This window comes from Chionomys nivalis, chromosome 4 (genome assembly GCF_950005125.1).
Source record: "Chionomys nivalis chromosome 4, mChiNiv1.1, whole genome shotgun sequence".
In the NCBI taxonomy this organism is placed as follows: Eukaryota; Metazoa; Chordata; class Mammalia; order Rodentia; family Cricetidae; genus Chionomys; species Chionomys nivalis.
Genome location: NC_080089.1, coordinates 77,554,066 through 77,617,696, shown reverse-complemented (window position 1 = coordinate 77,617,696; position 63,631 = coordinate 77,554,066). Strand labels below are relative to the sequence as shown.

The following is a 63,631-nucleotide window of genomic DNA, read 5'->3' as shown; positions in this document are numbered from 1 at the left end:
GGTAAAAAATATCAAATAATCTCGAACTGCCAGGGAAGAGACATCTGAGTTTAAGATACGTCCTTGCAGGAATAAAACACCGGAGAAGGGAACCGTCAAGCTGTGTTTAGTTTTTGAACTGTCTGATAGAACTACTTTCTTTAGGCTCTGTGCATATGCAATTTCATGTTTTGAAAAAGCACTGAAATTAATTTGTAATGTGTACTTGTCAAAGGAAGCAAAGCCAAGACTCTGTCAACATTTTAAGAACTAGGCCAACACCACCCAAGTGTCGGAATCGTCGTATCAACATGAATACGAGGGGACTGTTTGGAGGTAGGAAGAGAGCGTGTGAGAGGCGGAGAGAGGCGGAGAGAGAAGAAGGTATTAGGGGGAGAATATAAGGAAGATACAATGACATACATGGATGAAAATGTCATAATGAGATCTATTATTCCACAGGGTATCTTTTTTAAAAGTGTGTGCTTGCTGTGGCGTGTGTGTGGAAGTCACAGGGTAACTTTCAGGAGTAAGCTCTCTCCTTCCTCCATGTGGGTCCCAGGGATTGAATGCGGGTCACCAAGACTGTCGTAGACACCTTTACTCACTGAGACAACTCACTGCCCCCCTCATTAGGAGGATGAGACAGGGTCTCTCTATGTATTCTATGTAACTCTAGTTGTCTTGGAACTCGCTGTTTAGACCAGGCTGGCCTCGAACTCACAGAGATCTGCCTGCCTCTGCCTCTCAAGTGCTGGGATTAAAGACCTGTGCCACCACAGCCTACCGTTTTGTGATGTGAGACAGGATGGTTCAACCCTTAAACTCACTGTCGTCCTAAGTTCAGACACTACAGACATGTGTCGGACACCCATCTACATTCTAGAACCTTGGTATCAACCTACTTTTAATTTCATCATGCCTCCACAGTCTGCCGTTTTGTGACATGAGACAGGATGGCTCAGGGTACCCTTAAGCTCATCGTCGTCCTAAGTTCAGACATTGTAGACATGTGCCAGATGCCCATCCACACTTTAGATCTTTGGTTCACCTTACTTTAATTTCATTGTTCACTTCCAATTATAAACTTACATAAGACTACCAAATTGCCTTAGAAATGAGCAGATTGGCTACTGAAAAACTGTCCATTTCCCACCTCTCTCTTCTCTTGTCTGTTTATTTGCCAAAGAGGATGGAAACTAAAATAGACAAATCTCATGGTTCTCATGTGACATAGTTCTGATGAGATGTAAACGGAAGACTCCGGGAAAAGCAGGAAAAGAGGTAACGCCTCAACGGAGCCTTAACTTTTGGCCCTTTCAGTCATGGATGTCACACTGAAACTCAGAAGCCAAAAGTCACATGCCTAACAAGGAAGAAGAAAAAGAAAGACGGAAAGCACTTGATGGTTGAGTGGACAACCGAGCATCTCTGACAGCTACGCCCTGTTCCAGATGCCCCCTCCCCAACAGTGCATCCCTATTGAAAGGGTCAGAGCCAGACTCTTAGGTGTGGACCTCAGCCACCCAGGGCTCTTCCATGGGTAAACTGGGAGCCTATCGTGTCAAAATCCAAGGCAGCCATTTTCCCTCTACCGCTTGCCCAGAGTGTGAAAGCTAATCTCTCCTACTCTATCACTCCCCACAAAACACTATATATCCTTGAGGTCAGTGATTTCAACCACAGTGAAGCCTTCTTGGCACAGAAGCAGGTTCTCCACCCATCCCTAAGCATGATTTATTTTAAGCATGGCTCACCCTTCCACAGTCATATTTTAGTCATAAGCATCACCCAATTATACTGCGGTGGCTGGTGCAAGATTATATTTACTTCCTTGTACTAAAATGTGTTTGCCTGCTGTACTTCTAGAAAAATACACTTATTTTTCAAAAGGGAGTTCCATCAAGAAAAGAATAGGCCGGGCGGTGGTGGCGCACGCCTTTAATCCCAGCACTTGGGAGGCAGAGGCAGGCGGATCTCTGTGAGTTCGAGACCAGCCTGGTCTACAAGAGCTAGTTCCAGGACAGGCTCCAAAGCCACAGAGAAACCCTGTCTCGAAAAACCAAAAAAAAAAAAAAAGAAAGAAAAGAATAATAAAATTATATAAAGTGAATTACAACCTGTAGTGTATGTATGTAGATAGACAGACAGACAGACAGATAATAGATATAGATATTAGATAACCAATGTATAAAAAAAATAAAATTGGCAGCTGGAGAAATGGCTCAGTCAGTAAAGAGCTTGCATTGCAAGCATGAGGACCTGAATTTGATCCCCAGAACCCACATAAAAATGCCAGGTGTGGTGATATGCACCTTTTTTCTTAGATTTTCTGTTTGTTTTTGTTTGTTTGTTTGTTGGAGGTGGGTAGGAATGCATGCTAACACAGTGCAAGTGTATAGATCAGAGAACAACTTGATAGAGTTGGGCCCCTCCTTCCAGCATGTGGGTACCAAGGATCAAACTCAGGTCCTCAGGTTTGGCAGCAAATGCCCTTACCCTCTGAGCCATCTCACCAGACCCAGTGAGAAGCACTTTAAATCCTGGTGCTGGAGAAGCCAAATCAGGAGAATCCCTGAGGACCACTGCCCAGTGAGTCTAGCCTAATTGGTGAGCTCTGAACCAACACTGAAGAACTTTTTCTCAAAGGAGTTGAATGCTGTTCCTGAAGAGGACACCCAGAGTCATCCTGACCTCCACACACGTGCACTCAACTGTACCCATACACACAAAAGAGTGCGCGCACCCATGCATAAAAATAAGAAGGAAAAACAAAGTAGGAATCAATCATGAAACCACTCCGCTCCTTGAATTTATGGTCCCAGCTTCACTCTCTTTGTTATCTGAACTTAGGCTCAATTCACTTTCAACTGTATGTAGCTTTATTCTTTTCTAACATAACGCTATCTTAAATGACCCATGTACAACACAGTTCATCAAGAACACAGCTAACAATGTCTACAATGTTCTTTTGGTTGCTTTCCTGGGTTGTTACAACACTGAAATATAAAACGCTGCCTTTCCCTGTATTTATTTGTTTTGTGGTAAGGGGCTTATTTCGGCATAGGGCTTGAGGTACGGTTCCTGATGGCAGTGACGGCATGCAATAGAGGCGTAAGGCGGCTCGTCACACAGTATCCAGGACCAAGAAGCAGAGAGTGAAGAATCCTTACAGTCAGCTCACTTACTCCTTTTCATCAGTCAAGGACCCCAGCAGATGAGATGTACCACTCACATTTAAAGTGTATCTTCCAGCCTCTGTCACTAACCTACCTAGAAAATCTATTCTACCAGTAACCTGTCTAGAAAATTCCTCAAAAACATTTGTAAAGATTTGTCTCTAGGTGATTCTAGAGCAAGTTGACAATCAACATTGACTGTCCTGGGTCTGTCCACTCCTTATCAACTTAACATCAAACATATCACCTTTAAGATATACTCTTCCTCCAAAGAGGTTCATGGCCATCTCATTGTGCAAGATGAATTCAGTTCAACTTCAAAAGGCCTCATAGTTATTTTTAGCAGTTCCAGAACACTGTTCAGAAGGTATAAGTGCGGAGTGTCTTCTGATACTCCTGTAAAATAAAAAATAAGTTATATGTTTCCAATATACAATGGCACCAAAAATAAAACATTTCCATTCCAAAAAGGAAGAATAGGAGCATATCAAGGAATAATTAGACCAAAACAAAACTGAAACCTTGTAGAGAAATCTCCAAATCCTGACGCTCCGTGTCTGATGTCTGTGGGCTCTTGATGGAATCATTTACACCCCAAAGTGCTTGAGTAGCTCCCTTCAGCTTCACCCCAGCTCTGTTATCTGCGCCACTGTTACCACCAGTTTATACATCTAAGGTTGGTCTCAAACTTATTGTGCAGCCAAAGATGGTCTTGAACTTCTGACCCTGCTGTATCTGGAGTGTTGGTTGCTTGGTTTTGTATAGTCCTGGACTCTGTACAAGATAGGCAAGCCCACTACCAAGAGAGCTTGGCTCAGCCCCAACCCCATTCTGACTTTATCTCCCACAAATAAAATCTCTCATATGAGTCTTCGTCTTACGAATTTTTAGAAAGTTTGTATATTCTAGATTTTTAAATGTTATTAATATATGTTATAAATGTCTTTTTGGGAATCTTGTTTTTGTTTATTCTGTGTCTTGTTGTAGGAATCCAGCAGTCACCGTATCAAGGGTAAATATAAGAACAGAATAGGTTTTTTTCCCTGTATCTAAGTGAATGAGTAGCCATTCTCTAGAAGTACCTTGACCTTGAAGAGATCTTGATGGAAATCAGTAATTGTTTTCTGGGTTTATAGAGCTGTCTTTCTGAAGCACATTTAGTACTCTGGTCACAAGACTCCTGACACACCTGGAGCTCTTGGATTATTAGATACTGCCAAGAGTATGCAATAAATACTGAAGTGGCGGGCTGTGAAGATTTCCTTCAGAAAAACATAAGATTAGATCGGAGACCTTGATATGAGGAACAACCAAAAAAATAACTTTGCCAATAAATGCACTTTAACAGCTGCTGCAGGTTCAGTCCGTCAGAGGTGGGACTTCTGCGGCCAACAGGCCTAAAGTTCACCTTGGAGTGACCTTTCTTCAACAGACCCACACAACACAGAGCCCCCAGCAGACTCTTATGGTATGGAAATTTTAGATTATTACTTAAGCAAATTTATCAAAATTTAACTTGGTAATTTGTACTTTATATGACTTCTTGAAAAAAACTGACAGTCGGGCGATGGTGGTGCACACCTTTAATCCCAGCACTCAGGAGGCAGAGGCAGGCGGATCTCTGTGAGTTCGAGACCAGCCTGGTCTACAGAGCTAGTTCCAGGACAGGCTCCAAAGCCACAAAGAAAACCTGTCTCGAAAAACGAAAAAAGAAAAAAGAAAGAAAAACTGACAAATGCATTAAATTTTTTTCCTATAGTTTCTTCCAATAGTCTAAAAGTTTATTTTTCACATTTAGTTCTTTGTTGTTTTGTTTTGGGGTTTTGCGTTTTTTTTTTTTAAAGATTTATTTATTTATTATGTATACAACTTTCTGCCTCCATTTATACCCACACGCCAGAGGAGGGCGCCAGATCTCTTTACAGATGGTTTGGAGCCACCATGTGGTTGCTGGGAATTGAACTCAGGACCTCTGGAAGAGCAGGCAATGCTCTTAACCACTGAGCCAGCTCTCCAGCCCTATTTTTTCTTTTTTGAGATGGGGGAGGTCTCATATATCCTTGGCTGGCCTAGAACTTATTATATACACCATTCCAGCCTCAAACTCACAGAGATCTTCCTGCCTCTGCCTCCTGAGTGCTAGGATTAAAGAGTAGCATCATACATGCCATAAGGAAATACACCCTAAATTGTGAGCACACACACATAGAGACACATAAATAAATACTTCTTAAAATAATAGCAACAGGGCTGGAGAGATGGCTCAGTGGTTAAGAGCATTGCCTGCTCTTCCAAAGGTCCTGAGTTCAATTCCCAGCAACCACATGGTGGCTCACAACCATCTGTAATAAGGTCTGGTGCCCTCTTCTGGCCTTCGACATACACACAGACTACTGTATACATAACAAATAAATAAATATTTAATAATAATAATAATAACAACAGAGCACGTCTAGGCCCCTGGCATCCTCTGTGATTAAAGGTGAAAAACTAAGAACTCCTAAGCCACTGATTGCCGTCTTAAGTTTTCTATAGCTGAAGAAAGAAATACCATGATTTCCATGGTGCATTTATGCTAACTTTCTATGTAGGTGTCACCTTTTGTTGATCTGTGACCGAGACAAGCACCACATTCTTTAATTCAAATGAGTCAGTATTAAGTTTGGTGCCTAATTAGGGAATCCTCCTGCCAACTTTATTTTGGTCACTTGGTTGGTAGGTTGATTTGAGGCATGGTCTCACTGTGTAGCCCTGGCTGGCCTGAAACTCACTTTGAAGACCAGGCTAGCCTTGAACTCACAGAGATCTACCTACTTATGCCTCCCAAGTGCTGAGATCAAAGACAAGCATGACCACACCTGGAACCCTACCAGTTCCTTTCCAGAATTGTTTTCAGAGTTAGAGAAATGGCTCAGTGGTTAAGAGTACTGGCTACTCTTGCAGAGGACCCAGGCTCAACCCAAACACATAGAAATGGCATCTTGCAATGTCTCTAACTCTAGTTCCAGGGCATCTGACAAATGCCCTTTTCTGGTCTGTGAAATTCAGGCACAGAAATGGGGCACACACATACACACAGATAAAACACTCATACACATAAGTAAATCTAAAAATAATCAAAATAAACAAAGTAAGTAAAAGAAAAAAAGTAAACAGTTAGCCAGGCATGGTGGTACACGCCTTTAATCTCAGCACTCGGAAGGCAGAGACAGGTGGATCTCTGTGAACGCGAGGCCAGCCTGGTCTACAGAGAGAGTTCCAGGACAGCCAGGGCTGTTACACGGAGAAACCCTGTCTCAAAAAACAAAACAAGAGTAAGAAGTTTGGGGTTTAGGCGCTAATATCAGAGCCTAATGTATAGCATAGCAACAACACTAATGACTTTAACAAGGATTCAACCTAGCACAGGGTGGGGACAGGAGTGGAGAGGAGTAGGATGGAGGAGACACACTGGGAAGCATCAAAGGCAGTAACTGAACAATATCAGTCCTATGGGAGTCATTTGGGGCAAAGCAGTTTGTACCAAGTGGGACTTCTGGCCAATCCAAAAGTCGTTTTGCTTTGGTTGAGATGCTGAGCCTAACTGGTGGAGGTGACACCATTCCAAAGCAGAAAAGAATAAGATAAAGAAGCCAAAAACTGGGTCTGAGTTCTTGGAAGCCAATTTAGGCTGAGCCCTTTTGACTTCTCAGAACAGTGAAAAGGGTACCTTTGCTGGCTGCAGTATCTTCCAGCAGCTATCGCTATCACATTCTTCTTTACAATTTTACTCACCGTTTTTAAAATCTTTGGCTGTTTTGTTTGGTTAGGTGAGTTTTTTAACTCTCATTAGGTGATCAAAGTTAGATTTCAGAGAGTATTCGAATCTTTATATTGTGGCCCCTCTAAGGTCTAAATGTCAGTCTAGGGGCTTATGCAATAATGTTAAGGACAAAATAATTCTTTTATCTACAGACCTATAGTCTATATCTGAATGTCTAAAATCATAAATTATAAAAATCTTAGAATGTAGGCTCATGAAGCAAGAAACACTTGAATTAACCCAAACCTTACATTCTAAATCCTGTGAAAGCAGTGCAGATGGTTTCCAGCCCCCCAGTGCCCCGAAAGCCCAAGGCCAATTTCCTCCCACAGTAGTTGTTCTTCACCAGCCTGCCACCTAGTGCTCACAGGAGTTAATGCACCGTATTACCAAAGTCGGCTACAAACTGCCCTGCAGCCCCATCCTTTTCTACATCTGAGTCCGTGCCTACCTGGTAAAGTCAAGGGGGAGGAAGAATAGACATTCTATTACAATGTGTATTAAACCACTCCGGATGTTGTAACAAACAGACTGTGTGACATATAAACTTGAAAATTTATTTCTCACAGGTCTGGATGTATGTGTGAGGTTCTGGGTTCTACCCTCGGAACTTTTCTCTTTGCAAGTTGATTATTTCAGGAATGAAATTTGTTAGAGTAATGGAACTAGCTAACACCATACTTGTAAGTGCAGGCTGAGACTGTATTTTGGTTCCCAAAACATACTTCCTAAGCATTTGGTACTTTTAAATTAAAATATAAAGTTACCAATTTTGTTTTGTTTTGCTCAGTAGTGTGTGTGTGTGTGTGTGTGTGTGTGCGCGCACGCGCTAGTGTGGTCACAGAGGCCAAAAGAGGGCATGAGAGTCCTAGGCCCTGGAGTTAGAGGCCTTTGCAGGGCACCAGAATTGAGCTGGGATCCAAACACCGGTCCTCATGACCACACAGCAAGCACTCATAACCGCTGAGCTCTCTCTCCAGCTCCAAAGAGCGTTCATCCTTCTGTTCTAATATCTCATGTCCTCCAGGCTTCTTTCTTGGAGTTCCCATTGAGTCGGCGCCAGCCCACTGGACTTAACAATCCAATCTGCATTCCTCAATTCTAGCCCGATACACTCTCTAGCACATCACAAGTCCTCATCCTGAAACTCCTTCCACTGATGATGACATCAGGTGATGGACCAACAAGCTCATTGACTCCTTAGCACTCCGTGCATGTGGATTCATCCACTGGAACACAACGTGGAAAGAAGATGGGATTAGAAGTCAGAGAGACACGCATCCTAGTCTTAAGCAATTTACCATCAATGACTTTAGGTTTCCTCAGCTATAAAGTGAGAATGCGGGGCTAAAGCGATGGCTCAGAAGTTAAGAGTACATACTGCTCTTGCAGAGGACAGATTCAGTTCCCACCACCATGTCAGATAGCTCACAACTGCCTGTAACTCCAACTTCAGGGGACACAACGCCCTCTTCTGGCCTCCACATGTACTGCATTCACATACACATGCACACATATACACATTTAAAAATAATAATAAAATTCTTTTAAAAATGAGTTAGGCAGTGATGGCACACGACTCTAATCCTAGTACTTGGGAAACAGAGGCAGGTGAATCTCTGTGAGTTCAAGGCCATCCTGGTCTTCAGAGCAAGTTTGAAGACAGTCAAAGCTACACAGCAAAACCCTATCTTGAAAAAAAACAAATAATAAAATAATAAAAATGATATTGGGGCTGGAGAGATGGCTCAGAGGTTAAGAGCACTGACTGCTCTTTCAGAAGTCCTGAGTTCAATTCCCAGTAAGCATATGATGGCTCACAACCATCTGTAATGAGATCTGGTGCCCTCTTCTGGTCTGCAGCAAACATGCAGACAGAATACTGTATACATAATTAATAAATAATTTAAAAAATAAAAAATTTTTTAAAAATGATATCTATGCCTATAAACATTTTGAAAAGTAAATAGTATGTGCATCACTATGTCTGACATATTACATGGGACAAAATCATGAGTATCCTTGAGTTATAGCTTACAAGCTATTGGTTCAGTTGCTTTAAAGAAATTAATAACAGCCAGGTGGTGATGGCACACACCTTTAATCCCAGCACTCGGGAGGCAGAGACAAGTGAATCTCTGTGAATTTGAGGTCAGCCTGGTCTACAGAGCTAATGCCAGGACAAGCTCCACAGATACACAGAGAAACCTTGTCTTGAAAAAAGAAAAGAAATTAATAATATCAATTCTTAGCCTTACTATGATCATCTCTAATCCATCAGGCAGATGGCCCATCCATAGTACCTTTGCTAGGGAAAAACCTGCAGTGAACAAAAAGGAGCTATTTTTCCCTATCATCTCACTGAGGCTCTTCACAAAAATGTGCAGGGTGTATCTTTACTGACATCAATATGGCAAGATGGGGAAAAATAGTGCCACAATAAATCAATAGAACTGTTAGATTAGTTTTCCAAATAAGCCCAAATCCATGTAGAAGAAAGTACAAATTCTAACAGATTAAATAACTTTGGTGCCGGACAGTGGTGGCGCATACCTTTAATCCCAGCACTTGGGAGGCAGAGGTAGGTGGATCTCTTTGAGTTTGAGGCCAGCCTGGTCTACAAGAGCTAGTTCCAGGACAGTCAGGATTGTTACCCAGAGAAACCCTGTCTTGAAAAACAATAAATAAATAAATAAATAAATAAATAAATAACTTTGGTTACTCTATCCTTCCTATTTTAAAACTATTTTTCAGCTGGGCAGTGGTGGCGCACGCCTTTAATCCCAGCACTCGGGAGGCAGAGGCAGGCGGATCTCTGTGAGTTCGAGGCCAGCCTGGTCTACAAGAGCTAGTTCCAGGACAGTCAGGGCTGTTACACAGAGAAACCCTGTCTTGAAAGACCAAAAAAGAAAAAAGAAAGAAAGGTAGATCCCATGTTAAGTGTCCCAACCACAACAGGAGGTACAAACTTTCGGGTGTTACTTTGACTGTGGACAGTTTCATGAGTGCAGGCTATCCAACCCCATCAAACTGCATTCATTAAACATGTGTAGTTAGGGTACAGCTCAGTGGTAGAGTGATGGACTGCTTGCCTAGCATGCCAAAGTACAAGAAAAAAAAGAGGAAGGAAGGGGGAGACAGAGGGAGGGCTAGAGGGAGGGGGAGACAGAAAGAGGGCTAGAGGGAGCATTTTTATGTGTGGACAGAAGGAGGGAGCATTTTTATGTGTGGACAGAAGGAGGGAGCATTTTTATGTGTGGATTTTTGTGTGGGGGGGTTATGCCTCACAGCACTGGTTTCCAGATTATGGTGATTTTTTTTCTTTCTGTCATATAAGTAATAACAATTTATGAGTCATTACACTTTTTTGTTGTTGTTTTGAGTCAGGGTTTCTCTGTGTATCTCTGGCTACCCTGGAACTCACTCTGTAGAACAGACTGACCTCGAACTCACAGAGATCCCCCTGTCTCTGCCTGCCTCCATTACACTTTTCATTAAAAGGAAAAATACAAACGTATATGCAGAAAGAATTCTGACCACCAAGAGGTGAAAGTGTGCAGAGTGAGTTCCAGGACAGCCAAAGCTACACAGGGCAACCCTGTCTGGAAATGACCTAAAAGGAAAAGTTAACGCAACAGCACTCTGGTTTGATACCTTCTCAGGACAGACTTTACCCTTAATTTTTTTTTTGTCTGCCTGAGTCGCCCAATTTTGAGTTGTTACATGCACACTTTTAGCTCACCTCATTCAATTGCCATATACTCGCCCTCCCCTTTAAAATGGTTATTTATGGGCTGGCAAGATGGTTCAGTGGGTGAAGGAGCCTGCCACCAAGTCTGATGACCCTGACCCTGACCCTGACTGAGTTCAATCCCCAGGACCCACATGGTGAAGACAGACTAGTAACTCCTGGAAGTCAATTTTCTAACCTTCATGCCCAAGCCATAGCACTCATACACACATTTGCATACACTCATGCACACACAAACACATACACATGCACACATACATACATACATACATACACAAAATAACTAAAAATGTAATAAGATAGTTATTTGTAATAATTATGGGCTAGGGATGAAGCATAGAGGTAGGGGCTTTCCTAATACTAACAAGGCTTGAAGTTCAATCCCCTGGTACCACGAGAGCAAGAGAGCGAGGGCGAGAGAGAGAGAGAGAGAGAGAGAGAGAGAGAGAGAGAGAGAGAGAGAGAGAGAGAACCACCCCAAAACAATGTACGAATTTCCCAATTATGTTGGATAGCACTAAGGGAAGGGATTGACCCTCTGCTAATGAACACAAGCTGTCATACACATATCCGGAAGCTGTGCATTTACCAACCTGGGTTTGTTTTTGTTTTAATCACTGTCAAAGGACAGCTGACAGACAGTACAGCTTCCTGAAAGAAGCAGAACGTGGTGTGAGGTGTCAGGGTCCTCTAGAGGAACAGAACCGGTACAGTGAGTACACAAAAGGGTTTACGTGTGGTCTGAGCTGTCTCCACAGTAACTGCCTTTACACTGGGGAAGCTAAGAACTGGTAGCTGCTCCGTTCTCGAGGATGGATGGTTCGGCAATCCCAATCGGTCAATCGATGCTGAAAACCCGGTAGATGGCTCGGCAATCCTAAACAGTTAGTCATTGCCGAAAGCCTGGTGGATGGCTCCGCAATCCCAATCGGTCCGTAGATGCTGGAAGCCTAGTGAATGGTTCGGCAAACCAAATCAATCGATGCCGAAAGCCTGGTGGATGGCTCGGCAATCCCAATCAAAGCTGAAAGCCCTGTGAATGGCTCGGCAATCCCAATTGCTGCTTAAAGCCTGGAAGACTCCCTGGAGAGCTTCTTGTCTTCAGTGCACAATAGAACGCTAAAGCATCTGAGCTCTGATGTTAGTGAGAAATGGTGGCAGTGGCAGCAAAGTAAATGAACCCATACACAGGGAAGGGAAACTCACCGTTAAGACACCAGTAAGAAAGGAAAAAGCAAAAGCTTGTCCCTTGGACCTTATTATAACCGGTGCACCACTTGAAGGTGCTGCCCAGAATTAGTGTGGGTATTACCACGCCTGTAAACAAGGAAATCCTTCACAGGTGTGCTCAGACTCCGTCTCTTAGTTTCCGATGCAGTCCAAGTTGACAGTCAAGACTACCCATCACACGTGAGGAAGCATGTCCAGATTCAAAAACTCCTTCCTGAAAACACTGTCATGCCTCCTCTGGAATTCATTACTCACATGTCACTTGTGCTCCCAAATGTGGGAATGAAAATAGGTCCCCTAACTTTCATAACCATTGGGAAAATACTTTATATTTCCTTTAGACAATACAAAGGACTATTTCCTTCATGGAACATTTCCCATAGAAACCTCGTGGAGGCAGAAAGCTTGTTGGTCTGTCCTGCATACACAGGTCCACAGCAAACAGGACAGTGCCTGATACTGTTATGCACAAATCTGATAAGTCCCCCAAAAGCCAATAAGGAGACTGAATCCCATATGTAAAAGCAAAAAAGCCTTTATTTTATGCAAGTTTGCAAACTCGGTCTCTCCGCAGTCCAACGTATTGAAATAAACGGAGAGACCCGAGCTCAGTTAGAGTTGGGTTTTTATACTAGTAAAGGTGGGGGTGAGGGGTTTCTGAGGTTCAGGACCCCTGATTGGCTGACATTTGTCTAGGGGTGTCTTGGTAAGTGTGTGCTGTCAGGTGATTCTATCTACAGTGGTTGGAATGTTAGGAATTTCCTTTGGATGGTCTGTTCTGGGTGGTGCTCAGGTAATCTTAGTTTATGGTCCTTCCTGCAACCAGGTATTTCTTCAGGGTAAACTACTGAGACTATCTAAGGCTGAGTACTGCTCTGGCGGGTGGTAATAGCTGTAAGTAAAGAACTTCCTTTGGGCAATCTGTTCATATTTTTCTTATCACGGCTGGGTCCTACAATACATAATATGGGGCTTCATAAATATTTGTTCTCTGCTTGGAGCTAGAAATGGAAACAAGTGAAGGCTTCGTTATTTAAGACCTACCCCACATTCTACTAAATGGTCTTCAGTAACTCTCAATCAATGCGTTGTGATGGAAGTCTGTACAGCATAGGGTAAAGGAGAGATTGTGGAGCTAAATAAAAGGTGACATTTCAGCCAGTTGGTGGTGGCACACACCTTTAATCCTGGACTTCAGGAGGCAGAGACAGGTGGATCGCTGTGAGTTTGAGGTCAGCCTGGTGTGTGGAGCAAGTTCCAGGACATCCAGAGCTACACAGAGAAACCGTCTCAAAAAAAAAAAAAAAAAAGTGACATTTCAGGGCTGGAGAGATGGCTAAGCAGTTAAGAGCACGGCATATTCTTACAGAGGAACCAGGTCTGGTTCCCAGGACCCACATGGCAACTGACAACCATCTGTAACTCCAGTTCCAGGGGATCTGACTCCCGCTTCTGACTTCTGCAGGTACCAGGTGTGTATGTGACGCACGCACACACATGCAGGCAACATACTCATACATAAGATAAAAACAAATGTTGTTGTCAAAGGTGACATTTTAGCTTCAAAGAGCAAATAGCAACCCACCGGACACAAAAGCAGCAAGTGCAGGAACGGCAGAAGGAAGACAGGAGCGACATCACACAAAGGCTCAACGCACAGAACGAAGTATAAAGCACATAGGCAGTGGCGGGAATGGAGGAAGGGGAACTGGAAGCATAACTGGTATCGCGAGGGATCTGTGCTCTATACCAGACTGGATTTCATGGCTACCCAGAGGGTCTCCAGCTGGATGCACTCAGCAAAGAGCATACATGAGATGATTCCGGGGGAAAAGTGTCAACACCTTCTTAGATTTTCTTTTCCTACCACTCGGGGCTTGGTTGGTTTCTGAGACAGAATCTTCATCAGTGTCTATAAAACTGGTCAGGTCAGCAAACAGGAAGAAAGTCTGAGAGACAGTAAATGAGATCACAGGCTGTCGAGGGCCTTGGATAGGAATGCAGTCTGATATAACAAAACCATGGGTCATAAGGTTGCACAAGGGTGTAACCTAAATGGGCCTTCTTGTCAGAGTTCTAGAAATGCCCCAGGTTTACAGCTGGGAAGGGAGAAAGGCCATACTTGAAGGCTTAGGCCTTAGGCATGATCCATTATTCTTTTAACATAAAATGTCTCTGTGTTAAAAGAACAATATAGACGATCTTCACAGCAAATGAAATTTTGTTAATTGTGCAGGCATTCTTAACTCAGCTGGCAGGAGACTTCACTCAGACCTGGGAGTGAGGGGCTCCTTCCCCATGTTTCCTCAAACTCTGCCTTCCTATCCTCCTTCAAACTCTCTGTATCGACGTTGTGACTTTTCTGGAACCCGAACCTTCTCAAGTAAAAAGTGTACTCAAGGAAACACAGTAATTAGCAAGTTTTCCAGGCTGTTGGCATCTGATTCCCTGTGCTTACCAAGGGAATTACACAAACAATCTTTTCTCAGAGAAGCAGAACCAGTAGGAGAGAGGAGAGACAGTGGAGAACAAACCTATGGGCTCATAGGGACAGCAGTGGTGCAGAAAGCTGAAACCAGGGAGGCTCTTGGTAAGCAATCTGAAGACAGTGGGTTGGGAGGATCCCTTCTTTCCTTCTTCTTGGGGGAATGGGATGAGAAAAGGGAAGCTGGTCTCTTTGTTCTAGTCAAACCTTCAAATTGATTGAAATCCACCCACGTAGTGGACAAGCAAACTGACACATCAAATTAACCACACCAGAACTACTGTCTCAGCATTTTAAAAGGATGTGCCAGGCAGGTGTGTGCATGCTCAAAGGGCCTGTGTCTACAACTGTCAGTTTGAAATCTATGAGGTATTTACTAGCCCAGGAATTAGGAATGTTCTTCAGAAATCCTCAGCCCTTCTTCTAGAGAGGGACCTCACCTGGCTTACCGAATTTCTGGCTTGCAAGCTTTTGTTACTTTTGGGTCTGCCTGGAATTCTCCAAGGACATCTACCACACCTTATCTTCTCCATCTGTCTGCAGATGAGGTCTTTATTACTCAGACGCTCAAAGGTCTCAACAGGGCTGACTGGGGCAGTTACCTAGTTCCTCTTTCTTAGAGTCAGCAGTAGGAAAACCTGTCCAAATTAGATTTACAGAGAAAAACGGACCCATGATGGAACATCACGTGGCCCGCTGGCTGGGGATGTATGTCAATGGTACCAGTGTAGGTCTATATGTATGAGACTCTGGGTTCAACGCAATATCGTCCCAGAGAGAAAAAGCCTATTTCATAGCTGAATCCTAATATAGGCAGTTTCGTCAGACAGACCATGTCTTTCTTTACTATTTTTCCACTTCAAAATCCACATGCTGTCCTAGACGAGACAAAGATTGCTAATAATCACGAGCTCTAACACGGACATCTGGAAGTCAAGTACTTCCAGTCCATTTCTCCAGCTCCCTATCGCAGAGAGATGAAAGCCCTATCGCCGCCTCCAGGACCAGTGTGCCCCAGCTTTTGCTAGGGAACAGAGGCGCGGAATGCCCACCGCCCACAACGAACTCTGCAAGTGCCACATCCGGTTCAGCCACGCCCACCACCGCCGCACCACGCCCACACCGGGGTTGCCCGGAACTAAGATGGCGCCTGAGGAAGAGCGGCCAGAGATGGGCGGGGCCTGGGTGATGCAAGAGGCGGAGCCAAATCCTGTCCCACCCAGCCAGCAAGGCTGGAGGGCTGTCCTCCCGAGAGCTTTGTTGGCTGAACAACAACATCAGCACATCTGCTCTCCCGGCGACATGAGGCCCCTGCTGCGGGGTCCGGCGATGAACGAGGAGGAGGAGAACTCGGACAGCACCCCGCTCCTGCCGAGCGCCCGGCAAACCGAAGCGGGTGAGCGGCTGCTAGGGGTAGCGTTCCGGGTGGCGGGTGGTTCCTGGCCGGGGGCGCCTCGAGGGAGTGGCTGAGGGCTGGAGGGGACGGGTGCAGCCCCGTGGGACCGGCCGGAGCTGCCTGCACTGGTGGGGGACTGAAGCAATTCGGGGTCGGGGGTATCCATCGAGTCAATGAGCCAAGGGCCAAAGTGCTGCTCGCTGTTCCTCAGTGAGCGCCAGGTTTCCGCTTCTGCCGGTCTGCAAGCATGTGATCAGGTAGCTCCTTGGGCAGGGAGGAGACACACAGAGAAAACAGTTGACATCTGTTGAGTGTGCGGAGGACAGTTGCATAATCCCGCGAATATCTTGACTTTGTGCTGTAAGAGACTAAAAATATTGCAGACATTTCCATTTTTGCTCGTCTGTCAGACTAAAGTTTAAGAAAGAGGTTATTCTCGAGATGGCTATCTGTAGCGCGCTAAGATAATGTACCAAAGGTCTTGCAGTGGTACTTCAAAGAGCATCTTCCCTGCCTGGGGTTGTAGCTCAGTGATAAGAGTTTTGACTGGCGAAGTTCTGGTCTCCATACCCGCTATGCCCCAAAACACAAGTATGTGTCTTCACTGGATTTTGCTACACTTTTGTAACGTAGCTTCTTGAAGCTACTGAAAACTAAAGGACAGATGGGCTTGCACGCATTCAAGGACACAGGAATGAGAAAGACTTGAACTGGGTTGCCTTTGCTGACCACGGAGAGTCGCCCGTAGGTATGTCTTTTGTGAACATTACCAAAGGACTCTTTCGTAACTGCTTTAAGGATGAGCAGATAGCCACCCTCCCTACTTGTGTGTGTACATACCCTACTATGACGACTTTCTGGCTTTGTTCAGACACTTTTGTTGTTTTCTTGGTGGTTTGTTTTGGTTTTGTTCTATTTTGAGAATAGTGTGTTTGGGGACTGGAGAGATGGCTCAGCAGTTAGAGCACTGGCTGCTCTTCCAGAGGACCTGGGTTCAGTTCCCAGCACCCACACAGGAGCTTACAACCATCTATAATTCCAGCTCCAGGGGATCCAGCACCCTATTGAGGCCTCCATAGAAGGCACCAGACATGCATGTGGTATAGATGTACATACATACAAAATATTTATTATATACATAAAAACTAAGAAAGAATGCTTTATTTTGTAAAGTTTAAGGCAGCAGTGGGGTGAGCCTAGGTCTTTCATTTTGTGTTTGTTTGTTTGTTTGATTGGTTGGTTGGTTTTCTTTGAGACGGGGTCTCCTGTAGCCCAAGCTGGCCTCTAACCACTTTGTAGCTGAAGGTGACTTTGTATTCCTGATTCTCCTGCCTCCACCTCCTGAATACACGCCAAGCACTCCACCCACCTGCAGCCCCTCTTACTGTCTTCTTGGGCTAGAATCAAAGGCTGGCACTTCACCGTCTTGCCATCCATAACCCTAGAGTCCCTTTCCCAGGCTTTGTCATCACCTCTGTCTCGGTGCCAGCTGCCTCCACTGCAGACACACAGCACTTGAAGGTACACCCAAGGCAGATTCGCCGGTTTTGTGTGGATGTCCACCTTCTCAGCAGTCCCCCCCGTTGCACCACAAGCCTCACGCCCCGCATAACTTAATTTCCCACAGATGAAAAATTATCATGATTCTTAACATCAGAGCTAGGTTTCCTGGATCCAGAGAAGGCAATGATGACGGTTCAGTTTCTGAAGTTACTATGTGCTGAGCAGTGCTTTGATTCGTTTGCAGGTCGTCTTCCCCAACTCGATACAGTAAGCACTCGGTAACATTAGCTGTTTCGTTAGTAAACCCAGTGCCCTCTCCCACTCAATAGTATTAGTTCTGAGACTTGGCTCAGGCTAAAGCCTTAAGTTCTCCCCGTGCCTTTCTCATTTCCTTGCTTCTGCACATCCTGTTGGTTTTGCTGGCATGGCTATACTCACACCCACCCCACCCCCACAGCTGCCTGACAACTGCTCATTGAGGAAGCCGCAATTGAATATCCCTCTTCCAAAAAGAGGATATCCCTGTCCTATCTCCCGAGATTAGTGGGCTTCCTTTCTCCCTTATGTATGTAGCACTTTATTTTATTAGAAAAGCTTTCTAACCCCTCCGGGAGGTAGTAGCAGTCATGCCTTCAATCCCAGCGCTTGGGAGGCAGAGGCAGGCAGATCTCTGTGAACTCTAGGCCAGCCTGATCTACAGAGTTCCAGGACAACCAGGACTGTTAAACACAGAGAAACCCTGTCTCGAAAAACAAAACCAAAAGAAGGAAGAGAAGAAGGGAGGGAAAGGAAGGAAGGAAGGAAGGAAGGAAGGAAGGAAGGAAGGAAGGAAGGAAGGAAGGAAGGAAGGAAGGAAAGAAGAAAGAAAAGCTTTCTCGGGCATGGAGTGGGGCTTCAATACCTGCGCCCTGTGATTTCCTATGGTATTTAACCCCCACAACTCAGTTTATTATTAAACATGCAGCGTGTCTGTTCAACAGAAGAGGTATATAACCTGTTTTCTGCCCAGAAGGCTGGGACTGGATAAAGTTCATAGCCTTGTGACCTGTGCTGTCTGTAGGGCTAGGCTACACCTGATTCCCCTAGACTATAATATTTATCCAAGACCCTTCCTCCCTAGACTTTTTTTTTTTTTTTGAGACCGGTCCTCTGTGTAACAGCCCTGGCTGTCCTAGAACTTGCTTTGTAGACCAGGCTGGTCTCAACTCACAAAGATCCGCCTGCCTCTGCCTCCCAAGTGTGGGAGTGCTGGGATTAAAGGCGTGCACCACCACCACCCGGCTCCTCCCTAAACTTTTATCTTAGCATTTTTTCCCAATCTATAGAGCCCGTCTTTGTGGAAGAGGTCAATGTACTTTGCAAAGAGTTTGGATGTAGTGGTGCCTTAATCTTTATCGTGCACATGGGATTGAGTTCGTTGTCACAAGGAAACTTTTTTCCAAAATTGTACTGTACTTAAATATGCCTAAAATAAACTGCCTGGAATTTGAACCAACACCTGCTACTGAGTTGTGTTGAGCCAGATTTGACTCACTCATATCAACACTCTGCAGACCCTGGTGTTTGCAAAGACCCCCTATAATCAGTACCCAGCAGGAGGTGGGGGGGGCTTGACCATCAGAGAAGGTAAGAAAATTTTTCTTTAAATAGAAGCAGAAAAATTCATGACCTTAAGTGAGACAGTGGTAATATTCATGGTTCCAGTCAGTCAGTCCTCTGAGACAAAGAACTTAATACAATTATTGAAGCATTTGTTAAGACTGGGAGGAGAGGCCTGGAGAGATGGGTCAGCATTGAAGAGCACCAGCTGCCCTTCCAGAGGACCTGGGTTCAATTCCCAGAACCCACATGGCAGCTCACAACTGTCTGTAATTCCAGTTCCAGGGACTCCACACCTTCACACAGGCATACATGCAAGCAAAACAATAATGCACAGAAAAAGTAAAAGTAAATGAATCATTAACTAAATAAATAAAAAAAACCCAGAGGAAAATTCTGCAACTTTGTACAGGTAACTGTAAAATTTAACCCTTGGTTTCCTGACCAAGTAACTATTGCTGTTAATACTGGAAGCATGTGGGGACTAAAGGGAAGTGGAATTTCTGTCGATTATTTTGCAAGCTAGAGCACATTAATAATGTATTGCTTGCATCCTCTCAGGAGGATTATTTAAGAGAGAGAAACAGAGAAGAAAACCTTCTGCCAGGACAAATCTTGGCAGGTCTTAGTAGGGTGGACCCTAATGACCTTGCCCTCTGGAGCCATCTGACCGTGACTCAGAGCCCTCTGGCCCTGCTGCCCTGATGCCCTTCCTACCACCCTGGTCTGACCCAGCTTGGTGCAACACCTGAGTTCCAGGGAATGTCGCGGGGCGGGGGGTGGGGGACGACACACCTCTGCTGCAGCATGAGGTAGGTCTAGGCTACCCAAAGGGGTTTGGTTTCTTTGGTTTCTTTTCTTTTTTTGTTTTTTTGTTTTTTTGTCTTTAAACAGGGTCTCACTATGAAGCTCTGTTCTGGAACAGAGCTGGCATCCAACTCCCAGAGATCCGCCTGCCTCTGCCTCCAGAGTGCTGGGATTAAAGTTCTGTATCAGTACTGCCTGGCTCCAGATGACTCTTCAAAAGGACATGGAGCATATGTTTTCTATTCCACATGCTCCACAAAAAAAAAGATAATAACCACCCTGCTTGTCCAGCTCAACAGTCTGAACTTGCTGTCATTAATCCGCTTTTATTAGATGTTTCTCAGGCACTGACTATTTTAACCGGCCTCATATGTAAACCAGTGCAGGAAGAATAGACGTGCACTGAGAATGGGAAGCGGCCTAACTTGAGAGGAAAGGAATGTTAGAAAGATTGTCAGTGTAGGGAGAGTGTAATGGAAGATTGGGGGCATTTGGAATGAGGTCCTCCAAGGGTGGCATCTAGTAAACAGAAAGTGGGATCCCATGGGATGGTGTAGCTTAGAGACAGAAAGGGAAAAAAGGCTTAGTGCGCTCCTTCAGCTGAGTTTCCTTGCTTTGGAAGTAAAATAGATAAATCCAGTCCTATTGAAACATAACAGTCATACTGCCTGCTGGCACCTCTGTCTCTCGGGAACACAAGCAGGAACCGCCTGCTTGGAGGAAGCCAGGAAGAGCTCTGGCTGTTGGTGGAAGGGTTGGTGCGGAGAGTATCAGTTACTGAGACTGCAGATGCTTTCCCTGCTGGTGCCTGGTCAAATCCGAATCTATCCGTGCTGTCCGTGCTGCACTCCCAGCATTAGCAAAATAAGGAATTTTATCTCATCCTGTACATCAGAAGTGGAGACCACACACACACACACACACACACACACAGGGTTTCTTTGTGTAGCCCTGACAGTCCTGGAACTGAGCTCAGAGATTCCCCACCTGCCTCTGCCTCCCAGTGCTGGGAGTAAAAGTCTGTACCACCACACCTCACTCAAAATGTTCAACACATTGTGGCACGATTCTTGTTGTTTGTTGGTTTGTTGTTTGTTTGTTTGTTTGTTTGTTTGTTTAACACAGGGTCTCTACATAGCCATGACTGTCCTGGAACTCCCAGAGATCACTTGTTCCTGCCTCACAAGTGCTGGGACTAAAGACATGTGCCACCACACCTGGCATGAGCCTCTCTCATTTCAGACCTTAATTTAAGTTGTAAGAGCTAGTTAATAATAAGCCTGAGCTAAAAGGCCAAACAGTTTATATTTAATATAAGCCTCTGTGTGTTTCTTTGGGACTGAATGGCTGCCTGTCCAAGTGGGACAGAAACTTCTGTCTACGGTTTGTATTTATGATTATTAAAATTTCATTTGTTTTTTATTTAGATTTTTGTACAATATTACAAAAAATTAAAAATAATAATGTAAGCAAACTTGGAGTGGATTTAAGAGAGAAATTAGGAATAAATTGTGAGGACCAGCCTCCAGCAGCTTGAGGGGAGCCCACAAAGTCAATGGACTATGGCTCAACTTAACTTTTCTGAAAGAGTAAAACTTAATTCGCAGGGGCCAGCAAAGGGGACTAAAAAAAAAAAAAAAAAAAAAATTTAAATCTTAAGTTCTGGTTTAAATCTTTTAAAGTTAAAGGCCACGATTGAATTGGATTTTGTTTGTTATTTAATTTTCTGCTTCTTTTGGTCTGCTAAACGAGCAGACCTTGGCAAGGGGGAGGTTAGAGGAGGCTTATGTAGGCATATTCTCTAAGGAACACTTATTATCTTACCTGGTATTCCAAGTTTCTGGGGCATAATTAGTAGTGAGTTTACATCAGGCCGACGTCTGAAACTCCACCTGTCTGTGTCTGGGGCCTTCTGTGCTGGAATGCACTACATGCAGTCTACTGCAGGCATGCATGGTGCATCCCCCAGCAACTGGTCAGCCGCAGAACACAGCCCCAGATGAAGCATGAGGCATTGGGAGCCCCAGGGAAATGCCATTAGGCCACATGTGGGACTTGACTTTGTCAAATAGCTCTTTATACATTCTCTTTCTGGGACCCTTACAGCTAAAAAATGATAATGGTCCTGCTTATACTAGCAAACATCTTAAAGAACTTTGCAGTTTATGGAATAATAATCATGTTGCTAAATTCCCTTACAACCCACAGGGTTAAGCTCTTGTGGAGGGACATCATCACATACTTAACTGGCAAATTTTAAAAATAGAAGAGGGTGACTGGGAAGTGAGTAGGATTAGGATGTATGATGTGAAATTCCCAAAGAATCAATAAAAATGTGTAAAAAATAAAAATAAAAAAAATAGAAGGGGGAACGCCCACCCAAATCCCCACATACTATACTACATTTAGTTATTTTAAATACTTGAAATTTTTCACTTTAAAGGATAATGCTTTTTCTGCAGCCCAAAAGCATTTTGTCCTAAAGGGGTCACAGCCTAAAATATGTTAAAAGAAAAGATCTCGAAATGAATCAGTGATAGAGTCCAATGTTCCTGTAGCATCAGGTCGAGGTTCTGCTTATATCCTTCCAGAAAATGAATGAAGTCTTGGATGGCCCCCACATCCATGCATCCGAGCAGGACAGCATCCTGGAGACCACCAGACAAACGAATCCGGTAAAGATAGGTGACAGACCCATTAGCGGGTCACTTGGGGAGACGTCAAGACAGAACGCATCAAGCCCAGGCTTTGTGGAAACCGCAAGCATATGATACTGTTGACCCCAAAATGATGATACTGTTGACCCCAAAATGATGATACTGTTGACCCCAAAATGATGCTGCTGTGCTACCGACTGTATTACGTGTTGATTCTCACCTTTGCAGAATCCAAATGCCTTTTTGTGAAGAGACAGTATGATATTGTTTGGTCATGCTAAAGATTGTTTTTAGGCTTCTTTATTGCCAATTCCAGGACTAGTTAGTGATATACAAAAGAGAGGGCTCAAAGATGACCTGCATGATTAGTGAAACTACTACTATTTCAGCAAAACTAATATTTCAGAAACTAATTAAGAGATGGATGGATTGAGAACCATGCTCTTACAAAGCGGCTACGCTAAATTATTTGTTGCTCAGACATAACCTTGATTATCAGCAATGTCCTAGTATGTATTGCTTTAGTAGGTCAAATTTTTTTTTCTCATACTATGGAGGGTCAAAGCAATGATTTGCATAAAGAGATAGGCAAAGATTCTCCCAAGTGACCTTTGAATAGACAATCATGGTTAAGGTGGCTTTCCCTTTTCCTTGGTCCTCTGTTAGCTGTTCTTAAAATTCTCTTATATTACTTAGACTAGCCACAGAGGCAATGCCGTTACCATGGCCTCTATGACAACTGTTGTTTTTTCTTTGAACATTTAGAAGTGGGGCAATGTAGAGGGCACAAGACCTTTGTGCTCATAGCACTAGGGAAACCAGGATTATTAAACACGTAAGTTGTCTCTTCAACAGAAGAGGTAATAATCCATTTCCAGAAGGCTGGAATTGGATGTAGTTAAGATGGCTCCACAGTTAAGAGCACTGCCTGCTCTTTCAAAGGTCCTGAGTTCAATTCCCATCTGTAATGAGATCTCTTGAGGAAGAGACCTGGTCAATCGTCCTCATCAACTTAGAACACGAAACCCATAATATGGACACGTTCAACAGAACCACCATATGCGGGCTGCCCATGCATGCTTCAGCATTGCCAAGGCGTACATTTCAATTTCATTCAATTGCCTGGTGACCTGTGATATCTGGAAGGTCAGGCCACACCTGACTCCCAGGCATTTATGTTTATCCGAGACCCTTTCTCCCTGGACCTTCATCTTGAGCCTTGTTTCTCAGCCAATGGGACCCATGCTTATAGGAGATGTCACATGTACTTTATAAACGGAGCAGAGATGCTCCCCCCCCCCGATATTGTTTTATTTATTTCTGTACATTGGTATGAGGGTATCAGATCCCCTGGAACTGGAGTTACAGACAGTTGGGAGCTGCCATGTGGGTGCTGGGAATTGAATGTGGGTTCTCAGGAAGAACAGTCAGTGCTCTTAACCACTGAGCCTTTTATTTCATCTTAATAACTCTGTAAACACAGGTGGCCAGAGCCAAGAGTCACCCCGGCTCCCTTTCCCTGTTAGCCTTTGTTCCCTGCATACCCACTACCATTCCTGTGTTTATAAAGTGCGGTTTGGGGGTGGTGTTTGCTCGGGTATGCAAGCATGATCTCGCTTTGAACTCAGTGCGGTGGGTATCCAGTGGACCGGCTCTTTCTGCCATGCAAGCTCGATTTTCCTTGGATCAATTTCAAAGAGTATCCAACTTCATAGGTGCGTTTTACTTTATAAAATATTTCTGACTAAATCGATTTATAGTCACAACCATTTTCATAAGCCTGGCACCAATTTATTTTTAATATGACTTTTTTTTGTTTGGTTTGTTTTGTTCTTTGAGACAGAGTTTCTATATGTAACCACCCTTGTTGTTCTGGAACTCTCTCTGTAGACCAGGTTGGCCTTGAACTCACAGATATCCACCTACCTCTACCTTCTTAGTGCTGGGATTAAAGGCCTGTGTCACCACTGCCCAGTTTAGTATAACTTTTAAAATTTTGTAGTCATGTATTCTATTTTCTGAGTATTGATAGTACCTTAGAAGTGTAAGAATTATATATAGTACCTGATCTATAGCTTTTTAGGCATCATCACTAATAATTTGAAATACCTTGCTCACCTTTTAAATTTTTCAAAAATTTTTTATTTGTATTTAAATGTATGAGTGTTTTGCCTGCATGTATGTCTGTTCACTGTTTATACACAGTGATGATGAAGGGCAGAAGAGGGTATTGGCTTCCCCAGAACTGGACTAACCGACCATTATGAGGCATTTTGTGGGTGCTGCAAATTCAAATCAAACCCAGTCCTTCTAGAAGAACGGTCAGTTCTCTTAATCATTGAGCCATCTCTCCAGCCCCTTGCTCACCTTTTGAAAACAATTGATTGATTGATTGATTGATTGGGGATAGGGAATTCGAGGGCAGCTTGTGGAAGTCAGTTCTCCTCATGTTTGTTTCGTGACCAAACAAGCAAGCACCTTACCCACTGAGCCATCCTGCCAGTTCTTCTTCCACCCGTCTTTCACATCTCAGCCTCCAGATCCACATCTTACTCACGTGATGCAATGGCTTATAAGGCACATCAGTCATGGCCTGAGGAGAAGCAGACAACGTACAATAAAAGAATGGAGCTAAAAAAAAATTGAGATGGGAAAGAGTGATAAAATATAGTATATATAAAGTTTATTATAGCATATAGTACATATAAAGTATATTATAGTATTCATAGTACATATAAATTATAGTATTTATAGTATATATAAAGTATATTATAATCCAAATCAAGCATTGCCTAAGGAAAAAGTAATAGCTTACAATAAGAAACAGCTATATAAGAAGTGGGATGGAATAATGGTATTACAAGCAAGAGTGGTGTACAATCGTCTAGAGCAAGAGGGTTGCTGATAACCCCTCCCTTTTACTCTCACACCTAGCGTTCAGTTAAGGACTATTAATTTTCCCCTTTAAATTTGCTCAAACCTGCCCAGTTCTCCAGATTACTGAAGTAGCACATTTTAATTGTCCAAATTTGAGATTAGACTTCTCCATCCGAACACCCATGTAATGTGTCCTGATAAAGTGATGACGGAATGTGTTCCACAAAAGGACACACCTTTTCATTGCAGCAAACAGAAAATTGTTCAAACTTAAATGACAGACTGCATGACTAGAGTCTTGGAAATGCAATTCTCAGATTTGTATCTGCCTGTTCTAGTAAGACAAGAGCTATAGCACCGAAAAAGGATTCAGGAGTACCCAGTGGAAGGTTTTCTGGTGGCTCAACAGGAGAGGGCCTGTCGTAGTCACTCTTCTGTCGTGGTGAAGAGACACCGTGACCACAGCAACTCTTAGAAAAGAAAGACAGCATTCAATGGGGGATTGCTTAGAGCTTTATAGGGAAAGGTATAGTGGCGCTATTAAACCCTTATCTATTTTTCTCATGACACATCTTGTTTTTAATAATTACTTATTTTTATTTTATGTGCATTGGTGTTTTGCCTGCATATATATCTGTGTGAGGTGTCAGATCCCCTGGAACTGTAGTTACAGACAGTTGTGAGCCTCCATGTGGGTGCTGAGAATCGAACACGGGTCCTCTGGAAGAGCAGTCAGTGCTCTTAACTGCTGAGCCGTCTCTCCAGCCCCTTGGGCCGTGCCGCATCTTTATCAGCTGAATGTTTGCTAAAACTATGGGTAAAAGGGATTAGATTGTATTTGGAGAAATCTGTGTAGATATGCTTAATCTGAGACTATTCAAAAAAGCACTGATTAGTAGTTTGGATGTTTCTTTAAGAACTGCCTTGGGCGGTGGGGTGGGCTGGAGCACATTGCTCTTGCAGAGGACCTGAGTTCCGTTCCCATCATCTACGTGACTGCTAACATCTGGTTCATAACTCCAGTTCCAGAGGAGCTGATACCCTCATGTGACCTCTATGGTCACCAGCCACACATACAGTATACAAATATGTACAGCCAAAATACTCATACATGAGATATGAAAATAAATAAACCTTTGGAGAGTGGTGGTGCACGCCTTTAATCCCAGCATTCAGGAGACAGAGGCAGGCAGATCTCTGAGTTTGAGGCCAGAGAGAGGTCCAGGACAGCCAAAACTACACAGAGAAACCCTGTCTCGAAAACCCAAATAAGTAAATTTTTAAAAATTTTTTCCTTTCATTAGTTAGAGATGATATAATTTAAAGTTTTCTCCCACTCTTAATTTCAGCTCCAGTATGCTGCTCTGCTCGGTACAACTTAGCGATTTTGGCTTTCTTTGGTTTTTTCGTTCTTTATTCCCTACGTGTGAACCTGAGTGTTGCATTGGTGGACATGGTAGAGTCAAATACAACCCTGACCGATAATAGAACTTCCAAGGAGTGTGCAGAACATTCCGCCCCCATAAAAGTTCACCACAATCACACGGTAAGTGTTTAAAATTTTTAAAGTGTTTTAAAATTTTTTGTTTAAATTTTTAAGCAAAAAAATTGACTGATAATAAAATGCTTACAAGTAAAAATAATGAAAACAATATGCCTTTATCAGAAAGAAACCAAAATATTTGTTTGTGTGTGTGTATTCTCCCCAGGTTAAGAGCACTTTCTGTTTTCTTGGGAGTTAACTGAGCAATTAACTTACAATTATAGCCTGTGCTAACGCATATATTAATCTGTTTGGAAAATCGTTTTTCAGTTTCCTGAGAAGAATTTGAAGAAATCTCATTGGTACATCAGAAAGTTAGGTTTTGGGTTTTTTTTTTTTTTTTTCTTTTTGGTTTTTCAAGACAAGGTTTCTCAGTAGCTATGGAACCAGTCCTGGAACTCGCTCTGTGTAGACCAGGCTGTCCTTGAACTCACAGAGATCCACGCGCCTCTGCTTCCTGAGTGCTGGGATGAAAGGCGTGTGCCCCCACCACCTGGCGTTTAAATCTAAATAAGTAGTTTCTCCAGGACGTTATTAGATAGCTTTTTTTTTCTTTTTCAATTTTTCTATCTATCTAACTGTCTGGGATGTATGTTTGTTTGTTTGTTTGTTTGTTTGTTTGTTTGTTTGTTTGTTTGAGGCAGGGTCTCAGTACGTAGCCTTGGCTGTCCTGGAACTCACTGTAGCACTCTGTAGACCCAACACGTCCCAGAGATGCCTCTGCCCCTGCCTCCTGAGTGCTGGCATTAAAGACTGTGCCACCACAGCCAAGCCCAAGCCTGTGGCTCTTTTTTGAACCTTCTCAGTCAGGGCTGTTACTGAGCCTCCTCAGCAGCTCTTCTAGTGTAGTGTCCTAGAACGGCAAGCTTCTTGAAGGGCGTGGCCCTTAGTTCTTGCCCACTCACTCTGAAAACCGCGAGTTGTAGTGGCTCACCTGCCTTAGAGAGCCTGTCTTAGGTCTCTGCTGCCGTGATGAACGCAGCACAGGGCAGCTGGGGGAGCACCGAGTTCATCTTACAGCTGACAGTCGGCATGCAGGGACTAGAGCAGAGACTGGAGGAGCACTACTTGTCAGATTCACTCCTAACTGTTCAACCTGTCCACAGTAGCCGAGGCCCTCCCGCATCAATCGTCAATCAAGAAAAGGCCACACCAGCATAGTTTGTATGTTCCGTAGTCCAAAACAATAGTTCAAAATTTCAAAGTTGAGTGGATCGTTTTTTCTCTCTGCTTCTTTTTTACAGGGTAAAAAGTACCCGTGGGACGCAGAAACTCAAGGGTGGATTCTAGGCTCTTTTTTTTACGGCTACATCATCACACAGATTCCCGGGGGGTACATGGCCAGCAGAATCGGAGGCAAACTGCTGCTGGGCTTCGGCATCCTGGGCACTGCTGTCTTCACCCTGTTCACACCCATGGCCGCAGACTTGGGAGTGGTGACCCTTATCGTGCTGAGAGCTCTCGAAGGGCTAGGAGAGGTAAACATTCTTGGTTCTTGTTTTACTTCGTAGTCTTTGTCTTCCCCTCTCTGCTAGGTGAAGTATCCTTTTAAGAGATTTTTTTTTTTAGTTTTTATTTTATATGTATAAGAGTTTGTCTGCATGTACATGTGTTCATGATGCGGGTGCAGATGCCTGCAGAAGCCAGAAGAGGGCGTCCGATCTCCTGGAACTGAAAACAAACCCCAGTCCTCTGCAGCGGCAGCCAGTGCCCTTAACCACTGAGCCATCTCTAGCCGAGAGAACATTTTCTGAGGGAGACAGTAGCTCATGCTTCAGAAGACAGAGAAACAAACCCCTGTCCCAGAGGCTAAGGTGGCCCACACTTGCCATCCATACCTGCATTTTGGCACTTTTTTAAAAGACCGTTTTTTGATTGTGTGTCTGTGTGCGCATGAGTGCAGTGACCTTGGAGACCAGAAGAAGGTATTGCGTGAACTCCTCGCACTGGAGTTAGAAGCAGTTGTGAGCCACCATAGAGATGCTGGAATTGAATCTAGGTCCTCTGGAAGGACGGCTAGTGTTCTTAACTTCTGAGCCATCTCTCCAACCCCTGTTTTAGTGCATTTTACAAAACATGTTGTTAAATTGCCTTATTTTACTAAATTTGTTATTTATGGAACTTCTTCTTCATCATTAGTTCATTTTTTTCTGCTCTTCTAACTTAGAGACAAGTAATTTATTATTTTATCTAACTATACCAATTTACTTCTAGGATTCTTATGAACGTTTATGGAAAACATTACTCTTTGTTTTATGCCCTTCATCATTTTTGTTTTTGCTTTTGTTTTTGTTTTTTTTCCTTACCTGATTTTGTTGCAGTTCTAGGGAATCAAACCTAGGGCCTTACCCATGCTACAATGTTCTCTCCCACTGAGCTGACCCCATGGCCCCATTTAAAGATCTCTTCATTCCTGTCTCTCTTTTCCTCTCCATGTTTCTTTTGTATCTCCATCTTGAATGATGAGTGATCTCCATGCTGGAGAGCTGCTCATGATTAAGAGCCTTAACTCAAGCACAAGGTACTGAGGTCCGCATAGCTCTCAGAGGCTGGGAGGTCAGAGCATCCATCCTACAGTAGCACCCTGGGGGGACGCTGGCGAGAAAACACTAGCCTTGGCACAGCAGTTCCTTTGTTGCAGTAAAGCGTCTGGTAAACCCTAGTTCCTCACCCTCAGTTCCATCATTTTATTTTTTTTTAAAGATTTATTTATTATGTATACAGTGTTCTGTCTGTATGCATGCTGGCCAGAAGAGGGCACCAGATCTCACTAGAGATGACTGTGGTTGCTGGGAATTGAACTCAGGACCTCTGGAAGAGCAGTCAGTGCTCTTAACCTCTGACCCATCTCTCCAGCCCCCCAGTTCCGTCATTTCAACAGATGAGACTTAAGTACCTGCCCATCCTCAGACACATGAAACATACACAGCTTATATGTGGTGAAATTTGCTGGAAGGCTCTAGAGATTTCCAGGCTCTCGTGTTATGTTTGCTTTATATGAGACAGGGTCTCTCTACATAGCTCTTTCTGTCCGGAATGCACTATGGAGACCAGGGTGGCCTTGAACTCAGAGATCTGCGTGCCTCTGCCTCCTGAGCTGGGATTGAAGCGGTGCCTCCACACCGGACCCCAGGTTCTAATTTTAAAGGTGTTTTGGTTTTTGTTTGTTTGTTTGTTTTGTTTTTCCTGAGACAGGTTTTCTCTATTGTGTAACCCTGGCTGTCCTGGGACTCACTCTTATGGACCAGGCTGGCCTCGAACTCACAGAGATCCGCCTGCCTCTGCCTCCCAAGTGCTGGGATTAAAGGCGTGCACCCCCACAGCCAGTTTAAAGTTTGGTTGGTAGTTTTCATGTTCTATTCTGTCCAAATAGCAATCCTCAAGGAAGTCTATTAAATAATTGCTTCCTGGTTACAGTATAAACACTATCAGCTTCTATCAGTTCCCAGGTTTGTTTTCTCCTTCTTCTTACCTAAGTAAAATATACTTATTTGTAATCTGCTGCTTCTGGTCCCGTTACTGTATCTCTTTACTGACTGCTCTCCTAGAGTAGCTCCTTGTCTGTGGATGTTTAACATTGTAGTCTGTGGTTTCTACCGCCATCACAGATGCCCTCCCTCCCCTCCCCCCCACCCCGTAGCTTTTAATAGAATTGAAATTGTGTCTGTACTTAGCTTCTCTCATCTTTGACCATTCTTCCTGTACATGCCACACGCCTCATCCATAAAGCTAGGTCAGCAACTTTGATCTTTTCTGTCTGATTTTGAAGCTGCCTTGTATTTCATCAGAAATATCCACCCCCAGGGTGTTACGTTTCCAGCCATGCATGCCATGTGGTCTTCCTGGGCGCCCCCTCTTGAAAGAAGCAAGCTGCTTACCATTTCCTACGCAGGTAAGATAACTATCCTTATAAGCTTCTGCTGTAACTTGATACATGTGTACCAGCCTTGAGAGACATGCCTGCATGCCAGAATCCCTAGGTATAGATGCCTCTTCCTGAGGAAAATAACCTTCTAAGGGAGACCTTTAATAGCAGTTTTTCTCTTTGACTCAGAAAGAGAATAATGTACCGTGATTGACTAATACCAGTTCCTCTACCTGCTGTCTTTTTTTTTTTTTTTTTTTTTTTTTTTGGTTTTTTGAGACAGGTTTTCTCTGTAGCTTTGGAGCCTGTCCTGGAACTAGCTCTTGTAGACCAGGCTGGCCTCGAACTCACAAAGATCCGCCTGCCTCTGCCTCCCGAGTACTGGGATTAAAGGCGTGCACCACCACCGCCCGGCTTACCTGCTGTCATTTATCTCAAAATACATTGTCTTTTCAAATATTGGAATTTATAAATGAGTTCAGTAGTTGGGAAAAATATTATTGATTTTCTTTAATTGTTATTTTGTTGTTTGGTCACTTGGTTTTGGGTCTTTTGTTTTGTGTGTGTGTGTGTGTTTGTTTGTTTGGAGACAGGGTTTCACTATATATTCTTGACTGGCCTGGAACATGCTGTGTAGACCAAGCTACCCCAGATCTCATAAAGATCTGCCTTCTTCTGCTTCCTGAGTCCTGGGACTAAAGGCATGTACCACCATTGCCATTAAGATTTATTTATTTTCTTTCATTTCAGGGATATGTGTGTGTGTTTGTGCGTGCATGTGCTCATGAGTACAGATACCCACAAAGGCATCAGATCGGGCATATGTGTGTGTGTGTGTGTGTTTGTGTGTGTGTGTGATCATGAGTACAGATGCCCACGAAGGCATCAGATCGGGTATATATGTATGTGTGTTTGTGTGTGTGCATACGCATGAGTACAGATGCCCACGAAGGCACCAGATCCCCTGGAGCTGGAGTTACAGGCAGTTGTGAGCTGCCTGGTATGGTCACTAGGAGTTAAATTCAGGTCCTGTAGGAGAAACAATATGTGGTCTTAATTTTGTGTGTATGTTGTGTGTGTCCGAGTGTGTGTACCATCCGTTACCGAGGCATCCCCTGACAGGACAGCAATGCCTGTGGGCTGGTAGCAGGTGAGGAGATGAGCCACTCTGGAGCAAACAGCGGCTAGTTCACTGCACGTGAGCAGCCGCTGATATGTCGGAAGCCTGTCGACTGGGACTGGTTAGCACGTTACCTCGGATTAGACAGTGAGCGCTCACACCACCAGGGTCCTTGTGTGGCAGAAGCACATTAAAGGAGACATGGAGAATGCAGACTGGTACTCAGTGGCTGTACGGTCTGTTGTTCAGGCTTCATCTCTGCTCCGTTATCCAAGCAAAGCTCCCAGTCCTGCCGTCTGTTGTCCTGTTCTCAGTCCTCTGCTCATTCTGTTACCTCCTTCTTGTTCCTGTGTTGCCCTTGGTTTTGGGTTTTCAAAACAAGGTTTCTCTGTGTAGCCCTGGCTGTCCTCAGACTCATTCTGTAGACCAGGCTGGCCTCAAACGCAGAGATCTGCCTGCCTCTGCCGCCCGAGTGCTGGGATTAAAGGGGTGTACCACTGCGCCCAGCTATCACTACTTCCTTATTGTCTTTTATCCTTGCTCTGGGACTGAATTTTAGTCATGCTTTCAAACTCTGATTGCTGCTCCATAAATCTTTTCCCTCACTTTGGGAGGTCAGAAATAGCTCTGCGTTGTCCTCTGGCTCTCATACTTCCTGATATGGAATAGTCATCGGTTTATATCCGTCTCTTACTGATGACTAAAATATGGGATCAGGAATAATGTCTAAGCCAGATTATGGTAACATGTATCTATAATTTTAGTACTTCAGAAGTGGAGACAGGAAGATTAGGAGTTCATGATCATCCTTAGCTACATATGGAGATCAGAGCTACCCTAGGCTACCTGAGACCCTGCTTTAAAAGTAAATAAATATTATCTAGCAAAGCAAGGTAATCCTAGCGCCCGAGGCAAGAACATTTCTGTTAATTTGAGGCAAACCTAAGCTACATAGAGAGTTCAAGACCAGCCTGGGCTACAGGGTACAATCCTGTCCCATTTTAAAAGAGAAAAAGATACAGACTATCATTTAGCTCCTATTGTATTTAACTAAAATGTCTTTTATTATCTGGAAAAAATGTTTTATAAAACAATTGTTTATAGTATATACAATTCTGAAAAGCCTCGTTCTTATAACAAGCATGCACATACCCACCGTGCACAGCTCTCACACCGATTGGTGCCTCCTCTTCGTCAGTACCCACAGAGTTGTAATGTATGTAGCTGTACTACTACATATGATTTACATCTTCTAGGGGCGTGCTGGATTTGTCGTCACATGTAACTGCTTCTAGTTCAGTAGTTCTTTGTCCCACATCCTGTTCCCCGCCCCTGAACAGTAGACCTTTGGCTCGTTCACCTTCCTCCAAGGCTTATAAAGTCTTCTGTGTTTGCTTTGCTTAGGAGCACAGCTCGGGACAGTAATCTCACTTCCTCTCTCTGGAATAATTTGCTACTATATGAATTGGACTTACGTCTTCTACCTTTTTGGTAAGTATACGTTTTTAACTAAGTCATCATGTAAATTTAAAACGTAATGGTAGTTGATTACATTTAAATGTGATTCTGTCTCCTAACTTCCTGGACTTAAAAGATTTCATAACCTCACCTGGGAGTTTGTAAAACTTAGTAGGTTTCTGAACACACAGTGACCACACTCAGAGTTAAACATGTAGGAGTCGGAGGTCCTTCTGGCCACGCTAGCCCGTGTTGGGTCACGTGACTCCACTGCAGCCTAGGTTCTGAGGGAACACATGCTTTGGACATGCATGCTGCGGCCACACATACTGACGAAGGCTGCCTGAAACACCTCAGCTCACATTCGAGAGCACTGTGTGTTATGAACTGTAATGTTCTCACTGTGCATACAAAGTTTTCTGCTGTTCTAGAAGCATGGTGGTTTATTAGGGAAAACAAAATGTTGACAGGGGGTTTCTGTCCCACCAGGTCCTGCAGTCATTTTGTCCCAAAGAAATACACAGAGCTCTACATTAATTATAAACTGATTGGCCTAGTAGCTCAGGCTTCTTAGTAACTCTTATATTAGCCCATAATTCTTGTCTGTGTTAACCACATGGATTAGTACCTTTTTCAGCGAGGCAGTCGCATCTTGTGTCTTCTGCGTCGGGATGACAACTGCAGACTGACTGTCTCTCTTCCCAGAATCCTCCTGTTCTCATTGCCCACCTCTATCTACTTCCTGCCTGGCTACTGACCAGTCAGCATTTATTTAAAATGCAAGTGACAGGGTACAAACCATTGTCCCACAGCAACAAAAGGCAGTATTCTTCTGTAATTCTTCAGCATGTATGAAATCACAGGATCTTTGAATTGGATTGAACTGTATGATTTTTTGTTGTTGTTGTTGTTTTTGTTTTTTCAAGACAGGGTTTCTCTGTAGCTTTGGAGCCTGTTCTGGAACTAACTCTTGTAGACCAGGCTGGCCTCGAACTCACAGAGATCCGCCTGCCTCTGCCTCCCGAGTTCTGGGATTAAAACTGTGTGCCACCACCAACCGGCCTGAAGTGTGTGATTTTAAGAATTACTGAGTTGAGATTCATAAGAAAGAATCATTCAATGAGCTTTGGCTTGGGCTTAAAAGAGAATTTCTTTTTCTTTTTTTTTTTTTTTTTTTTTTTTGAGGGGGAAGGTTTGAGACAGTGTTTCTTTGTGTAACAGTCCTGGTTGTCCTGGAACTAGCTCTGTAGACCAGGCTGGCCTCGAACTCAGAGATCCACCTGCCTCTGCCTCCGGAGTGCTGGGACTAAAGGCATGTGCCACCACACTCGTCCCCAATAATTTTTTTGTTTTGTTTTGTTTTGTTTTTTTGAGACAGGGTTTCACTGTAGTTTTAGAGCCTGACCTGGAACTAGCTCTTGTAGACCAGGCTAGCCTCGAACTCACAGGGATCTGCCTGCTTCTGCCTCCCGAGTGCTGGAATTAAAGGCCTGCACCACCCCATTCATCCCCAATAATTTTTGAAATGGCCCTAAATATGCTCCTGCATTTTGTGCTACCCATGCACACAAAGTGATGTTCTTGGAATTATTCTTCAGAAGATCAAAGGTAACTCTGAAAAGCCTTGAGAATACTCTGCACACTGCACGTGTGAAATATTCATCCAGTATTTAGCGCTTTGTGTAATAATAAGCACATGTGTCTCAGTATGCAAATTATCTTGCATCTTTCATAAGGAGTAAATTTATATAAATAGTAAAGAACTTAAAATAAATTTTTTTTTTTTTGGATTTTTCGAGACAGAGTTTATCCATAGCTTTTTGGTTCCTGTCCTAGAACTGTCTCTTGTAGAGCGGGCTGGCCTCGAACTCACAACAGAGATCCGCCTGCCTCTGCCTCCCAAGTGCTGGGATTAAAGGCATGCGCCACCACCGCCCGACTTAAAATAAATTTCTTTTGTTATCAGTAAATATTTGATTTGTATTGTGGTCTTATATACCTACACACAGAGCTGTGTGAAAATTCTCAGAAGGAAAAGGGGCCTTAAGGAGACAGAGCATAAGAAGCCCCACTCTAACTCACTGAAGGAAAATCTGTTTCCCAGGTTGTTACAGTTGACAGGATCTAGCGCAGTTTGACCTGTTAGCTCTGCAGTGTGCTTCTGTAGAAAGTGCTGCTGTTGAATCCTGGACTTGAGTGTCCCACTGTGAAAAGTTACTATCTGGGAGTCATGGACTTGTGTGTTTTGAAAATACTTTCTCTCAAGCAAAATAGAGTGGTTCTCCCCTCGGGGATTTAATCTCTTTCCTTTCCCTTAGTGTGAAGGCGTTTCATTTCTCAGATCTGATTGACAGGATCCTGAGAAATAGACCTTTAAAATGAATGAAGCAGATGTATGCATGTGTGTGTGTTATAGAAATTTATCCTTAAAGGTTTTTCTTCTCCAGAATGGACATAGAGACAAATAGACATAGAGACAAATGTAGATTTGATATTTGAACATCAGGGTATGAGAAGAGATGGAAATTAGGACTAACTGTTAATTGCCACAGGTTTTTCTTTTTCGATTATGAAAACGTTCTGGAATTAATTATATTACCTCAATAAAATAAATATATATAAATTAAAAAAATTGTTCTGAGCCAAGAATGGTAATAGTGGCACTTGGGGACTAGGGCAGAAAATCCAAACAAGAGTCTGTCAGTCTGTAGGCCCTGATTGGCTGAGCCTTATAATTGATGTGTATCTTCAGAGTGTATTTGAGACTATGCATGGTCACACATACATGTCATCCTAGCAGTTGAGGCAGGAGGATTGCCTCAAGTTTAGGCTGGGCTTCATAGTGGGTACCAAGCCAGCCAGAATCTCAGTCATTCCTCCAAGTGCATAGAGAATAATAGTTACCATTCCGTTGAAGATCTGAAACCTGAAGCTAAGTCTAATTTTATATTACATTTATAGATATACATCCTTCTCAAGGTGTGAACAAAATGCTGCTGACACATTCAAATGTTACTTAACTGTCTTCTTTCTATTTTAAGGTGTAATTGGAATCGTATGGTTTATTTTGTGGATGTGGTTAGTTAGTGATACGCCAGAAACTCACAAGACAATCTCCCATTATGAAAAAGAATACATTGTGTCATCATTAAAAAACCAGGTATGCACTTTGGCACATGTTAAAAATTAAGATAATCTTTGAAATAGATCCTTTTGTTGCACATGCCTTAAGCAAATTAGGGTGAGCAAATGAGATAAATATCTAAAATACTGTCTGAAAAAATGTCTAAAACTAATTTCTTCTCGGAACTCAGGGCATGGCTTAGTGGTGGAGCATCTGTGAGTCCCTCTGCGTAGACAGATAGACACTGAGGACAGACAGACCCAGAGGACGCCATTATTAATGCCCTCGAGTTGGGGGATTCTTCCTTATGTGACTATCCAGCATACTCTGGGGCCAGCCCATTTATTAAATCCTAATAATTTAAAGCTGGATAGTGGTGGCACATGCCATTAATCCCAGCCCTTGGGAGGCAGAGGCAGGCAGATCTCTTTGAGTTCGAGGCCAGCCTGGTCTACAGAGTGAGTTCCAGGACAGCCAGACTGTTACACAGAGAAACTTCTGAAAAAAACAAACACACATACAAATATATTATTAATTTAACATCTGTTTCAGAATAAAAATGAGCATAAATAGAAATTCTCATGTCTCTAAATTAAGATTTATTTTTATATTTTTATGTTTATTTGTGTGTCAGTATGTACATGAGAGTGCCATTACCCTCGGAGGCAAGGGGTGTCGGGTCCCCTGGAGTTAAAGAAGAGTGTAAACTACCCAGTGTGGATGCTGGAGACCAGACTCAGGTCCTCTACAAGAGAAGTGTTCCATGTTAAACCTTTTGTCCAACCTTCTCATATGGCTGCCTTTGACCTGGTGCATGACCTCCAGTACCCCTGCTCTGAAGGTCACGTCTCCACGTGGCTGCATCTAAAGCCCTCACCTGGTTTTCACTTTTTGTCCCTGTGTTCCTCCCTGAGAGGGTGATACTGCCCAGGCTAGCCTCGACTCCAGGCTCAAGTCACCCTCCTGCGGAAAGCTCCTGCTGAGCTGAGGCTCCAGGTGTGCAGCGCCACACCCGCTTTGCACCATTCTTGCAGATCTTTTCAGTGTAACAAAGACTGGATGGTGAGATACAGACTCTAACAAGACCTTCCGGTCCCACTACGTTTCCCTGCGTCAGCCTCCTTATGTCACATGTGACAACGGCACTGTTCTCGCTTTCACGGAAGCATTGATTGGTGTTTCTAGCGGCACTGGCACGTGCCGCTTTCATGACAGTTTTAACATGTTTCCCTCCAACCGCAGTCATAGGGTCTCTAGTTGATGTTTTGAATGAAACAACTAAAATTTGTTCATTATTTTGCTATTAGTGTTTCAGAGGAATTGATTTTATGACCTAGACTACTACTAAAGTTGGTGACCCGTGTTCTGGGCTGACTTTTAGCTAAGATGGTGGGTGGTTAAGAGTCCACACAGCTGCAAAGTCTAATTCAGCCTGTCTCCTTCAGCTTTCTTCCCAGAAGGCGGTGCCATGGGCGTCCATCTTGAAGTCACTGCCACTTTGGGCCATTGTCGTAGCGCATTTTTCTTACAACTGGACCTTCTATACTTTACTGACATTGCTGCCTACGTATATGAAAGAAATCCTAAGGTTCAATGTTCAAGAGGTAAGAGGAAATAATCATCTGCTTCCTGTGTAGAGAATGTGTTTTCAGAACCGCATGCACAGTTCCTTTTCACCCAAATCAAATTCAGTCATCTCCTTCTCTGCTGGCTGGTTTGTATGTCCAGTCGATACAAGCTAAAGCATTTGAGAGGTGATAACCTCAGCTGAGAGAATGCCTCCTTGAAGAGCAGGCTATAAGTAGGCTGCCATGCATGTTCTTAGTGATTGATCCGAGAGGACCCAGCTGTTGTGGGTAGTACTACCCCTGGGCTGGTGGTCCTGGGTTGTGTAAGAAATCCAGCTGAGCAAACCATGGGGAGCAAGTCAGTACGCAGCCCTCTTCCGTGGCCTCTGCATCAGCTCCAGCCTGCAGGTTCCCACCCGGTTTGATTTCCTGCCTTGGCCTCTCTCAGTGGACTGTGACAGGTAACCAAGGAAGCCCACTCCTCCCAGGTTGCTTTTGGTCATGGTGTTTCGTCACAGCAGTGGTAACCCTGAGTAAGACACCTATCTTTTGTATTGTGCTGCACTAAACTCCCATACATACATCCATTCATCTTTCTATCTATCCATCCATCTACCTACCTACCTATCTATCCATCCATCTATCCATCTACCTATCCATCCATCTATCCATCTACCTATCCATCCATCTATCCATCTACCTATCCATCCATCTATCCATCTACCTATCTATCCATCTATATATCTATCCATCCATCCGTCTGTCCGTCCGTCTATCATCTATCTAGCTATCCATCATCTATCCATCCATCTGTCTGTCCGTCCGTCCGTCTGTCTATCATCTACCTAGCCATCCATCATCTATCCATCCGTCCGTCTGTCTGTCTGTCTGTCTGTCTGTCTCTGTGTGTCTGTGTGTGTGTGTGAGTACACAGGCATGTCTACCCACTTATTCTCACTCTCTATTCTAGAGGAGCTGTAACTATACAGCTATGTAAAATGGCCCTTTTCTGGAAAGAGAGATACTGTTTTTTTGGATTTTTGAGACAAGGTCTTGCTATATAGCCCAGGCTAGCCTCAAACCATTAAAGTAGCTTTAGACTGCCTGTTCTGGCTCCATCCCGAACATGGAGTTTACAGGCATGTGCCATCACACTGACACTGGTTTTATGTGTTTATTTATTTATTTATTTTGGTTTTTGTGTTTTTTGAGTTTTTTGTTTTGTTTGATTCTGCTGTTTTTCCTCCTTTTTTTCCAGTGTGTTTATATCTTTTATTTATTTTTTTAAAGATTTATTTATTATGTATACAATGTGCTGCCAGCATATATGTCTACATGCCAGAAGAGGGCACCAGATCTCGTTATAGGTGGTTGTGAGCCACCATGTGGAATTGAACTCAGGACCTCTGGAAGAGCAGTCAGTACTCTTAACCTCTGAGCCACCTCTCCAGCCCCCAAATCTTCTAATTTTTATTTTAATGTTTTCATCTAGACATGGCAAGCATGCAGTCTGCCTCTGGGTATCCTCCAGGTCATAGTTCATGGCACCTTTTGCCTTGTATTCCTTTCCCTATAAAAGTCCTTTTAGTGCCTAGTATCATGTCCGGAGAGTAGATGGCAACCCAGATACCTGACAGCTGTCATAGTGGTGGATGGAAGTGGTGAGGTCAGATGGGGAGGAACAAGGGTCTTGGGCAAGGGGTGCTGCACAGTCTGTATAGTCCGAAGTATACTTCATTTGCTTTTTACGATTTATTTTATTTCCAATTATGTGTCTGGGGGTGGGGTCGTATGTCCTTTCATGCAGATATCCTGAAGGCCAAAGATACCTAATCCCCCTGCAGCTGGAGTTAAGGAGGTCGTGATCCACCCTGACATGGGTGCTAGGTACCAAACTACAACATCCTCGTAACTGCTGAGCCATTTCTCCAGCCCCAGGAGTAAGCATGACCCTTCCTGAAGATGCCCATTTCTGTGGGCTCTACAGTTAGGGAGAAACAGAAAACCTTGTCTTTGGAGAGACCGAGAAACGTAAAGAAGCATAACTTATAAGGAAGCTTTGGAGAGACCGAGAAACATAAAGAAGCATAACTTATAAGGAAGCTTTGTGGTGTTTTCCTTCAAAGGGGAAGAAAATCTAAAATCCTTAATGTATAAGCACAAAGGTCCCAACAAACAGAGTTTAAGTGAGGGAACGTGCTCAGCAGACAGAGGCACCTCTGCAGGAGGCCTGAGAACCCGACTTCAGTCCCCAGACCCATGCGGTAGAAAAGAACCGACCACAAAACGTGTCCTCTGCCCTGTGCACTGTGACACATACACATGCATGTGCACACAGAATAAACAAACCGTTAGTTTTGTTTTGTTTTGTGGTGTGTGGTTTTTTAAGTCAGGGTTTCTTTGTGTAATAGCCTTGGCTGTCCTGGAACTTGCTTTTCACAGAGATCCTCCCACCTCTGCCTCCCAAGTGCTGGAATTAAAGGCTTGTACCACCACTGCCCGACTATGAAAATATTACTTTTTTTTTTTTTTTTTTTTTTTTTTTGAGACAGGGTTTCTCCGTAGCTTTTGGTTCCTGTCCTGGAGCTAGCTCTTGTAGACCAGGCTGGCCTCGAACTCACAGAGATCCACCTGCCTCTGCCTCCCGAGTGCTGGGATTAAAGGCGTGCGCCACCACCGCCCGGCAATATTACTTTTTAAAAGGCCGGAAAGATAACTTTATTGACAACCTGAGTCTACTCCCTAGAAGGAGAGAACCAATCCCTGCAAATCATCCACTAATTGCTCCCTCACCGTGACACATGTGCATTTCACGTGTGAGCACACACACACACACACACACACAGCTTAAAATTTTTAATTTGAGAAAAAAGAGGCCAGATATCAAACGAGCACAGAAAGTCTCAGCAGAAGAATTTCCAAAGGAGACGTAATTAGCCTCATAAAGAATAGTATAAGAAACCCCAGCAGTGGTGGCGCACGCCTTTCATCCCAGCACTCAGGAGGCAGAGGCAGGTGGATCTCTGTGAGTTTGAGGCCAGCCTGGTCCATAAGAGCTAGTTCCAGGACAGGCCCAAAGCTACAGAGAAACCCTGCCTTGAAAAACAAAAAACAAAAAAAAGAATAGTATAAGGAGCAGAAGGTCCCATCATTCTTCAAAGTTTCTTTCTAAGACTCAAGTAGCATTACTAGCCCGCGTGGTAGCACATTCCTGTAGCTGGAGCAGTGGGGAAGCTAAAGCACAAGGGGACCTAGGGATCCAGGCCAGCTTGAGCTACATGGAGCTAAATGGAAGAAACCACAAAAGTCTTGGTGAGAATCTGGAGAAATTGGAATCTTTATGCACTGCCATGGGGAATATAAGGCAGTCACCATGGAAAAGTGAACCGGTGTTATCACTGCCCAACAGTTTTGTCCCTGCAGGCGTTAGAGATGTATACTCAGCCTGGACGTATAATTCAGTGGTAGCATGCTTGCCTGTGCAGTGCGAATGAGGCCTTGGGTTCAGTCCCCAGTATTGCCCTCCGAAAAATTCAATCTTTAAAACATGTTTTATGAGAAATGAGACTAGCAGCACTCGGGAGGCTGAGGCAGGAGGATTGCCATAAATCAGTCCCAGCCTGGAGGACAGAGTGAGTTCTAGGCTAGCTGTAGGAAGTGAGACCCTATCTCATTGGACAGGAATAGGGTTCCTAGTAACTCTGTAGTTACATAGAAACCCAGTTCAAACATTCGTGAGACTCGTGAGATGCCTTTTGCTTACAGTGGAGCTTGTTTTGGGACACTTGGATGTCAAATTGTATTTTAAAGCACCTAGTGGTGACAACCGTAACACCAGAGAGGCAGAGGCAGGAGGATCTCTATGAGTTGGGGGCCAGCCTGGTCTACAGAGCTAGTTCTAGGACAGCCAAGGCTACACAGTCTTTCAAAACAGAATAAAGGAAAAAAAAAGAATTTTAAAGCCTCTCTCCTTTGTTTCAAGCTTTTCTTACATGTGTTTAGTTTCATTGATTATCCTGAGTTTTCATTTTTCCTTTTTTTATTGTTTTTTCCTGTATTATTGCTTTCTAACTTTTTCCTTCGAGCCCAGGATTGCTTTGAACTCCATTTGCAGCCTAGGATGATGCAAAATCATTGAAAAGAAACATAGATTTTTAAAGGAAAAAAAAAGACATGAGCATTTCTTAAATAACTGAAGGCTGCATTCTAGTTTAGCCAGTACCAAATGAAAGTGTCTAGGGACGCACACATATTTGGGATGGTAACTGGAGATGAGTGTTTGTAACTGTGGCTGGGTGGTGCTGGCTTATATGAAGAGGTAGAGTTGAGACAGGGCTTCTGGGTAGCTGGTGATGCTCTACCTGGCATAAATGACTCTCAGATCTCCATTTTATTAAACTATGCATTTGATTTGGTAATTAAAAAAAAGATTTTAAATAATTTTTTGGAGATTGAAATCGTGCTCGGATTGGGGGTAGGCGCACACTCAGGAGGTGGAGGCAAGAAATAAAAACAACTTGTTCTGTGGGAAGTAATGCAGGCTGATCGGAAGACTTTCTGAATTCCAAGTAGCATCCTCGATGACCCGGAGCTGACAGTACTGTTTCCCCGTGAGACCGGCTGGCGCAGGGATGGGTAAATTGAGTTCCAAGATCCCTGCAAATGCCAAACGTACTTTCTGTGATATCTGAACATTATCAGCACGTTGCTCCACCACTGAATGTCTGCCGTTTTCAGATAGCCAGGGTTATCTGTGACTCGTGTGTCCCACTGTGTTTAATCCCATATCTCTTTCCCCCTTCCAGAATGGAATCTTATCCGCGTTGCCTTATTTTGGCTGTTGGCTCTGCATGATTCCCTGTGGCCAAGCCGCTGATTATTTAAGGGTCAAATGGAATTTTTCAACTATAAGTGTTCGGAGAATTTTTACCCTTGTGGGTAAGTAAGACGAATCAAGTTTTATTTTGCCTCCTAGTTATACCCATTACACCCCAAAACCCTTTGCCTCTGATCACTAAGATGTGAGGTTTCCCCCCACACACATCCTGTTTTTCGGCACACAAGCTGGGTGGAAGGGCTGAGTCTCACAACACTGCCCTCCTCCACTTTAGAGGTTAGTCACAAGAACTGGACTGTGACCTACACTTTTAACTGACTAAATCGGGGTTTGATTACTTTGCTAGAGCTGGGCGTTGTTGGCACACGCCTTTAATCCCAGCACTTGGGAGACAGAGGCAGGCGGATCTCTGTGAGTTCGAGACAAGCCTGGTCTACAAGAGCTAGTTCCAGGACAGGCTCCAAAACCACAGAGAAACCCTGTCTCGAAAAACCAAAAATAAATAAATAAATAAATAATCAACATAACTTGATTACTTTGCTAGACTGACTCAAAGAACTCGGGAGACAGACAGATGTTTGCTTACTCATTCATTATCAAAGCTACTATAAGGGACAATATGGATGAACAGCCAGATAGGAAAATCCTCGAGGCAAGGTGTATGGGAAGGGCGGCCTAGGTGCACCACCACCACCCGGTGTCTCCACTGGCGTTCTGCTGCCTAGAAGCTCGTCCGAAGCGCATCCTTGTCCTTTGGTTTTGTTATTAGTTGGTGATTGGTCTGTTTGTTGTTGACACCGAATCTGACTGTGTGATCAGGCTCATTCCAGGCCACCTGGAACTCAAAGCGGTCCCCCTGCTTCGCCATCTTGAGTGCTGGGATTACAGGTGTGCTTACTTGGTCAGTACTCTAAGGCAAATTCTCGATGCTGTAGTACCTGGGTCTGGCTTCAAAATTCACAGCTTCCAATTCCAACTGTCAAGAGCTGGGATTACAGACCTGGACCACCATGCCCAGCCCAAACTTTTTTGAGTTTCTGTGGAGGCTTCATTATGCCATCATGATCGAGTAGTAAATCAGTGGCCATCATGATCCTTCAGATCCACCCTCATCTCTGCCAAAGACATTGGTACCTTGGTCTTTTTGATAGCCAGTCAACATAAAGTCCCAGCTACTGGGAAGGCTGAGGCCAGAGGAGCATTTGAGGCCAAGAGTTTGAAGTCAGACTGGGTAACATAATAAGATTCCATCTCAAAAAGGAAATGACCTTGAAAACCAGGCCTGGTGGTACATCTCTACGATCCCAGAACTTGGGAAGTAGAGCCAGCAGAGTCAGAGGTTCGAGGTCATCCTCTAATATGTGACTGGTCTGAGGCCAGGCTGGGCTACCTAAGGCCCTGTCTCAAATACTGGGAAAAACATACTGTCGAGGGCCACTGGTCCCAATGTCACCAGTCATATTACTAGCAACAAAAGACAATCTTAATCACTCCGGAAGTTCCAGACGCGTGAGGGCTTGTGCCCAGAGCAGCAAAATAGAGCAGGAATATGTGCGTGTCTCTTCGTGTCACAGTTAGCCAAGGCAGCAGAAAAGAATAATCCTCTGTCTTGTTCACCTGTGAACCCTGGTTCCCACAGCCACGACTGCCTGTAAGTCCACCTGCAAGGCATCTGCCACCCTCTCCTGGCCTCTCCAGGGACCAGAGAATATGCATAACATACATAAAAGTAACACGCTTTAAGTAGATTTAGTCTGGGAATGGCGGTACAGACCTTTAATCCCAACACTCGGGAGGCAGAGGCAGGCAGATAGATCTCTGTGAGTTTAAGGCCAGCCTGGTCTACATAGTAAATTGCAGGCCAGAACTACATAGCAATATCCTTTCTAAATAAATAAATGTAAATTTGGGGGCTGGAGAGCTGCTCCTCCAGAGGACACTGATTTGGTTCTTAGCACCCACATGTGGCTCACAACTCTCTGTAATTTCAGTTCTAGGGGGTCTGGTGTCTTCTTCTAGCCCCACCCATATTAGACATGCATGTGGTGCACAGACATACATGCAAGCTGTACTAGACCCACACATGAACATGGAAGCCGTTACTAGACACACACATGGTTCACAGACATACATGCAAGCCGTACTAGACACACACATGGTGCACAGACATACATGCAAGTAAAACACACCTACACATAAAATAAATCTTTTTTAAAAATTATACATACTGTGAAGCCAGGCAGTGATGGCACATGCCTTTAATCCCAGCACTCAGGAGGCAGGGGCAGGTGGATCTTTGTGAGTTCAAGCCCAGCCTGGTCTACAGATTGAGTTCCAGGACAGCCAAAGCTACAGAGAAACCCTGTCTCAAACAAACAAAAAACAAACAAAAAATTATACTGTGAAAGGACCTATTCTAGGTAAATTCTGCAAACACCTGCTGGTCACCCATTCTAGGAGATGCTCTCCCATTCCATACTGCTCTGACTTAGACCGCACATCTGTAAATGAAATAATTGCCTTTGTACTCAGTCTGTCTCCCCCAACCAAGACCGCCCTGTGGAGTGCATATGCGTCTTGTTATCAGTTCTTAGAACCAAGACATCACATTTTAACTTCATCCAACAGCGTTTATTTTTCTAAGACTTGTTTTGTGTCTGTGTGTGTGTGTGTGTGTGTGTGTGTGTGTACATGCTTAAAGATGGATGTAAGCAGCCCCACATGAGTGCTAGGAACCAAACTCGGATCCTCTGTAAGAGCAGAAAGCACTCTTAGTGACTGACCCATCTCTCTAGAGTTCACTGTGTATTTATCTACTGTGATAATGTGAATTTTATCACATTTTGTATCAGCTCTTGCTTCTCCTTTCAGCCCTATTTATTGTTCAATTTTTGGTTGGTTGGTTGGTTGGGTTTTTTGTTTTTGTTGTTGTTTTTTGAGACAGGCTTTCTCTGTAGCTTTGGAGCCTGTCCTGGAACTAGCTCTTGTAGACCAGGCTGGCCTCGAACTCACAGAGATCCTGAGTGCTAGGATTGTTCAGTCTTTTTCTCCTTGGACTCTCAGCTCTGTAGAGGTTGACTGAGCCTTTATCAGGTGCAGATTGAATAGCTCTGCGGGCTGGGTGGGTGGGGAGATTTCCTTTTCTTGTTATGTGAGTTAAGAGTCCACATTTCCTGGAAGGCTTTCCAGTGAGGAAAGGAATGAAGCCCTTTGGTCTTCCAGGCAGTTCCGTGTTTCTACAGTAGATGGCAGCACGATCCAGTTCAGGCTTCTGCAGTTTTAAACAGACCGAATGCAATAATGGCGCTTCCTTTTCTCCTTTGACTTTGGAACTCCAGGAATGGTTGGCCCTGCAGTTTTCCTGGTCGCCGCTGGATTTATAGGCTGTGACTATTCTTTGGCTGTTGCGTTCCTCACCATATCCACGACACTAGGAGGCTTTGCCTCTTCGGGATTTAGTATCAACCATCTGGATATAGCTCCTTCGTGAGTACAAATAGAAAGGTTGGCTGGGTTGTCTTTGCTTTCCTTCCTTACAATCACAGTGAAACACAGACAACATAAAATTTGCCATTTTAGCCACTGTAGTGCAGCCGTCACCACTACAGTCTCTCAGCTTTTACATCTTCTCCGTTTGGAATTCTGTGTCTAGTAAATGAACACTGGTGCCACGTTTCCCCTCTTCCCACATCCTAGAAGCCACCGTTCTTATTTCTACTTTCCGTGAATTTGACTACTAGAGGAATGACTTTAAGGTTTTTTTGCTAGACTTCAGTTTACACAACCGGTAAGTGTTGGCTTGAGCTACCTCCACCTCCTGCGTGGTGTCCTCCTGCTCACTGCAGGGCCGGTGTAACTCGGGTCCATGCCGGCTAGAACGAGAGCTCTGTGAGAGTCCACCCTCAGGAGCTACCATGGGGCTTTGATCGGACAGATGAATGACAAAGCCGAGAATGTAGCCCAGTTGGTAGAATGCTTGCCTAACATCATGGAGCCATGGATTCGATCCCCATAACGCATAAACTGTGGCACAGACTTGTAGGCCCAGAGCTTGGAAGATGAGCAAGGAAATCAGAAGTTCAGGGCCAGTCTAGGACACAAGAGGCCATGTCTCAATAAATAAATGGGGCCAGCAGGATGGCTTAGAGGCTTAAAGGGTAAAACATTTACCAACAAGATTGATAACCTTGAGTCTAAATTCTGGAAGCCAGGTACAGGTAGAAGGAGACAACCAACTCCACAGAATTGCCATCTGACTTCTACATGTACTGTGTGTGTGTGTGTGTGTGTGTGAGAGAGAGAGAGAGAGAGAGAGAGAGAGAGAGAGAGAGAGAGAGGAATGAGGAAGTGGAGGGAAAGGGAGCAGGACTTCAGGTTTAGCCTTGCAGTTCAAGGCCAACCTGACCCATACAAGACCCTGTCTCAGAAAACAAAACAAAAAAATTACAAGGAGTGGAGCCATTGACTTGCCCGTAGACGTTTAGAGCGTTATGTTCATGTAAACACAAGTGTCTAACACTTGGGTGCTTACTAATCACTTACACAAACATCATCTTGTTTGTCCTAAAGACTGCAGTGGGGTTGGTGGATGCTCTTGGCTTATGCTATAGAAACTCAGATTCAGAGAAATTAAGTGGCTTATGTTAACAAGCTAACAAATGCTAAACCCCTAATCTAAACCTAAAATTCTTATATTAAGCCCAAAATTGTTTCTACATCTACGTTTCTGGAAGCATTCTTAGGGCCACAGAGTTCTAAGTCCCAGCTGAAAAGATAAAGGGAGTGACTAGATTGAGTACTCTACCCCCAGGAGATTTGGGGTACTTCGTTTATTAAAAGTAATGCATATGGCCAGTTGGTGGTGGCACACACCTTTAATTCCAGCATTCAGGAAGCAGAGACAGGTGGATCTCTGTGAGTTCAAGGCTAGCCTGGTCTACAAAGCTGGTTCTAGAACAGCCAGAACTATTACACAGAGAAACCCTATCTCGAAAAACCAAACAGAAAAACTAATTGCAAGGAAACTTGGTTGAATTTAGTGACAGTTTGAAAGATATAAATATAACTGTAAAAATAAAGAAAACTTCACGTTCAAAGAGTCAAGCCACTAGAAGCTCTCCCTTTGGGAAGGAGACAGAGAGATGCCCATTTTACTAACAAAGAGCTTCATAGTGACTGGGACATCTCTGGCTACATATGTAATGAGTTCAAGGATAGAATGGGTCGTATAAGACCCTGTCTCAATATAACAACAATAATAAAACGGCAAAGAGTAGCACTGTTGATTTTTCCAGTTGTCGATTATCGCACGAGTTGTGTGTAAACACAGTTGTCTAGTGCTTGATAGCGTACTAGTCACTTGTACAAACATCATCCTGTTTGTCTTGAAATCAGTCTAAGGCGGTAGGTACCAGGTGTTCTTGGCCCATTTCAAGGCTGAGGAAACTTCAGCGTTTACAGAGTAAGAACCAAGTCTCGTTAACAAGAGTCCGGGCTCATAGCTCAGTGGTAGAGAGCTTCCCTAGTCTGTGCAAAGCCGGGGATCCAGCCTCTAGCGCGGCAAACAGGAAAGACAGGAAAAACAGTGATTAACGCTGCTCGTTAAACAAAAAGGGAATCTGGAAGACATTGCAGTTGAAGCACGTGTTCAGTTATGTAACTTCCAGGAGCAGAGAGTTAGGAAGAAGTTAGAAGTTTGAGTAATCCTGTCAGCGTGCTCTGCAGACCTAGCCGTCAGCTGAGAGCTAATGAACTGTAGAATCCCGGGCTCCACCAGAGACCTAACAAGGATCTACACGCTGAGATCCTTGGGGGAGCCTCTCACACATTGGAAACTGAGGCACTGGTCGACTTCTGTCTTCCCATCCCCTCAGCAAATAGTCGTGGAGTTTATGTGCTCGCATTTACCCCACGTGACACTAGGAAAAGATTCAGCATCTGCGTATGAGCTTAGGCAGAGTCGGGTATGAAACAATTTAAATTAAGTCGTAGTATAGTATAATTTATCTTTTGAACAAATACAAAGTACCTATTTGTGCAAGTCCTAACAGACACGCCCTCATCAGTGGTGGGCGACAAGAAAGAGCCACAAATAAAGCAACCTTTTTTTCTGTTCCGGTCGTTAGTGGAGCATGTCCATAATCCTAACATTCAAAAGCCTGGGAAATTGAAGCCAGCATGGCCTCTACATGGTGAGATCCTGCTTCATAAAAGCAAAAGGTTATGGCTGGGACTTTAAATAACACAGAAGCCTGGAGAAAAAGTGCAAAGAGGTTAAACAAGAAAAAAAAATGAAACAGTGTATCAGCCAGGCTTGGTGGTGCACACCTTTAATCCCTGCATTCCCAGCAGAGGCAGCCGGATCTCCAGTGTGAGGCTGGCCTGATCTACAGAGCTCCAGAGCAGCCAGCCAGGGCGACACAGAAAGACCCTGTCTCAAAAGAGAGAAAAAAAAAAAAAAAAACAGAGGAAGGAAGGAAGGGTGTATCTGTGCTGTTTATATACTAGATACAGCCCAGTGGTGGAACACTTTCCTCACTGTGATTGAGTCCCAGGGTTGGCTCCCAGCATCACAGCAGGGAAAGGAGCAAGGAGCTAGAGACGGAGGAACTTATAGGAGAGGCAAAGAAATGGGTGTGTCTTGGTCTGTCATAACAGAAGAGGCTTAAACAGTTCAAATTCATATTCCATCTAGTTCTGGGACACATTGGTAAAGAAAAAAAAATTTTGTTTGTTTTTAAGATAAAAGAAATCTACCCCAAGCATGATAATAAGTTCACAAAAGCAAGGCAGAAAAACTTCACACACACACACACACACACACACACACACACACACGGGATTGAACCTAGAACTTTGCACATACTGTATTTCTTGTCTCAAGTTCTTCAGTATTCCTCTCAGATAGAGGTGATAAGGACTTCTGTAAACAAGAGGTCCTCTGCCCCTCTTCCCCTGGACCTGCTGAGTCTTGAGCTCACACCTTGACTAGGCTAGCAAGCCCCAGCAATCTTGCCTTCTCTACTTGCCCTATAGGCATTTTCGGGAATGCCTTCCTTGTCTTATGGGTGCTGACGTTCACATTCTCGTCCTCACGATTACACAGCAAATGCTCTTCAACCCTGAGCCATCTCTCCGTCGTCTTCACAGGGTTGATCTTACTATGAGATACAGTATGTGACATGCTTATAAATCATTTCTCATAGCTTTCCCAATGGACAGCCAATATTCCAATTAACATGGAGTGTATTTGTGGTGTTTTCCCAAGCCCTTCCATAAATTGAAATTAAGATTTTTTTTTTTGTTTAATTTTGAAATAGACTAGCCTCAAACTTGTAGCAATTCCCTACCTCAACGTCCTGCTTGCTGAAACCGCAGGGATGCTCTGGGTGAAACCATGATTTGTCTATAGTTAGTTTTGTTGTTCCAGGCAACAAAACTAACCATAGATTTTCGGATAGATTTTCAGTTGTTTTGTCAACAGGCATCTCGCATTTCAGGACCAGAGAAAACTGACTGAGTCTGTGCAGCGTGTGTTCCCGTCTGCACGCATCAGTCTTCTCTGACACCTCCTGGCCAAGGATAATATAAATACTTGAATGGGCTTCTTGGTGCTGACATTTAATATTTCACAGCATCCATCTGCACTTACGGTCTGTCAGGGAAGAGGCCTGGCAACATTGCAGCTGGTTCCTCCTCCTGCCAAGGTGCTAATGGTCTAGAGAGGGGGGAGGAGGGAGAGGTGCTGCCAAGCTGGGTTAATTTAAGATGTACTCTCTGAGGGGAATGAGCCAAAAAAGATCTTGGCCAAATTATTATATGCTTTGTATATGGGCTTAAAGCATAAATATATGGATGTTTGTACATAGCTGAATTAGGCACTGCAGAATTATTATTATTTTTTATTATCATTATTTTATTTTTATTTTGGACTCCATCTAAAATGAGAAAGCAGCCAGCCTGGTCCACAGAGCGAGTCCCAGGACAGGCTCCAAAGCTACACAGAGATCCCGTCTCAAAAAAGAATTAAAAAAAAAGATGAGAAATCAGTGGTAGGTAGCCCAGATCTTTTTGGTTTTTCGAGACAGGGTTTCTCTGTGGTTTTGGAGCCTGTCCTGGAACTATCTCTTGTAGACCAGGCTGGTCTCGAACTCACAGAGATCCGCCTGCCTCTGCCTCCCAAGTGCTGGGATTAAAGGCGTGCGCCACCACCGCCCGGCTGGTAGCCCAGATCTTTAATCCCAGCGCTCGGAGGCAGAGGCAGGCGGATCTCTGTGAGTTCGAGGCCAGCCTGGTCTACAAGAGCTAGTTCCAGGACATCCAAAGGCTAAAAAGAAACCCTGTCTTGGAAGAGAGAGAGAAAGTTTTCAAGGTGAGGGCTAGAGAAAGGGCTCCACAGCTCAGAACATGTGTTACTCTTGTAGGTGACCCAAATTCAATTCACAGTATCCATATCAGGTGATCTAAACATTGATGAGAATATCTGATTCCCTAAGATTTACCCTTAAAATAAATCACTGCGTTTGGGAAACTTTTCCCAACCTTATTTTAAAAAATCTTTCCATCACACGCACAGAGCAGACCTAACTTAAGTGTCAGCAAATTAGCGAAACAAGTGAATTATGAAACTATGTTTAATATGATCTCATGTGTAATTACATACTTGAAAATATAAGCATACACAAGTAGTAATGAGCATATTTGCCAAGGTGCTAATTAGATGATTATGTCTATATGAAAGAATTATATACTTTTATGTTCTTAATTTTTTTTGTCATCTATATAATTTTCAAAGTTTTTAGTTCAGGGAGCTAATGAAATGGTTTCGTGGTAAATAAACTTGCCACAAAGCACGATGGCCTGCATTTGGTCCCTGAAACACACGTGGTGGAAAGAGAGAACCAAGTCCCAAAAGGTGCCCTCTGACCCCGGCTAGCATACTGGGACACACACAAAAATAAAAATATGTAAATTAAAAAAAAATGAATTCAGCTTCATAACCAGGAAATAGCTACTTTTAGATGCTAGACATTGAAATCTAGGACCACAAGCATACTGGACCAGGGCTCTACTACTGAGCTACGTTCTCAACCTATAATTTGTTTCTTTCTTTGTTTTAAAACAGGATCTTAAGTAGCCCAAGCTAACCTCAAACTTGGTATGTTGTCAAGCCTTGCGTTAAACTCTTTTCTGTTTTGTTTTTCGAGACAAGGTTTCTCTGTGTAGTCCTGGTCGTCCTGGAACTCACTCTGTAGACCAGGCTGGTCTTGAACTCACAGAGATCCGCCTGCCTCTGCCTCCCAAGTGCTGGGATTAAAGGCGTGTGCCACCACCACCCAGCCCTGCCTTAAACTCTTGATCCCCCAATCTTCCTTTCTTCACCCGCCTAATGCTGTGGTTAAATGGTGTGCCCCTCTCTGTACCCCAATACAAATGTTTCCACTTGTAAGCTCCCAGTAGATCCAGAGACAAGACGTAGAAAAGTTCCCTGGAAAAGGGAATCATATCTTCAGCCTTGTTACTCTCTGTGGTGTTTTATGGGCCTTTGTGGTCATTTATTTTCATTGCTAACTCAATATAGGCAATGTCAAAAGGCTCTGCCTATCTGCTCTATGCCGAACTGACCCACCTGTCTCTATGGTAGATTTCTTTGCTCAGGAATAGATACTCCCTGGACCTTTGCATAACTACGTGCAAGGCTTTGGCTAAATATAAAATCCTGGTTCAGTAAGTCATTCATGGAGACAGAGTGTCTCAGCCTGGGTCAGGAGAGGAGCTGTCTGTGAAAGGAGCTGACCTATAACCCAGGCCTCTGTGAAACTGTCTCCCCAGGTATGCCGGCATCCTCCTGGGCATCACAAACACATTTGCCACTATCCCCGGAATGATTGGGCCCATCATTGCTAAAAGCCTGACCCCTGATGTAAGTAGAAATTTTGCTTGTAAACTAAAAAGATTTGGGAGTTTCACACCTCTGTCAAGGTTAGTGTATTGAAATGGTAAAATTCTGAGTTTATTCCTTATGAAATTTTTTATATATATATATATATATATGGGAGTTTTGCCTGAATGTTGTATCTGTGTACCATGTGCATGCAGTGCCCAGGGAAGCCAGAAGAGGGAGGGCATCGGCTTCTCTGGCCCTGGCCCTGTAGTGAGAAGAGATCATAAGGTCCACGTGAGTGCTGTCCTTAGCCATTGTCTGGGTGCTGGAAACCACTTAGGTCCTCTTCGAGAACAGCAAGCGTTCTTAACCACTGAGCCAAATCTCTAATCTCTCATGAAATTTTTTGTGACCACAATACAATATAAAGTAAAGTTTATGTTGAAAGCCGCTACTTTACTGTGTAGGGATATGGGTCCGTGACTGGAAAGATCACGTGCCTTAGCGTTCCTCCTGTCCACTGAGCATCGTGAGGGAGGAGGGAGACAACGTTTACGGGTCTGTAATAAGCTACCACCTAAGCAGGTCGCTGACGGATCGGGGCTGCCGGACGGGGACTCGGGAGCCTTGCTTCTCCTGGCGGTGTCCCGAGCCGGGGCAGAACGGGGTTGATGAGCACATAAACCACAAGCGTGTGTGCCAAGTTACAGTTTTCACCAATCAGGAGTCAAAGATTAGGGACTTTCCTTGTGTGTTCCGTCATTGTCAACCAACGCAAATGTAAGCCTTTTAGTCCAGCCAATCAGATCCATTTGTCCTTTCTGTTGTTAGGAACAGCCATAATATCTTAGAGAACTAAGGAGCATAACAGACTATTTCTATTGTCTAAAGAGGAGGCTGACCAGCCATGGGAAGGTTCCCAGCTCCTCTAGGGCCTGGGAACTTGAACTGTGTTTCACCCTGCAGGTAAAATGGAGTCTGAAGTCAAAATGGCTGTGTTTAGGCCAGGTGCTTTTGCCTGCTCCCTTCATACTGTGTTCAGGCTGGAGTGTGCCTCAGCTAGTTGAATGCTCTCCTGGAAGGCATGAAGCCCTGGGTTTCTCCAACATAAAACTGGGTATAATGGAACACAGCACGAGAAAATATACGTACATACATACATACATACGTACACACACTGTTTCCATAGAGTACTCTTTGGGGGCTAAGCAGAATAAGAGAACTGAACGAAGATCTTTAGCCTGGAACTCAGTATGTTGGCCTGGCTGGCTAAGGAAACAGTGCTGATAAGAGGATCAGGAATTGAGCTCCACAGCAAGATCAGGGCCAGCCTAGACCACACGTGATCATTCCAGTAGCAAATAAATAAATGGATACCAGGCACAATTTCACTTGCCTGTAACCAGCACTCAGGAAGCAAGGGCAGGAGGATTGCCGCTAGTTTGAGAGCAGCCAGGACTACGTAACAAAAGCTTGGAGAGAGGGAGGAAAGGAAGGGGTGAGGGGAGGAGATGGGAGAGAACTTAGTTCTGTAAACACAAGTTACGCAAGGCATTAGGAAAATTCACAAACCCTAATGATAGAGCCGAACACATATTCAGACATTGATGTATCCAGGCAGCTGTGGCCCACATAGCGGAACTGCCCCTCAGCAAGGCACGACTCCTAGCTGTCATTCCTCCCTCACCACCAAGAGCGACAGCCGTGAGCTTTTCTGAGCTTTTTGTAGAAGCCGTCATCCGTCTGCACTCTGTCTGTCTTGTTGCTTGTGTCTATAGTGGTACGGCTGGTTCATTGTCATTTGATACAGTACTAAAGAAGTGTTCCACCGTCCTGCTGCTACTGGGTATTCGGTTTATTCCAAGCTCAGACTTTTATGAATGATATTTCTGTTCTCACAGCCTTTTTTGTATAACCAACTCTTCCATTGCATTTTCCTTCCTTGTCCAGAACACCATTAGGGAATGGCAGACTGTTTTCTGTATCGCTGCTGCTATTAATGTGTTTGGTGCCATTTTCTTCATACTGTTTGCCAAAGGAGAGGTGCAGAACTGGGCTCTCAGTGACCACCACGGACACAAAAGCTGAAGACAATGACAAATAATAATTAATGTATTTTAATTTATCATGTAAACTGAAAGTGCCTTTGGTATTTTAATATGTAAGCATTCTATGTGAGGAAAATAGTACTGGTATTTTTAAGGTAATCATGAAATGTTACTAGTTGTGAGATTATTTAATTATTTAATGAACTGTTTTTAATTATTAATAATATATCTGCCAGACCTTATACTGGGTTTGCATACCAAGCTGCGAGTTAGGCAGCATGATATAAGGGAGGGCTTAACACAGTGGTTCTCGGCTGGGCAGTGGTGGCACACGCCTCTAGTCCCAGCACTCAGGAGGCAAAGGCAGGCAGATCTCAGTGAGTTCGAGACCAGCCTGGTCTATAAAGTGAGTTCCAGGACAGCCAGGACTGTCCCACAGAGAAACCCTGTCTCAAAAAAAAAAAGAAGAAGAAGAAGAAGAAGAAGAAGAAAACAAACAAAAGAAAGACAGTGGGGCCGGGCGGTGGTGGCGCACGCCTTTAATCCCAGCACTCGGGAGGCAGAGGCAGGCGGATCTCTGTGAGTTCGAGGCCAGCCTGGTCTACAAAGGGAGTTCCAGGCAGGAACTGCAGAGAAACCCTGTCTCGAAAAACCAAAAAAAAAAAAAAAAAAAAGAAAGACAGTGGTTCTTAACCTGTGGCTTCTGACCTTTTTTTGGGTCAAATGACCCTTTCACAGGGGTCACTTAAGGCTATCAGAAAACACTAATATTTACATTATGATTCATAACAGTAGGAAAATTAGTTACGAACTCACAGCATATCAGTTTTATGGTTGGGGTCACCACATCATGAGGAACTGTTATTTTTTGTCTGTTTTTGTTTTTTTCAAGACAGGGTTCTCTGAGTACCTTTGGAGGCTGTCCTGGAACTCGTTCTATAGCCCAGGTTGGCCTCAGACTCACAAAGCTCCGACTGCCTCGGCCTCTCTAGTGCTGGGATCAAAGGCATGTACCACCATCGCCTGGCAATGAACTGTATTAAAGAGCCACGGCCACATTAGGAAGGTTGAGAACCACTGGTTTAAGAAGCGAAGCTGAAATGGACCCTCCCCCATTAGTACACTTGTTTACTTAAATTAGATAAATCATCTCAGATTGTGTTAAATACCTGTTTTTTGTCTACTTCCCTCATAAAAATTGTTGCCAACTCTCCCAAATACATAGGTCTCAGTAACCTCTCCATAAAGCCACCAGCCACTGTCAGACTTGCCTGGCAGCTGGACTGAGGGATCCATGCCCAGGCAGCTGCCAAGCATTCCCTCCCTGGCTTCAGGGCTGGAGTGCCCAGCAGTTATCAGAGGTGGCTTCCAAGTGCAGGGCCAATGCCAAGTGTTTAGCTGACACTCTTTCCCTGTGGCTGTTAACGTGTAGATAAAGCCCTGAGTGGACCAGAGGAGTGGATTCACAGCTACTGTCTTGATAGTGCCAGCCTGCCCTTGGCAGCACCCAGGCCTCATGACTGGCAGTTGACCCACAGAGCAAACGTGCAGCTCTCAGACAGCCGCAGATAACAGCATCCTTGATTAAAATGACTTGCACACAAATTAGAGTATGGATTTTTACATTCAGTTTTTCTGGCTACATCAGATTTTTAATGTCCTAAATCTTTCTTCAGTCTGTCTTGATTTATGCTCCTGGTTACAGCTTAAAGTGACTTTCAGGACCAAGGGTTTGATTCAGTGGTAGAGCGTCTACCTAGGACTATGTTCCATCCAGCCGCCAAATAGAGCTAAAGGGACAACACAAGCTGGTGAATCCCCTTTCCCGTGCTTGCTGAAGCCAGCTTCCGGCACTTCTGCTGCCCGGGGTCTGCTGGTTGTTGGACATACTGTAAGAAGTACCTAAGCATCCAAAGCCTGCCTTATGTTCTCTTGTGTCTTGGTTAATGTAACACCGTGTAAATACATTTATATAAATTTATTTTTAAATTTGTAAATATAGGTTGAGTTGCCATGTGATGTTTCTTTTATAAATCATCAAAATAAATCATTTTGCATTACCTTTCTGTGTTTCTAAGTTTATCTTGTGTGTATGGTACAGGTGTTCTGTGTTTATGTATGAGTGCCCTGTCTGCATGTATGCCTTTATGCCAGAAGAGGGCATAAAAGTTGTGAGCCATCATGTGGTTGAGGGGAATTGAACTCAGGACCTCTGCAGAGCAGCCAGTGCTCTTAACCGCTGAGCCATCTCTCCGGTACCTTGTTTTATGCCTTCTCTACATCCTCCTGAAACCATCCTTCCCTGTAAATGCATCTCTGCTACCACTAAGTGGGAAGTGAGGCAGCACCAGACATCCCTACTCTCACTGGCGATGTAGCACTTGCCGAACACAGAGTTTTCTCTGTGCCCTACACAGAGAAAACGCTGTCTGGAAAAAAAATAAAAAATAAATCCTATGGAGATGAGTTTCCAGCTGACCCCGAAAACCAGGCTTGCAGAAGAAATTTCGACAAATGCTGACGTCTGCCGTTTGCTTTAGCCCTTGCGTCTTTCTCCAGACTTCGGCTAGCTGTTGGATTTAGCAAAGCGAATCCCCGGAGTTGTCTTAGAGCTATTAGAAATGCTATTAGAAATTTTCTCCCCAAAGAGAAAAAAATCTGATGTCAAGTTTAAGTTTGAGGTGTGAGGACAGCTACGTGCAATCCCAGCAGGTGGGAGGTGAAGGCAAGATGATTAGTTCAAGATCACCCTTGGCTACCCATCAGTTCAAGATCACCCTTGGCTTCCCATCAGTTCAAGGCCAGCCTGGGCTACCCATCAGTTCAAGGCCAGCCTGGGCTACGTGAGGCCATTTCGGAAAATAAAAAAGAGTAGATCTAAATGCAGGAAGATCACAGGGAAGTGGCCTGCACCCTCTCAGCAGAAACACATCCCAGCCTCGCATACGCAGCGCAAATGCGTCACTTCCGCTGAAGAATTAAACTCTTACACACACATAACTCTATACGCCTCTGCCAGCTGTTACGTTTTCCTCTAAAGGAAAACACAGACGATATTTCCAGACTCTCGTCAGCAGAGAGCGAGGTTTGAAAAGACGTGAAAGGCCGCAACTTAAGGAAGAACACTGGTGATTTTCCAGGTGTCTGTTTGCTCTGAGTTCATCAGGAGGCTGAGGAAGGAACAAGTTCCACCGCAGGGCCAGCCCCAGCGCAGCAGAAGCTGTGGTTGCGCAACCAAAGGCATCAGCGGCCCAGAGCCGCCAGAGACTGCCCTCTGGGCTCTAGAGATGGGGGGACCTTAGACACAGAATTAAGTATTTAGGCTGAATGCTGAAACATGCTAGCGTTTTCAAGTGTGGGCTCCTGTCAGGATCACCCATGCGTATTGGTCGTTTGCCCTCCGCTCACTGTAAACAATCTTAGTCTAAAGCATTTTATAATTTCCCTCAGCAATCTGAAAGGTGACTTTTAGTTTCACTGAGATGGATAGCAATCCAGACAGGATAGGTTTTTTTTTGTTTTGTTTTGTTTTTGTGGCAACTGTGATAGAGACATGACATTCTAAACTTCCCCAAAACTCATAACGTGACTAGCCAGAGACTGTGGGGAAGGGTAAAGACATACCGTTGTTTATTTCCCTAAAAGTCCGGGAGAGCAGGGAATGCTGATGTGCATTTGTCTCCCACAGGCAGAGTCAGAAAGGTCAGGAGTTCAAAACTGACCTCAGCTACTTGGTGAGTTCAAGGAATATGGGGGGGGGGGGATTTCCTTAGGGAACTACTCTTTAGGAAAGCTGGCTGTTCTAGAGAATTTGATCAGTAATAGGAAACTCGCCCAAGCATACTGGTCTCTCTGGCAGCTGGTCACTTAACCTCAGTCCAATGTTCCCCTCTGCAGGGTTCCCAATCCTTTTGACCACTTTCTGCTGTCACCTTTCACGGTGCTTCATAGCCTGTGTGGAATCAGCACTGCCTGTTTTCGACACTCGGCTCCGTGTGTCACATCTGACTTCTCTCAACACAGACCACAAAGGCCAGGGAGGTAAGGAAGAGGCCAAGTGAGAGATCCCGTCGCCCAAAGACGGCACTGAGTTAATGGGTAACAGACTAGAAGAGAGCTGGCAACTTCTCAGTGTGGGAGGGAGGTCAACATCGAAAACATTTACAGCGTTTGGTAGCTGGACAATAAAAAGAAATAAAACTAAGCTGGGGGTGGCAGTGTTACCCACAAGCCTTGAAATGGAGAAATGAGATGGGAGAACCGGAAGTTTCGAGTCACTGTGGCTACACAGCGAGCTCACGGCCAGCCTGGTATAATACCTGAGACCCAGTCTCGGAAACCCACAGAAGGAAAATGAGGAGCAGCGGAAAGACGGCTCACTTAGAAACAGACCATAGGCCAAACAGGCATGTGAGGGGGATGGACGATGTCCCTAGGGACCAGAGGAAGCGAAAGAGTCGGGGAAGAGCGCCATCATCACAGTGAGACAGCACCTTAGACTCCCCAGCAGCAAAAGTGAAGTTTGGCGCTGCCGACTCAGCAGTACCGCCCTGAGTGAGACCCCGGCACAACCCCCGGCGCTGCAGAAAAAGGGAACAAAGAAACTGGGACAGTGGTAGCACAGCCCTTTCATCCCAGCCTTTGTGAGGCAGAGGCAGGCGGATCTCTGTGAGTTAGAGGACTACAGAGCAAGTTCTTGGACAGGATCCAAAACTACACAGAGAAACCCTGTCTCCAAAAGCATAGATTAGATAGATGATAGATAGATAGATAGATAGATAGATAGATAGATAGATAGATAGATAGATAGATGATAGATAGATGATAGATAGATAGATAGATAGATAGATAGATAGATAGATAGATAGATACGGGGTGGGGGTGTTGGGGGAAGAAAGGGAAGTTTGGAGTGTGTAGGTAGTCTCCTGTAGCTCAGGCTGACCTTGAATCTTAACTCTTCTTCCTCTGCCTTCCAGGTGCTAGCATTATAATATGGCACAACCCCCGGCGCTGCAGAAAAAGGGAACAAAGAAACTGGGACAGTGGTAGCACAGCCCTTTCATCCCAGCCTTTGTGAGGCAGAGGCAGGCGGATCTCTGTGAGTTAGAGGACTACAGAGCAAGTTCTTGGACAGGATCCAAAACTACACAGAGAAACCCTGTCTCCAAAAGCATAGATTAGATAGATGATAGATAGATAGATAGATAGATAGATAGATAGATGATAGATAGATGATAGATAGATAGATAGATAGATAGATAGATAGATAGATAGATAGATAGATAGATAGATAGATACGGGGTGGGGGTGTTGGGGGAAGAAAGGGAAGTTTGGAGTGTGTAGGTAGTCTCCTGTAGCTCAGGCTGACCTTGAATCTTAACTCTTCTTCCTCTGCCTTCCAGGTGCTAGCATTATAATATGGCCTATATTTCAATTAAATAGAAAAAAGTCTTTGTGCCCAGATGTGAGTCCCAAACCTACAGTCCTGAGTGATTCTCACTTAGGTTCCTGCTTATTGTAACAGAGATAAAGGCGCCACAGGTGTCCATCAGCACAACAGTATAAGTTGAATGTCATATTTACTAAGAAATAATGTAGCCTAAGAACACGCAGAGACCTCAAAAATATTGAGTAAAAAATTTCATAACACAATATCCCTTTCAAAAAATTTTAGCCGGGTGATGGTGGTGAACACCTTTAATCCCAATACTCAGAGGCAGGTGGATCTCTGTGACTTCAAGGACAGCCTGGTCTACAAAGTTCCATAACAGCCAGTACTACACAGAGAAACCCTGTCTCAGAAAAATTAAAAAATTCGAGATGGTGGGGGCTGGAGAGATGGCTCAGTGGTTAAGAGCATTGCCTGCTCTTCCAAAGGTCCTGAGTTCAATTCCCGGCAACCACATGGTGGCTCACAACCATCTGTAATGAAGTCCGGTGCCCTCTTCTGGCCTGCAGACATACACACAGACAGAATATTGTATACATAATAAATAAATAAATAAATATTTTTTAAAAAAAAATTCTAGATGATGTTGTTATGTAGCCAAGGCTGGCCTAGCTAGCCCTGGCTAGCCCCACTCTCACTGACTCCAGGTAGTTGTCTTCGTTCTTCTGCAGATTATCAGCATGAGCCATCACATCCAGCAACTTTTTATTTATTTATTTTTATTTTTTATTTTTTATTTTTTTTTTTTTTGGTTTTTCGAGACAGGGTTTCTCTGTGGCTTTGGAGCCTGTCCTGGAACTAGTTCTGTAGACCAGGCTGGTCTCGAACTCACAGAGATCCGCCTGCCTCTGCCTCCCGAGTGCTGGGATTAAAGACGTGCGCCACCATCGCCCGGCTCCAGCAACTTTTTAATATATGATAATGTCTCCCAATATAGCTCTGGTTGGCCTGAAAATCGCTATATAGACCAGGATGGCCTTGAACTTATAGCAATCCTCCTGTTGCTGGCTTCCCAGTGCTGGGAAAGTTGCTTTTTTAGGGGATGTTTTTTCTTTTTTCTTTTTCTTTTCTTTTCTTTCTTTTTTTTGGGGGGGAGGTCTGGGGGTTGATTTTTTTGTTTTGATTTGTTGATTTGTTTGTTTGTTTGTTTATTTGTATGCTTTAGTTGTGAGCCTAGCATTAACAGCCAAACATTTTCTCAGATTTTTAAAAAAAATTTTCAGTCACATTTTTATGCAAGATTGAGCATGCCGCGGTGGGCTTCCTTCCACTATGCAAATCTCAAGTTAGAAGAGTTGGCAGCAAGTACCTTACTTACAGAGGCATCTCACTAGCTCTGTATTTTGGGTTTTGTTTTATTTTGTTTTGTTAGAGACCGGGTTTTATGTAGCCCAGGATTGCCTTGAACTCACTATGTAACAAAGGGTGACACTGAGTTCCTGACTCCACTGCCTCCACTTTGCCAAGTGGTGTGATCACAGGTATACACAAGCCCACACGAACATCTCTAGAGCTACAAAAACGTGATCACTTTCCAAGGGCACCCACGTAATTGAGAGTAAGTAATAAATATTTTAGAGGAGGGGAAGGGGAGTAAGATGAGGGAGGGGGAGTAATTAGAAATCAAAACAACTGTGGGCTTGCATTGAACAAATAGGAATAGCAGTGCATGCCAGCGATCCCAGCACTAGGAGACAGAGGCAGGAGGATTGTGAGTTCAAGACCAACCTGGACTACTGTAGCAAACTTAAGGCCAGTCCAAGTTACACATGAAGCCCTTGTGCGGCAGCAGGTTGCTTGCTCAAAATATGCAAGACCCTGGTTTTATTCCCAGCACTGTTAAAAATAACTAAGTAAAGATTAAAAAAAAATACCAGCTGAAATGGTGGCCCACACCTTTAACCCCAGCAGTACTTGGAAGGAAAGACAAACAGATCTCTGTGAGTTTGAGTCCAGTGTGGTCTATACAGTGAGTTCCAGGACATCCAGGGCTACATAGAGAGATCCTGTCTCGAGGGGGTCTGGTGGCACTGGAAAGAAGGCTTAGTGGCTAAGATCACTGATGCTCTTCCAGAGGACCCAGGTTTGGTTCCGAAACCCACATGGCAGCTCACACCAGTTGTAACTTCAATTCCAGAGGATTCAATGCCCTCTACTGGCCCCTGAGGCACCACACACACACACACACACACATAGTACACAGACACATACACACAAAATATAGGTACATAATATAAAAAGAAAGAAAGAACAAGGAAAATGATCTGATGTGCTAGTGCATGCCTGTAACTCCAGTGCTGAGGACCAGGAGACGGGAGGAACAGAAGTTAAGGGTGAGCCTCCAGGACATCAATGAAACCGCGCTACAAGAGGCCCTGTCAAGGAAGAAGGGAAACAAGAGATCGTTGTAATGTCCTAGTCAGTCTGGTCCCATAGCAGATTCCAGGCTAGCCAGGGCTACATGGTGAGACCGTGCATCAGGAGAAAAAAATAAATAAATAATGAGACTGGGTATAACTAAGTGGTTGTGTACTGTAGTGACTTGGATGAGAATGGTGTCCATAGACTCAATATTTCAATGTTTGGTTCTCAGTTCATGAACTGTTTCTGTTTAGGAAGGATTAGGAGGTATGGCCTTGTTGAAGGTGTATCACTGGGAAGGGCTTTGAGGTTTCAAAAGTCCAGAAATCTCTCTATCTCTCTCTCTCTCTGTCTGTCTCTGTCTCTCTGCCTCCAACCTGCAGAGAGGATATAAGCCCTCGGCTACTGTGCAGGCAATGTGCCTGCCTGCTACCATGCTCTCTACCGTGATGGTCAAGTACTTACCCTCTGAAACTAGAAGTCAGTCCCAATAAACCCTTTCTTCTTTTTTTAAAAAATATTTATTTATTTGTTTGTTTGTTTATTATGTATACAATATTCTGTCTGTGTGTATGTCTGCAGGCCAGAAAAGGGCACAAGACCTCATTACAGATGGTTGTGAGCCACCATGTAGTTGCTGGGAATTGAACTCAGGACCTTTGGAAGAGCAGGCAGTGCTCTTAACCACTGAACCATCTCTCCAGCCCTAAACCCTTTCTTCTATAAGTTGTCAGGGTCATGGTGTCTCTTCACAGCAAAAATAACAAAGACACATGTTCATCTAACATACTCAAGGGTCTGACCCCTAGCACCAAAATAAACACAGCTATAAAAATACGGTAAGTGGATTTTCAGTGTATTAACGTTGACAGGGGAAGATGCTTTCTAATTTTCTTTCCTCTGCATTAATATTTTACTGGTCATTTGAGTTACTTTGGTAATTAAAATATAAGCATGGGAGAATCGTTATTGGTAATATTGGAGGCCTATTCATAATATTTTAAGTATCATTACTTTTTGGAGTGACTACTGAGATCTCATTCACATACCACACAAGACTTTTATGGTCCCAGGTTGCACAGCTGTCGGATCTCTAATCCCAGCACATCT

General features: G+C 44.1%; 1 protein-coding gene across 1 annotated transcript; it reads left to right on the top strand.

Moving 5' to 3' along the window:
• Nucleotides 1–15,665: 15,665 nt before the first annotated feature.
• On the top strand, nucleotides 15,666–56,765 carry Slc17a5 (solute carrier family 17 member 5). Its single transcript, XM_057767819.1, has 11 exons — nucleotides 15,666–15,822; nucleotides 26,615–26,811; nucleotides 28,053–28,286; nucleotides 30,613–30,700; nucleotides 33,198–33,284; nucleotides 36,293–36,411; nucleotides 37,821–37,979; nucleotides 42,749–42,881; nucleotides 46,119–46,266; nucleotides 52,612–52,702; nucleotides 54,614–56,765. The coding sequence occupies exons 1-11, from the start codon at nucleotides 15,729–15,731 to the stop codon at nucleotides 54,749–54,751; spliced, it is 1,488 nt and encodes a 495-aa protein (XP_057623802.1). The 5' UTR covers nucleotides 15,666–15,728; the 3' UTR covers nucleotides 54,752–56,765.
• The last annotated feature ends 6,866 nt before the right edge of the window (nucleotides 56,766–63,631 follow it).

Coding starts and splice junctions, on each gene's coding strand:
- Slc17a5 (XM_057767819.1), top strand. CDS start 15,729: ATGAGGCCCCTGCTGCGGGGTCCGGCGATGAACGAGGAGGAGGAGAAC. Junction 33,285..36,292: donor TTACGTCTTCTACCTTTTTG/GTAAGTATACGT, acceptor TTCTATTTTAAG/GTGTAATTGGAATCGTATGG. Junction 42,882..46,118: donor GAGAATTTTTACCCTTGTGG/GTAAGTAAGACG, acceptor TTGGAACTCCAG/GAATGGTTGGCCCTGCAGTT.